Source organism: Symphalangus syndactylus, chromosome 24, assembly GCF_028878055.3.
Source record: "Symphalangus syndactylus isolate Jambi chromosome 24, NHGRI_mSymSyn1-v2.1_pri, whole genome shotgun sequence".
Lineage (NCBI taxonomy): Eukaryota > Metazoa > Chordata > Mammalia > Primates > Hylobatidae > Symphalangus > Symphalangus syndactylus.
The window spans coordinates 43534778-43606866 of record NC_072446.2 but is presented as its reverse complement, the minus strand read 5'-3'; the positions used below and the strand labels follow the sequence as shown (position 1 = coordinate 43606866).

At 45.8% G+C, this 72089-nt stretch overlaps 1 protein-coding gene across 1 annotated transcript; it reads right to left on the bottom strand.

Moving 5' to 3' along the window:
- Positions 1 to 15592: 15592 nt before the first annotated feature.
- On the bottom strand, positions 15593 to 67778 carry TGM3 (transglutaminase 3). Its single transcript, XM_055265559.2, has 13 exons — positions 67709 to 67778; positions 53126 to 53299; positions 52538 to 52777; positions 51826 to 51944; positions 49929 to 50057; positions 45630 to 45807; positions 45390 to 45525; positions 30717 to 30820; positions 28315 to 28560; positions 24318 to 24626; positions 21356 to 21513; positions 16686 to 16819; positions 15593 to 16241 (listed from the first exon to the last, which is right to left on the bottom strand). The coding sequence occupies exons 1-13, from the start codon at positions 67713 to 67715 to the stop codon at positions 16094 to 16096; spliced, it is 2082 nt and encodes a 693-aa protein (XP_055121534.1). The 5' UTR covers positions 67716 to 67778; the 3' UTR covers positions 15593 to 16093.
- Between the last annotated feature and the right edge of the window lie 4311 nt (positions 67779 to 72089).

Sequence of the window (72089 nt, the reverse complement as noted above, 5' to 3'; positions counted from 1 at the left end):
ACTGTGTGTGCCCCTACTTGACATATATGACTGTATATCCCCAATTCCCTGGCAGATACTGGAATTCCAGCATTAAAATCTCAAGCACTCATTCTATTCATATGAAATCTCTGTTAAGATGCATGTACCCCTGACAGGACCCTCTCTGAGCTGCCATTTACATTTAATGTAATTACTGATAAAATAGGATTTACATCTGCCATTTTGCTGTTTGTTTTCTGTCCCGAGTCTTTGTTCTTTTATTCCTCTGTCACTGACTTATTTTATGTTGAATATTTTCTATTGTACCATTTTAATTTCCTTGTTATTTATTTCACTACAATTCTTAACTCATTTTCTTAGTGGTTGCCCTGGGGTTAAAATTAGCATCTCAACTTTAAATATAATCTAGTTTAGATTAATACTAACTTAATGTCAATTGCATACACAAATTTTGCTTCAATAACGCTCAATTTCCTTGCCCTTCCATTGTGTAATTATTGTCATACAAATTACATTTTTATACATTATAAACACATAAACATAGTTTTATAATTATTGCTTCATGCTGTTGTCTTTTTAAAATAATAGATTTTTTAAAAAATTTGGGCAAAATATACATAACATAAAATTTAGCATTTTAACAATTTTAAGTGAACACAGTTCAGGCATTAAGCACATTCACATTGTTGTTCAACCATCAACACCATCCATCTCCAGAACTCTTTTCATCCTGCAAAACTGAAACTCTGTACTCATTAAACAATAACTCCTCATTTCCCCCTACCCCAAGCCCCTGACAACCACTATCCTAGTCTTTGTCTCGATGAATTTGACTACTTTAATCACTTCCATGAGTGAAATTATACAGGATCCTGTGAGGAATTGTCATACAGTTTTTCACAGTGGCTGTCCTGTCCAAAGTGCCATTTTTGCCAACACAAATTATTTTCTGTGTTTTTTTTTATAGCAGCCATCCACATGAGTGTTATTTTCTTAATTATTAGTCATGTTGTGCATCTTTTTATGTGCTTATTGGCCATTTGCATATCTTCTTTGGATAAATCTCTGTTCAAGTCTTTTGCTCATTTTAAAATTTTGGATTGCTTTTTGTTCTTGAGTTTTAAGGATTCTCCATATATTCTGCATATTAATCCCTTATCAGAAATGTGATTTGCAAATATTTTCCCCCATTCTTTGGGTTGCCTTTTTACTCTATGGATAGTGTTTACAAAGTTTTTAATTTTGATGAAGTCCAGTTTGTCTATTTTTTCCTTTATTGCTTGTGCTTTTGGTGGCGTTACCAAATCCAATGTCATGAAACATTTGCGCTCTGTTTTCGTCTAAGGATTTTATAGTTTTAGCTCTTAGATTTAGCTCTTTGGTCCATTTTGAATTTGTTTTGTATATGTTATTAGGTAAGAGTCCAACTTCATTCTTTTGCATTTGGATATACAGTTTTCTCAGCACCAGTTGTTGAAAAGACTGTCCTTTCCGCCTGCTGAATGGTTTGGGCACCCTTGCGAAAAATCATTTGGCTATATGTGTGAAGATTTATTTCTGGGCTCTCTATTCTATTCCTTTGAGTCCATATGTCTGTCTTTAATGCCAGTACCACACTATTATGATTACTGTTGTTTTGTAGTAAGTTTCAAAAAATCAAATAGGAAAAAAGAGAATTACAAAAAATAATACACTTGTACTATCTTTTATATCTATCTAAGCAGTTAACTTTACCAAGAATCTTTGTTTATTTATGTGGATTCATGTTACTTTCCAGTGTCCTTTCATTTCAGTCTGCAGATTCTTTTTAGTATTTCTTGTGGGGCAGGTTGGTTAGTGATAAAATCTGTTTTTATTTATTTGGGAATGTCTTAATTTCTCTTAATTCTTGGTTGACAGCCTTGCTCTTTCAACATTTTGAATACGTCATCCCACTAATCTCTGGCCTCTATGGTTTCTAATGAGAGGTCACCTTTTAACCTTATTAAAGATCCATTATATATAATGAGTTCATTTTTTAATTTTCAGATTCTTTCTGCCTTTGAGCTATTTGATAATAATATGTTTAAGTGTGAATTTCCTTGATTTTCTCCTATGTGGAGTTCATTAAGCTTCAGAAAAATTTTATCCATTATTTCTTCAAATATTATTTCCATTTCTCTCTCTCTCTCATCTCCTCTGAGACTCCCATTATATGTATGTTGGTGTGCTTGATGGTGACATACAGGTTCATTTTTCTTTATTCTTTTTTTTCTGTTTCTTAGCTTGGATAATCTCAATTAACTTGTCTTCAAGATAATGGACTCTTTCTTCTGCCATCTGAAATCTGTTGTTGAGCCTCTCTAGTCAAAATTTCATTTTACTTATTTTATGAAAAGTCACTGTGCTTTTCAATGCTGGAATTTCCCTTTGGTTCTTGTTTATAATTTCTATCTCTTTATTAATATTCTCTATTTGGTTAGACATCACCCCTATACTTTAATTGTTTAGACAGGCTTTCTCTTAGTTCTTTGAACATATTTATAAATCTGATTTTAAAGCCTTTGCCTAGTAGGCACAATATCTGTTTCCCTTTGGGGACAGTTTTTATTAATACTTAATTTCTCAGTATGGACATATTTTCCTGTTTCATGTGTGTCTCATAATTTGTGTTGAAAACTGGACATTCTACATAATAGAACCTGGCAATTCTGGAAATCATATTTCCACACTTTTTTGCTGTGCTGCTATTGTTGTCTCTGTTCAGTTGGCTTAGTGGTCAGCTAATGATTGGCCAGAGATTCTCTTAAATTCCTTGATCAATAAGTGTTTGTATCCTTTGCTAAGGGGCTCTATGTGTGTGTTGGGGCACATCTGCATCACTTGGCAGTTCTACAATTTCTGCTTTAGCCTTTACTTCCTGCTGGCATAAGACCTCAAGGCCAAATATATGTGAAATATTGAGGCTTTCTCGAGGCCTCACACAAGCCTGCTCACAAAACAGCCTTCTAGATCCTCAGGAATATGTCAGATCTTTTCAATGTGGATATTTCACTTCTCACATCTTTCTTTAAGTTTTTTGGCTAGGCTCTTGTTTGACTAAATTGGTATCACCGCTCCAGGCGGCTGTGATGTTAAACAGGTGCTGCTGATTGTTTTTGAAAAACACTCTGGGACTAGGACTTTTCCTCCAGGGCAAACTTTAAGTCAGATCATATAAAAACAACACCTTTCCAGGGAGCTGCAAGATGAATCAAATAGTGACAATGTTCTGGGGATGAGACTACATGAGGAGCTTCAAACTAGTCTGCCCCATCTGGTGGCTGCGTTACCGGTTTTTAAAGATATGGGTGATTGTGAGGCTTCTGGGTTATAAGGCTACAGAGAAGAGGAAGGGGGAGGGAAACAGGTCAAATTACAAAGTCAGAGATCTTGGTGTTTTTATTGAGATTTTGCAATTTTTCTTGAATGAATGCTCCTCAGATTATTGTAAATTTGGTTAATTTTGAGTTCTATAAAATTGATTTTGACAATTTTTGTCAGCATTTTCATTGTTTTTACAGAGGTCTTTATTCCTGAATTTCCATCTCCAGAATATGCATTGTATGTATGTACGTATTTTCTGTTATGGAAAATTTCAAATACATACACAAATAGAATAGGATAATAAAGTCCCATGTACCCATCAAGACAGGTTCAACAAATTTTAACATATGGCTGGTTTTGTTTCATTTTGTTGTAGTCTGCATCCCAAGAAAGCAGAGGCTCAAGTGAAGATGTAGATACTTTATTAAGGAGGGCTTTCCTAGAGAAACAGCCAATACTAGGGTGTTATTGAGCTAGCCACTGCTAAGTGCAACTGATTGCCTTTTTTTTTTTTTTTTGAGATGGAGTCTCGCTATGTTACCCGGGCTGGAGTGCAGTGGTGTGATCTCAGCTCACTGCAACCTCTGCCTCCCAGGTTCAAGTGATGCTCCTGCCTCAGCCTCCTGAGTATCTGGGATTACAGGCGCACATCACCACACCTGGCTATTTTTTTTTTTTTTTTTGTATTTCTAGTAGAGATGGGGTTTCACCACGTTGGCCAGGCTGGTCTCGAACTCCTGACCTCAAGTGATCCACCTGACTTGACCTCCCAAAGTGTGAGATTACAGGTGTGAGCCCCAACTGATTGCCTTTGATAAGTCATTATAAGCTGCTTTTCAGGGCTGTGCGCCTCTGTGAAAGGTGGAAGAATGTATCCATTGAGCCCTATCTCTTTGATGAAAGGATCATCATGCAGGGTATTAACTCCTCTGTACTTCCAGTTTCAAGTGTGTGGCTGCTTACGTGGCTCCTTGGCATCAGAAGGAAAGTCACAGACAGGGAACAAGAGTCCAAAGTACAGGTGCAAAGGGAGATGCAGTCAGGTGCCAACACCAGTTCCTGCAGCAGCGACTGGCACAAGTGACAGGTGAGGCCAAGAGATTGGAAGGCCTGATACACATCTGTATGTCACCCCAGCTCCCTGTCCCCGCCTCCCATGTTGGATTAGGATCTGCATTTATAACAAGCTTCCCAGCTGCTCTCAATGTACTCTGGAGGACGCTTATCTCACCTTTTTTTTTTTTTTTTTGAGACGGAGTCTCGCTCTGTCGCCCAGGCTGGAGTGCAGTGCCGCGATCTCGGCTCACTGCAAGCTCCCGGGTTGCACGTTAAAATCACTGGGTTCCTGAGTCTGGGGTTGACTAGTTAAATTCTGGAGGCTGGCTGTAGTAACTAGGGCTCCCTCTGCTGGTTGCAATTAAGATTTCAGCAGGCTGTCGCCAGCCCTCAGCATCCTTGAGTCTTAACATTCCAGCCACAGCTATCCATGCCTACCCCTGTGATTCTCCAGAAAAGGGGGCCTCTGCTGTGCTCTAGGCAGATCCTCAGATTCCTCAATCTAGGGATCTCCCTGATGTCACAGACTCAGCCCTGATTAGACCACTTCTGACTAAAGAGAAATCCAAATCTCACCTCTGTCAAAAGTCCTCTCAATTACCTCCAGTCAGAATGAATTGTACTCTCAAATCCTGGTGCTGTGGGGTGGCAGTAAGGACCACTTTGACAGAGATGATGCTTTAGCCAATGCCTGGCCCTGGCAGTAATAATTCAATCTGACCTTTACTGAGCACTTACTATCTGCCAGATGCTATTCTAAGTGTTCAACATATATTAACTCACTCATCATCATGAGTCTATGAGGTGAGCACCATTATTATCTGTGTTGTACAAATGAGGAAACTGAGGTGCAGAGAGTTTAAGTAATTTCCCCAAAGTCACACAGCCAGTTAAGGGGCAGAGCCAGGATCCCTAGGCCGTCTGGTGCAATAAATATTATTTGTATTATGACTGCTCCCACCGAGGCACTGTTAAGGCCTTGACATCCACGATCACATTTAGCTTTGCAGATGAGAAGCTGGGACATGGAGAGGAAGAGGAAGACATTGCAGCTGACCAGGATCTCCCTGTGCCTCTGCTCACCAAGTCTGCCCAGTGGGCCTCCTGCATCAGACATATCTGTATGCCATAAAAATGCTTATTCCTCATGAGTCTCAGCCAGTGAGCTTGGGGATGGATTGTGAGAATCTGCATTTTAATAAGCACCCCCAGTTGATCCTGATTCACACAGAAGTTTGAGAAACCTTACCACCCTGCCCATCCCCGTCCATTAGAGCACTTTATACCAGTCACCTTAGATAAAAACTACTCGAGCGTGGATCTCTTTTTCTTTGTAATGGTTAAAAATGCCTTCTCTGCAAGTAACAGAATCTTTGACAATGGTGGCTTAAAATCCTAAAGATCTTTATCTGTTTAGTTCATACAATGTCCAGAATTTGACAGTCTCAAGACTGGTGTAGCAGCTCAGCAGTGGCGTCAAAGGGCCTCGTTCCTTCATCGTCTGTGTTTCACTATCTTTGACTCTTGGCTGTTTTCTGTGCTTGTTGCTTCATTGCCACCAGGTGGTTGCTGCAGATCCAGGCATCTTATCTAAACAATTACTTTCCCAGTTTTTGTTGCAGCAAGGGCATGGTCACATGACAGGCTTAGCCTAGAAGATATTCTCACCTGGAATTTTTACCTGGGAGCTGGTGTCAAGAAGAGGGCACGGTAGGGACTCCATTCTGGGGGACAATGGTGATGGCCCTGGGGGCCAAAATGGATTCTCCTGCCACCTTATTCTTAGGTCAAGCAATGATGTCCTCACCTGATGGGTTTTGTGGTGCAATTTTGGCTGTAGTGCTTGGCTTCATGGTCACTCTTTGCTCCTGTGTGTTTTCTAAGCCTGATTCCCTAATATTTCCAGTTAGTCTGTGAGTTTCGTGATATCCTTTCAATATTTTCTCCTCTCCTTGATTCAGCCAGTGAATGTCCATTGCTACAGACAGACTTACCAGGCTTGGATCCTTCAGGTCTCAGCTGAAACACAATTTCACAGAAACGTCCCCGGGGCTCAGAGAAAAGTTGCCTATTATTCCTGGAACAAAACCTGTGTCTTTCCTTCATCACACTTATCACAGCCTGTCAGCAATTTGTTTGATTACTTGCTTTCTGACTCCCCACTAGGATAGAACTCCATGGAGCAATGGACCACTGTCTCCTTGTGTGGATAGCATAGATCCTGACACACAATAGGTGTTCAAAATGGTTGTGGTTGAGTAGATGAATGGATACATGAATGATTGAAGAGGGCTTGTTTTGAGATGGGGCTGACCTGGGAGTCACCAGATGGGCAGATAAGCCCCTTGCTTCAGGTCACATTCCTTCCTGCAGAGTCACATGGAGACTCCAGTTTTGTTCTTTTGCCATCATTGACCACAAGAAGGCATCATGAAGAGAAAACTCTATTCTTAAGCAGAGTCACAAGGGTTGTCCCTGCCCTGGGTGGGGAGGGTGCCCGCCACCCCAACAAACACCCACTAGCCAAGCATAACAGGGAATAATAATAAAATAGTAATTAGATATAGGCTGTAATTTGGCTCTAATGCTTGTGCATAATGCCTAGACACTGATAACCCTGGAAATAATAGGGGGGACATTAATGATACCAGGGACTTTTTCACCAGGCTGACCTGTGTTGGGGCTTATTCCAGTTGCTGTTGTTGCATAACAAACTATCCCTAAATGTAGTGGTGAAGAATATTCATTTATTATTCTTATGGGTAAGGATTTCCGACAGGGCACAGTGGGGATGGCTTGCCTCTTCTCCACGCTGGGTTGCAGCTTGAAGACTTGAGGGCTGAGGACAACTCAGTGTCTGGCGCTGACGTTACCTAAAGGCTTATTTACTCACATGATTGGTGGTTGATTAGCTGATTTGTTGGCTGAATGCCCACATAAGGCATTTCCATGTGATCTGGACTTCCTCACTACATGGTGGCTAGGTTCCCAGGGTGAGCGCCAGTGGAGGTTGGGGCAGGTGGGGAGAGAGAGAGAGAGAGAGAGAGGCAGAAGCCATATTGCCTTATAATTGATCAGAAGTCACATAGGACCACTGCCACTGAACTCTACTAGTCAAGGCAGTCTCAGAGGACAACCCATATTCCAAGGGAGAAATTAGACTCCACCTTTTGATTGAGACAGGAGAGCATACAGAATTAGAAATACTATTGTGGCCATTTTGGGAAAATATGATCTGTTACAGCCCCCCTCCCCACCCATCCCGCACTGCTCTAACCCACTAAATTGGGATTAATTCCAGCCAGTCGAGGTCAGGCTCTTCCCGGTCCCTTCCATCTGCCTCTCAGCCTCATGTCACTCTGGTTCATTAATACATCTTCCCTTCTCATGTTTCTCCCCCTGCCTGAATTTGAGGAAATCATAACGTTCTTCAAGGCCAGCTCTTACGAGAAGTCCTCCCTGATTGCTCCAGCCTCCCAGCTGGGCCTTAGGGCTTCTTTTCCCTCTGAAACCTGCTTTTCCTTCCAGGACTGGTGTGGAGCTCTGAGCACCAGGGAATTTTATCAAAGAGGATGCAGCTTTGGCATTCTGGGCTGAGGCCAGGATCGCAGCACAGTGATTAGGGAGTCAGACACAAAGAAGTGGCCGAAGAGGGGCCAGAGTGAGCCTGGAGAGGAGGGAAGTAGCTTCCCACATCACAGTTCCCTACGGCCCGCCTCATGGAGGAAGAGCAACAGAGCTGTGCCCCATGACACCTGGAGTCCCTGAATTGCTCAGGTGGAAAAGCACTGGTGTCAGTTGCATGCTTCCTTCCTTCACAGCCCACAGCCAGTCCCTCATCACATCTTGTGGGCTCTGCCTTCTCCACTTCCCATGCACCCATCGCTACCAACCCGGATCACACCACCCTCATCTCTTACCTGGGTGGTTACAACAACCTCCTTCATGGACTCCCTGCAGCAGCCAGAGGGTTTCCTTTAGAACACAAGTCATATCCTGTCACTTCTTTGCTCAAAACCTTCCTGGGCTTCCCATCTCAATCACAATAGGAGCCCAAGTCCTTATAACAGCTTACAGGGCTCCACAGGATCTGTGTTCCCCTCCAGTTACCACTACCCTCACTTTTTCACTGCAGGACCATTGCCTCCTTTATCATCCGCACACACACTGGGGCACTCCCAACTGGCTTTGCTCCCCTGCTCCAGAACCTGCTCCTTCAGATGTTCACATGGCTCTCCCTCATCATTCGTGCCAAATTTCTACCCAAATACCACCTGTCAGAGAGCTTGCCCTGCCCATCCCGCCCCCGACATACCCCCATCCTGACTTTTATTCATCAGTGTACCAATCATTACTTGAATTTATATTCTTTATTTGATTATCCATCTTATCATCTCCCCCTACCTTCTCCCACTTCCATCCCACTGCCCACCTTCCCACCCCCTTGATGATAAACTTTCAGAAAGCACTAATCATCTGTGCTGAATCCCCAGAACCTGGTCACAGGAGGGGCTCATTAATCACCTGTGATTCAATGAAATCTTGGCCATATAATTTAATGGCCTGGTGTCCTTGGGAGGTCACATATTGCAGAATCAGATGAGGGGGATTGCCAGTGTCAAACATAAGATACCAAAACGTTTTTATAGAGTTATCCTCCCTACCCCTACATGCATTTCATGATTAAACAGAAGGCTGGTCAATTAGCAGGGCACAGTGGCGGGCACCTGTAGTCCCAGCTACTCGAGAGGCTGAGGCAGAAGAATGGCGTGAGCCTCGGAGGCGGAGCTTGCCGTGAGCGGAGATCGCGCCACTGCACTCCAGCCTGGGCGACAGAGCGAGACTCCATCTCAAAAACAAAGAAACACGAGAAAAAACAAACAAACAAACAGAAGGTTGGTCCTTCAGTCTGAAGCACTGGCAGTCAGATGAATTTACAAATACCTGTAATTCCCCCATCTACCAGTAGAAGGTGCCCTACTGTCATTCCTAAGGGTTAAGAAATATTGGAAGGGGCATACTTCATACTGACAACAGGCATGTCCTCTGGGGGAAGGAGTGGAAGAGGAGTGGGGAAGGGGGAACTGTCTATTTCTTCACTCTCTTACCGGCTTACATATTTAAGGAATTTTTATAATGTGAATATATTTGTATAAAAATAGTTTAATGCATCTATATACTTTTAATTTTTTTAATAGAGAAAGCAAATTTACGACAGAATGGCCAGAAAGTCTGACGACATAAGTAATATTACTTAATTTCGTTCCAGATTGAACCCCCTTGATTACATCTTCTGAGGCATACTAAAACTGCAGGTTTATTCCATGAAAGTCAGAGGCACAGATCATCCAAGGCAGTGTGTGAGAATGATGGAGTTGCTGCATAACACTCCACTTTCATTGCAGTTTTGCACAGCACGACCAATTATGCCCTGAGGAGGGACAACACGTGGAACTTATCATGTTAAGGTCACTGAACATATAATGTATTGTAATGTGACATCAATACATCATTTTGTATATATTTACCTGTGTTTCCACCTGTAGATTGGCAACCATTGACACATAAACAAATGATTGCAATAAAGTATGGTAAGTGATTATAAAGGTATGTGAAGACTAGTATGAGAGCAAGGAATGGAGAGACTTTGCTCTAAGCCTCAGCTTCTCCACCGGTACCAGTGTGTAATAATTCCACCTTCGAAGGTTGCTAGGAGGAGAAATGACATAATGTCAGGGGGAGTCCCTGGTACTAACATTCATTGTAATGGGACATGTTGAATTCAGCTCTTTGAGGCTGGCTTCCCCAGGCAAGTGTGATCAAGGTTGGGAGGAGGAGTGGTTTAGAGCCAGAAGTAGGACGGGCAAAGAGGCTGCTTCTGGGAATAGGGATGCTCATCAGCATAGGAATGAGAGAGCCAATAAACTAAGCAGTTGAAGGAAAGGAGGTTGGGAGGAGGTGTCCAAGAATGCCTCCCTAGGGCTGGGTACCACAGCACAGACACACTTCCTTGTTTCTGCTTCATTTTTCCTCTGTATCTCTTTGTAAGCCTGTGATGGGATTTATCACTGGATACCTCTTTAGAATTTGTGTAGGTAGTACTGCATAACATGCAGATTAGGCACTAGGGCCAGTCTACCTGGGTATGAATCCCAGCTCTGTCATTTACTATTTTGTGATCTAAGTAACTCTCGAAATCTCTGCTTCCTCATTTGTAAAATGGGTATAATATTAGTACTTTCCTCAAAGGATTGTTGGAAGGATTAAATACTTATGATAACCTTAGAACAGTGACTAATGTATTGTACACTCTCAATGAATATTAGATATTAAAATTCAATCAGTCACTTCATTCGTTCATTCGTTCCCAATTTCATTTACTTTTTGGCTCTTTTATGAATTCTTATGGGTGCTTGTCTACACCAGGCACTATGCTAAGTGTGGAGAATGTAGGGCTAAAGAAGACATGGTTTTTGCCCACGACAAGCACATAGTCTAGGACAGGGGAGGAGAGAAGTCGGCTGGATGACTTTAAGCCAAAGTGGTCCAAAAAGACAATGAAGGGAAAGCAGAGAGAGAGAAAAAGAGACCTCGTGTGCTTGGATGCAGCGATTTGGGAGGAAGATGGGGAAGGTTTTGCGGAAGAGGAAACATTGGAACTGAGTGCTAGAGAGTGAATAAATATTTTCATGGCGATAATATAATACAATAATAAATAATATCCTATGCTGCATAAAAAACCACATGAAAATGTGGTGACAAAACAACAGTAGTTCTGTGGCCAGCAATTTGTGTTACACTCAGCTGGAGAGTTTTCTGCTGAACTTCACTCCAAATTCAAATTTTAAAATAGATATGGGGATACTTTGGATATCTATTTCTTCTTCAATGGGTTTTGATAGTTTGTGTCTTTCAAGGAATGTGTTGATTTTATCTAAGTTGTCAACCTTTTTTTTTTTTTTTTTTTTGAGACAGGGTTTGGCTCTGTTACCCAGGTTAGAGTGCAATGGCCCGATCTCGGCTCACTGCAACTTCTGCCTCCTGGGCTCAAACCATCCTCTCACCTCAGCCTTCTGAATAGCTGGGACTACAGGTGTGTGCCACCGTGCCTGGCTATTTTTTTTGGTACAGCCAAGGTCTTGCCATGTTGCCCAGGCTGGTCTTGAACTCCTTAGCTCAAGTAATCCTCCAGCCTTGGCCTCCCAACATTACAGGCATGAGCCACCATGCCCAGCTAAGTTGTCAAGCTTTTTTGCATAAGTTTGTCCATAATATTTCTAAATTATTCTTCAAATAGCTATAGGGTCTCTTATTCCTGATATTAGTAATTTGTGTCTCTCTTATTTTTTGCTGATCAGTCTGGCTAGAGACTTGTCAATGTTATTCATGTTCCGAAAGAACCCACTTTTAGTTACATTGAATTACTATTTTGTTTTTCTATTTTCTGTTTTATTGATTTATGCTGTTTGGTATTTCCTTTTCCATTTATTTTAGATTTTAGGTTTAATTTCTTTCTTTCTTTCTTTCTTTTTTTTTTTTTTTGAGACAGAGTTTTGCTCTTGTTGCTCAGGCTGGAGTGCGATGGCACAATCTTTGCTCACTGCAACCTCCGCCTCTCAGGTTCAGGTGATTCTCCTGCTTCAGCCTCCCAAGTAGCTGGGATTACAGGTGCCTGCCACCACACCCAGCTAATTTTGTATTTTTAATAGAGACGGGGGTTTCTCCATGTTGGTCATGCTGATCTCGAACTCCCGACCTCAGGTTCTGCTGGCCTTGGTAATCCACTGGCCTTGGCCTCCCAAAGTGCTGGGATTATAGGCGTGAGCCACCATGCCCAACCTGGTTTAATTTCTTCTCTTTTTAGCTGCCTAAGGTGGAAGGTGAGTTCACTGATTTTTTTTCGTTTCTAATATAGACATTTTAGTGCTATAAATTTTCCTCTGCTGCATCCTATGCATTTTCATATGCTGTATTTTTAGCTTAAAATACTTTATAATTCTCTTTAAAAATTTCTCCTCTGACCCATAGGTTATTCAGAAGTCTTTTTGTTAGTTTCCAAATGTTTGGAGACTTCCAGATATATTTATGTTATTGCCATCTAATTTAATTAATTTGCATTCAAAGAACATTGAGACTATTCATAATTTTTATTCTTGATGGATTGATTCTTTTGTCATTCAAAAATATTCTGTTTTTAAGTGACAATCTTTGGCTCTTCTGTTTAGTATTTGTATAGCCACTCCAGCTGTGTTATGGTTACTATCTGTATGGTATATAATTTGTATTCTTTTACATTTAACCAATTTCAACTCTATATTCAAATTTGATTTTTTGTAGCAGTATATAGTTGGGTCTTGCTTTTTTATCCAATCTGACAATAGCTGCCTTTTAATTGGGTGTTTGGGCCATTTACATTTAATGTGATTATTAGTATGGTTGGGTTTAATCTACCATATTGCTACTTATTTTTAAAATCTGTCTCAACTATTCTTTGTCCCCTTTTCTCCTTTTCTGCTTTCTTTTTCTATTAATTGAGTATCCTTTACTATTACATTGTGTTTACTTTGTTAGTTTATTATTGATAACTGGGTTTTCTTGTTGTTTTCTTTTTTTTTTTTAGATGGAGTCTCACTCTGTTGTCCAGGCTGGAGTGCAGTGGTGTGATCTCAGCTCACTGCAGCCTCCAACTCCCAGGTTCAAGAGATTTTCCTGCCTCACCCTCCCAAGTAGTTGGGATTACAGGTATGCACCACCACACCCAGGTAATTTTTGTATTTTTAATAGAGACAGGGTTTTGCCATGTTGGCCAGGCTGGCCTCAAACTCCTGACCTCAGGTGATCCGCCTGCTTCAGACCCCTGAAGTTCTGGGATTACCGGCATGAGCCACCATGCCCAGCCGGTTTTCTTTTCTTTTTCTTCTCTTTCTTTTTTGAAACAGGGTCTCACTCTGTCAACCAGGCTGAAGAGCAGTGGCACCATCTCGGCTCACTGCAACTTCTGCCTATCAGGTTCAAGTGATTCCCCTGCCTCAGTCTCCTGAGGAGCTGGGACTACAGGCACGTGCCACCACGCCTGGATAATTTTTTTTTTTTTTAAGTAGAAATGGGGTTTCACCATATTGGCCAGGCTGGTCTTGAACTCTTGGCCTCAAATGATCTACCCATCTTGGCCTCCCAAAGTGCTGAGATTACAGGTGTGAGCCGCCACGCCAGCCTTCTTTTCTTTTACTGGTTTCTTTAGGTTTATAATACAGATCTTTCACTTGTCACAGTCTATCTTCAATTAATATTTTATTACTTCATGTATTATATAATAAATTTACATCAGTGTATTTGTTTTCCTTCCTGGCCATTGTGTTATTATTTTCATACATTTTATTTCTACAATGTTGCTATTATTTTTGCTTTAAATGTAGGGGATGCCACCACTGAATTTCTTAGTGATGTTGATGCCTCTATCACTGCTCGTGTCTGATGGCATTGGTGAATGGTGGGTGGGTCCTCTGGGCCCTCTGAGGGAACACAATCCTTTGGAAGATGTCTCCTGGCCCCTCATAATATGTCAACACCAGCACACCCATTTCCCTGAGCCTTTTAATTCTTTCTTCTATCATGCAGCATAGCAACTCAGCCATTTCAACTGTACTTAGCATAAGTCATCACTTCTTCCGGATGTTTGGAGCCACTAAGCCAGTTTGCACCAGCTCTCAGGATCCTCACCTGGGTGTTAAATCTCTTGTCACAAAAGAATGGCCCCAAGTCAATAAATTCTTCATTGTTTAGGCTCATGTTATGGCTTCCTTGTTTAAGCACCCTCAAATCCACTCCCAGAGTTCTTCGGATCCTTTGAACTATAGTCCCTTTATTTCTTTATCAGATATGGCACATCCCCAACTGAGTTACGCTGCAACTTAACATGACTTATCATCCTGGAGGCCAAGAGAAGAGGCAGAAGTAAATCCTGAGTAGGGCTCCTGCTGCAGGGGAGAGATTTCTTCAGTGTCTTCCCATATGGGGCATGGGGTGGGGAGAGAAGTGAATGGATCTTAATAGGAAGGAGGCCAGGCCTGTCTATGGGCTCTGAGGGTCCAGAGGAGTTTGGAAGTCAAAATGTTTGAGGGCATCCACCCAGATGTACCCAATCCATATTGCCTGGGATAATATGGGATGAGGATGGGTTCATGGCAGCTAGATGGTGAGTGATTCAACCCCAAATCTCTAATTTACTGACTGCTTTTTTTTTTTTAAGAGATGGGGTCTCCCTGTGTCATTCAAGCTGAAGTACATTGACACAATCATAGCTCACTGCAGCCTTGAATAAGCAGTACAGAAAGCCTGCATTTAAACACTGGCGACACAGAGACCATCATTGGCTGTATTACATCAGCACCAGTGAAACAGACGACTGTCACTTTTCTTCTTCTCTCTCTGCTCCAACTCTGAGGGATCAAGCAACTCCCCAGTTCAGGGAAGGAAGGGAAGGAAGGTGAGAGATGGACAGCGCCTCCTCTGCGGGCGTAAGTTAAGGCCTGCACTGCACCCAGGGGAGAAGCTTTGAGCTGGATGTGAGGTTGAGGTTTCTATTTAGATTCTACTGGTCTCCTGAGTTCAGAAAATGAGGCAGAGTTGTCAAAATGGGATTAGTCAGCACAAGCGACAGGAAAGCTAATGGGATTTGCTTGAGGTTATTTTAAGGGACAAAGGCTGAGGAACCATCAGAGTGTGTATAAAGGCAGAGAAGGTTCAGGTTGAATTAACAGCGCTGTGGCTGGCGGAAGCATGCATTTGCTTCTGGCCATAAGAGGAGTGTGGAGCCCTGTGTGAGCAGAGGCTGGGCCACCCCCGGAACCAGCTCTGCTAGAGGGTTCCAGCAAAAACTGTGAAGTCCCCTCTCACTCTGATGCATGTAGAGACGCCTGAAAAGTTTGCCCAGCCACACAGAGAATGTTTGAAGCCTTCTGTGACCAGGAGCTACCTCCCAAGGCAGCCTCATCTATTTTTGGACATCATGTTAGAAAGTTTTCCTAAACTGGCTTGAAATGTTTCCCTATTTTTGCACCTACAGCCTTGCAGATCAAGCCCACTCCCTTTGGACATTGAAACACAGAGAATGTGGCCTCCTCAAATTTATTCCCTGCTCCAGAAAGTCACGGCCACAGCCTCCTCTCTCCTTCACCACCTTAGGTGCAACAGCAGTCAGGTAGAGTGCTGTGTGATCACACTTACTTAACATTTATTTTGAGTTAGGGTGTGAGTGCTGGGGCAGGTGGCTAACCATCCCCTGTCCTCTGTGGTGGCCTGAGAGAGAAGCAGGAATGCCCCGTGCAGGTTGGGGATCAGCAAACAGTCTAGACCAGCTTCTCTCCTGTATCCTGTTTGGAGAGTCCCTGGGTCAGGGGCCAGTCCATCCTGCAGCATTGAAGGGCGTGAGGGATGAGCAGGGCTGTGGGGCTCACAGAGCAGGCAGCCCTGAGGAGAAGCAGCCAGGGAATGTGCAAAAGTGATCGAGTCATAGGACAGGGTGGACCCAGCCCCAACCTGGGGGAGAGGGGAGGGAGATGTGCTGGAGGAGCCTGGAGGTCCATGTCTGGCAGCCTTGGGAGATGGAGAGGGTTTCCCAGGCTGCACAGCATGGGCAGGGGGTTCATTGCTCGGTGAGCTCTCCCTGCTCCGTGTTATCCAAGTTTGTACGGGAGGCCACCAGGGCCCTTCATTCGGCTACGTCGATGGACAGCATGGCCTTGATTGCATGGAACTTGTTGCAGGAGAAGTCGGCGAGCAGTTGCTTGGTGCCACTCCGGGTGGGCAGGATCTCAAAACGGACCCGGGACCGCTCCTTGGGCCGTAGGGTCGGCACGCTGATGGGGAGGGCACAGATCAGTATTGATATGAGACACATGGACCTTGGGCTGGACAGGCCTTCTGCGACCTCTTGTCCTGTTCTGATGGAGACTGGGCAAGGCCACTGCTACTTTAGCTCCCTCTAGCTGTCTGTCTGGGTTACGGGGCCCCTCCAGCCCTGGGACACTTCAGCAGGGGAAGCGGGAGGGGGGTCCCATGATCTCCCAAATATTCTAAGCCCTGAAGGCCAGCTCTTAGCTCTGGTGACCTGGACTTCTCAGGAGTTCAAGTTTCGTGAACCCCCAAACCAAATGTAAAAGCAGATTCTGAAGTTCCAAGACCCCCAAAAGAGTAAAGAACCCAAGGTCAGAGGGAGCTCTGTCTGTCCCACCCAGGGGATCTGGAGGGCCCCCCTGCCCCCTCCTGCCCTCCCGCACCGGCCACTGAGGCCCAGGACTCACTCGATCTTCAGGTTACCCAACAGCAGGCCGCTTCCCTCCACCATCAGCACGCAGTCCCTCACCGGCTCATCCAGTGGATTGGAGAAGAGCATCTGCACGTTCACAGGCTTCTGCACACGAGCCTCGTCCAGCACCTATGGAGGAGAGGGGATGCCGAGTCAGGACTCCAGCTGCTCAGCCCCTACCTGCACCTTGGTGAGGGCTGGGAAGGGTGACTGAGTGCAGGGGGTGATGTCACTGAGGACGAAGAAGGGGAGATCATTTAGCCCTCCTAGGTGCCAGACACATTGTGTCTGACGCCCCCTGCCCCCCAATACACAGGATGGTCCTAGGACTTTATCCTGTGCTGTGGATGAGAACCTCAGCTTCGAGGGGGAAGGGGCCCCCTGCAGCAGCCAACAACACTGTGACTTCCCTGACCCGACTCCAGTTCAGCCCCTGCTTCCCAGGACAGCCCAACCCCACTGTGGGCTCTGTGAGGGTCAGGACATTTTTCATGCTGAATTTGTTTTTTGCAGGGACAGGGTCTTGCTATGTTGTCCAGGCTTGCCTCGAACTCCTGGCCTCAAGTGATCCTCCCGCCTTGGCCTCCTAAAGCACGGGGATTACAGATGTGAGTCACTGTGCCCAGCCACATGCTGGATTTAATATTACTTTCCTTGGCTTTCCTGCTTATGGGTCCTGTTTCTTCCCTTAAAGCTTGAACCTCCGTCTCTGGGAGGCCCCACAGGTGTTGAAAAGGGCAGCCCCAGGCCCTGCAGCTGCTCACACCCTGGCTCACACTGTAGCTCCTTTAACTCTTTTTGCAGGGGTTGGGTCCCCCCAGCTCAACCCAGGCTACTGTTCTCTGCTGACACCCCAGTCTACCAATGTCCTTCTAAACTTCTAGAGCCCAGAGCTTCCCTGTGCACCATTTATAGTCTGAGAGGAGCTCTAATACCACGCTGTCCTTGCTCAGGGATCAGAACAGGTGAAGGCTGGGTCTGGGGTCAGAAAAGCAATTTGGACTATTTATTCAGACCAAAAGATGAAAGCTGTTGTGTTTCTGCCAAGAAACAGCCGTAATTCATTCTGGGCAGACAAGTCATCTCTTTGCGCCTCAACTTCCTCATCTGATAAAGAAGGACAATCATCTCTCCCCGCCCAGAAGGGGCCAAATGAGATCAAGGATGGGGAAGAAAGCATTTTGGACATAGAAATTGAAATTTTATGGCTATTGGATTTCTTCTTCTTTTGAGGATGACTGGAGGTTGCTGGGTTTTTTGTTGTTTTCGTTGTTGTTGTTGTGTTTTGTTTTTCTTGTCACTAATCCTCAGAGCAACCATTTTACAGTGACAGAGCTGAGGTTCAGGCTGATTCAATAACCTGGAACATTCACGCACAGGGAAACAGCAGAGCCCGGCTGGGTCTAAAGCCTTTGCTGTTTCTGATAGGTCTGCAATACCTCCCAGTAATTTGTGAATAACTGAAGCATTTTAGACATCATGGTCTATATTTTCATTTCTTCCATGAAACTCATTTAAGTGTATGACATAATTTGAAGAGTGCAGCATAATTTTATGCTACTGGGTTATAACAAAGCTATACAGATGTGGCCACATTTTTCATGGTGGTATTTAATTTGAGATTTCCATGCTTTTTTTTCTTTTTTTAATGCCGCTTACCACTCTCTCCTATTGACCCAAATCTGTAAATGTACCCAGAGGAAAGGATAAAAGCCACCAAAAACCTGAGTTTGCTTGTCACAGATGATGGATCAATTGGGAGGACATCATCCTTTGGAAACAATGTTCAGATTGTTTTTGGCCTGGTTTTGTGGTCTAAGGCCCTCAGTGCTAATTGCCAGTCAGTACCAGGTTAGATAATGGGGTTTTACCCAAATTATTATCTTTGCATACAGATCACCTTCTCCAGTTTAAAAATCCGCTCTGAGTGAGCTATGCATTGATCCGTTCAATAGAGGCAAGAATGTCTTGATTTTCTGAAGGCTTAGGTGGAGGAAAGAATGTGCCTCGAAGAAGGAAGATCAGGAGTCATTTAAAAAGATTAAATTTTTAAAAAGAGTCAGTGATGGCACATTTCTAGCCCGTATATATTCTGATTTCCTTTCTAAAGATATTGTAGTATCTTAAAGATAAGTAGACTTGCCATGGAAGTCTGGAAGATGTATAGCTAAAGTGTTGAATAAAAGATAACGCTGGAGGAAGGTTTGAGGACATTGGATAAGGGAATATAGTGGGGAATATATTGGGGAAAAACACTAATTTTTTTTTTTTTTTGACAGAGTCTCACTCTGTTAGCCAGGCTGGAGTGCAGTCTCGGCTCACTGCAACCTCTGCCTCTTGGGTTCAAGCAATTCTCCTGTCTCAGCCTCCCAAGTAGCTGGGATTACAGGTGCCTGCTACCATGCCTGGCTAATTTTTTACATTTTTAGTAGAGACGGGGTTTCACCATGTTGGTCAGGCTGGTCTCGAACTCCTGACCTCAAGTGCTCCACCCATCTCGGCTTCCCAAAGTGCTGGGATTACAAGAGTGAGCCACCGTGCCTGGCCAAAAACTAACTTCTTTTAAACACTGATCACTTTAGTACAGAATGTTTTCATAACTGAACTGGCAGCCACCCAGTATCATTTTCTAGCCTCAGGAGCTGGAATGGGCACTCTGCTGTCCATCATGTCTAGAGAGATGGGGAGTGTTTCTCAGAAATGTCTTATGAAGCAGGAGAGGCTGTCACACGCAGGGCACAAGCCCGGACTGACTTTCCTGTGCAGGGAAGAATGCAAGTCCAGAGCCAAGGGGCTCTGTTCCAGTCCTGCCCCGAGGAAGGGGCTATTTCTCTTTTACAAATAGTGGCTATCCACTAAGACATTGTGCTAAGGGAGACAGTGATGAACTCAGAACAGAGGTAATGCCTGCCCTCGTGGAGTTTACGGTTGGGTAGGGATTCACAACCAAATAATTGCACAAAGAAAGATAGTATTCCAGCTGGGACAAATGCCTTGAAGGAAAAGGATAGAATGTTCTGAGGGTGTATAACTGAGACCAGTTTGGGAGCTCAGGAAAGGCTTCCCTGAGGAAATGACACTCTCCAAAGGAAGTAATTTATTGTCCCAGTGACAGAGTTGGAGCAACTAAGACTCAGATTAAGGGACCTGCTCAGTGTCACCACTGATCAATGGAGGGATTTAGATACAATGCCAGATCTATTTGGTTACATGGCCCAAGGCCTGAACGACTGCCCGTCTCAGCCCCCAGACTGGCTGCCCAGTCACTGGCCCTCTAGCCCCTGAGGTAGGGGACCAACTCCCCCATCCTGAAGCACAGTCCAAACTAACCAGGACAGTAAAAGGGTGCAATTGCAGGCCAGCTGTGTGGGAGAACCAGGCCCCGCATCAGAGCCAGCACCCTAGATCCCCCTGCCCTCTCTGAGGTCAGGAACCCCTGCAGCCAGCTTACAGCTTAAGGAGGGGTGGGCCAGGGCAGCCATGATTATCTGGCTCCTCCTGGTTTCTGGGGCTTGGGAAACCTGTGGCATTGTGATTGTACAGGGAAAGGCAATTTCTATCTAGAAAACTGGGGCAGATGGTGGGTACAGCAGATGAGAGAGGGCAGGGCCTGGCCCACGAGGCTCTTGATTGGGCCCCAAGGGAAAACCTCATGTTCTCTGTCCATTTGTCTGCCTGTCCTTGTCCAGCCTTTTACCCTTCAGACCTATACTCCCTGGTTCCAGCATCCTCCACCTTGGGCTGTGGGGATCAGGCACAGGGGCTACAGGGTGAGGGACAGGCTTGGAGTCCGCACAGGTGCTCCTACCAGTGCTGAGGAAGAGACAGAGTGGCACGAGGGGCCTCCCACAGATCTGCAAGCCCCACCTTCCTGGGCTCCCGAGAGGGAGCCCGGGGGTGAATGCTGCAAGGTAAAAGAAGCCCTATGAGCAGAGAAAGAGGGGTCTTTTTTCTCAGCCACTTTGAAGATGCTGTTGCTGGCTGGTGATGTACCAGGACGCCTTGGAGGGGCATGGGCTGGGAGTCCCAGGGTCTGAGGCCTAGCCTTGACTCTGGCGGTAGCCAGCTGTTCACTTCTCTCTGGGCCTTGGTTTACTTGTGTGAAATGAGAGTATAGGAGTATGTGACTAGGCTCCTAAGAGTCCACTATTCTGTAACTCCAGGGTCTAGACAGTGGAGAGATGCTGTGGCTCAGGCCTGTTTCTGATCTGTCCATGACAGGGGACTGGGCTGTGGCCCTGACACGCCAGCTGGCTGTGTGTGAGACCCATACCTGTGCCTGTCTGTGATTCTCAAGCCTGGCATGGCCCAGAACACAGCAGATGCTCAGTAGCTGAGTGAGAGGGGAATGAGCTGAAAAGAGTCCCTCCAGACCCCTCCTCAGCTGATGCCCCCACTGGTTCCGAACTAGAGTCCGAGAAGCAGCCAGGCAAATGCACGCGTTTATCTCACCAGACAGGGAGCAGGAACACGGGCCTGAGTGGGAGCTCTTGGCTATTTGGCCGAGGCTGGACCCAAGCCGGGCCCAGTTCTCTGCCCCTCCCAGCAAGAAAAAACTCTCCTTTGCCATCTGAGAGAGCTGTGGCTCACAGGGACGGTGGGGCTCCTGGAAGCTGGGCTGGCTGGGGGCAGAACCCCTTCCCACAGGATGGGGAACCGCATTACCTCCAGGGTCAAGGTGGGGTTGTCCAGGATGACGTCCCGCTCCACCACTACCTCAGACTCATCTGGGACCTTGCACACGGCTGTGATCCGGATCATGTTGTCTGACTTCAGGTACTTCTCATACTGAGCGTACGAGATCTTTACGGGATGCTCTGCCTCTGGAAGGAGAAGCCAGGGGATCCGAGTGAGGGGGAGTGGGGATGGCTTCTGAACCTTCCTCAGAACAGACGCCAAGCCAATGCAGGGTGAGCTGGTGGGAGGATCTGCAGCCCCGGGCTTGACTGAGCCCTCCTTGGGCCAGGTCCTGTGGGAAGCAGCCCCCGGTCAGGGTGGGCTCCAGAGCAGGGGACAAGGAGGCCCCAGGACTCTCTCTGGCTGGGCAGATTCCCAGGAGGATGGGCTCACAGGGGCTAAAGATACCGCTGCTTCCTCCCCACCCCGAAAAATGTTGGAGGGCATGTGTCCTTTTTTTTTTTTTATTTTTTAAATTATTTGTAGAGATGGGGTCTCTCTATGTTGTCTGGGCCGGTCTCAAACTCCTGGGCTCAAGTGATCCTCCCGCCTTGGCCTCCCAAAGTGTTGGGATTACAGGCATGAGCACTGCGCCCAGCCACAAGTGTCCTTCTGAGGAGCAGTGGAAGAATACAGATGCCACCTGATTGCCAACAACAGTAGCAATCATGACAGCAACACAATAATAGGTAGGAAGGGAAGCCAGGGTATCGGCTAAACAAATGCTTAGGATCCTCCCCGTCATCTAATAGCCTGGGGTTCTACTGCCACAGCATCCCCTTCATTCCTCTGGTCTCTCCTGCTTCTAAATCATCCACACACCAGCCAGACAAAGCTTTAGAAGGCTGATTTTGTTTTGTTTTGTTTTGTTTTCTAAATCGCTATTCTTCCGTGTCACATGTCACTTCAAAAATCTTCCATGGCTCCTCATTGCCTTAGATAAAGTTCAGACCCCTCAGCCTGGCCCTGCATCACCTGTTCCTTAAAAGAACCTTCCACACTTCTTGTTCTGCAGACAAAACAGGCACCTTTTTGCCCCCATATTTTGACTCACATGGTTCCCCCAGATGGAAATGTCTCCCCTGGCTTCTCTCCATGCATCTGGCTCCTTCCCCATGCTTTAAGTCCTTTCTTCTGACCCTGGGGGCCGCAGGGCCCTCTTCCTACCCTGATGGGCTTAGGTGTTCCCTTCCCTCAGGCTGTCATGCTGGGTGGCCTGGGGGTGCCCCAGCACCCACAGTATTACATACTCTTGCAGGTAAGACTGTGAGGAGGAAGCTGCCTCTGCTTTTAGCACTGGAGGAATTTGCCATCCCTTCCCCAAATGTGGAGAGGACAGGCCCTTGCATCAGCTGGTCCAACCCTCGCCATTAGTGACCACCGGGGTTCAGAAAGGGAGGGAGACTTAACCAGGGTCATCTAGCAACTACTTGGCAGATGACCAGACTCTAAGACCTTTACACCTGCCTTATCTCTCTTTTCCATTCCATTCTGCAAAAGGGTTTTTTTTTTTTTTTAACCATTCCCATCCCGTGAATTTTTTTTCACTTCCAAAATTAGCTTTTTTGGCCAGGCATGGTGGCTTATGCCTATAATCCCAGCACTTTGGGAAGCCAAGGCGGGAAAATTGCTTGAGGCCAGGAGTTTGAGACTAGCCTGGGCAACATAATGAGGCCCTATCTCTACAAAAAACTTTAAAAGTTAGCTGGGCATAATGGCATGCCTATTGTCCTAGTTACTTGGGACTACAGCTACTTGGGAGGCTGAGGCAGGAGGATTGCTTGAGCCCAGAGTTTGAGGCTGCAGTGAGCTATGATCACTTCAGCCTGGCAGACAGAGCAAGACCCTGTCTAAAAACAAAACAAACAAACAAACAAACAAACAAACAAAAAAAGCCCTTTCTTTGAGTTTCTAACGTCAGTAACAGCCAGGCAGTTGCTTCTGATATTGAAAAGATTTCTGCTAAAATTCTGCCAGAAGACAGATTGCTAGGGGATGCTGCTTTCTGACAGGTGTGACACCTCTCAGTTTCTCTGGAGACAGAATTCTTTCAAGACGGGCAGTATAATTAATCAGTTTCTATTAGTTCCTTATGTGAAGCAAATAACCACCCCGCCCTGTTAATCTGGCTTGTAAGTCCAAACTTTTCATAACAGCTTGAAGGATTTTACCAATGTGGGCACACCTGCATTCTAATCCTTCCACAACACAATCTTTATCTGCTCCACCTTGTTCCCTTCCCATCCCTGCTACCCAAGGGCAAGAAGTCACTGTTCCTCCCAAATGCTCAGACTTCTAAGAAAACCTGTCACTGTTGTCAGGATTCCAGAAGGTCCACCCACCCCGTGGCAGCTGTGGGAGAGCCATGGGCCAAGGTTTAGGGCCCCGTGGTCATTGCCACCCTCCTGAGGTCAAATTTGAAAAGCGATTTGTTGTGGGCGTGGGGGTGAGGTGGGTAAGAACAATACAACATAGAAAACAGGGGGTGGCTCTGGACTCAGTATCAGGAAACCTAGGACCAAGACCCAGCACTGCCACCACTATCTATGACACTTTATCTCTGAAGCAAGTCACAAATCTCTCCCAGCCTCACTTTCTGCCTCTGTAAGATGGATACTGAAAATCTGCCTTTTTTTAGAAGGTCAAACTCTGTGAGGTGGTATATACTTGTAAGGGATATTGTGCCATAGCTATGACCTGCCAAAGCCTCCCTCCTTCCTCCCTAGGGGCACAAAAGGATTTTGGTTGGCACCACCCTGACATTTGGTTGGCATCACTCTGTTCATAGAGACAGCAACTTCCAAAGCATCAAGACATGGCTTAACCACAGGGGCCGCTGGCTGCTCCATTGTTAGCTGACTAACCCGGAGCCCGGCAGACACCCTGCAGCCGCAGAAGGCCGTTGGCTACCTCGGATTCATGGATCCCCTCCAACTGCGGGATGCGTTACCTTCCTCGGGGTCCAGGGACATTGTGGCAGAGTCCTTCCACACTTCATGTACAAGCGTGCCATTGTAGACGATGGTCCAGGCTGTCATGTTCACTGTCACTGTCTTCGTATCCCTGCTCAGGTTTTTGAGCAGTAGGACCAGGTTGACTTCTTTGCCTACTGCCAGCATGCTAGCGACCTTCAACTTCCCGATGATGCTGGGCTCCTGTTCCTCTCTTTCCAAACCCATTGAAGACGTTGCGCCAAATGACGCATTGGGTCTAAGTTTCCCCAAAGCCTTTTGGAACACTTTTCTTTCCTGGTCAGAGCCTGTGTGGTGGGAAAAGACAGAAACATGCCAGGGATGTGGTGGCAACCTGGGCAAAGGACAGTACCCTGCCTGGACAGGTGGTCTAGGACTGGTGCTGGCTCCATTGCTGCCCTAGCAGGCATTCGACTTTCGCAGGTCTCCAGCTTGCCTGTCTTAACCAGAGACTTACAGACCAGTTGGTCTCTGGCGCTTTTCCAATCAGCTCTAAATTTCCCAAAATCTGTAGAAAAGCTTTATCAGCACCTGCACACATTTACTATGTGGCTTGATCATTTGCTTGTGTTAATTAGGTTAGATTTCATTTTTTTTCTGATAAAATGTCTTTTGTGAGACTTAAAAAACAGATAATTTCAAAATAAATCATAAGAACTGAGCTGAAAAAGATTAGAATACATTCATAAGCCAAAAAACAAGGTGATGATTTAGAACTGACTTAATTAAAAAATTTTTTTTTGGTAAACCATGTTTTTCTGCCTTGTTTCTAAAGGTGCTTTGAGAGTCAAGGAGTGACATTTTGATCTGTGCCGGTTGACAAGGACTTCCCATGGTTGGTATGGTTCCAAGTTATGACTAGTTGAAATTGTCAGTTTTCAAAACTGCAAGGGCTGGATAAAAAGATGGGTTTTCTGACTCTGACTCAGGCTATGGGTGCTGCTGAGTGTGATGGCATAAGTAGCCCACAGAGAATGACAGGGATATACCTGAGAATGGCTCTCAGGGCACACAGGGCTGAGTAACCGACTGCAAGCCTCTGAGCCAGGGCTGACTGAGCAGTTCCAAAAGGCTTGACCTGAAGATAGATCTAGGAGAAGGTGTTGACCTTCCAGGGACACAGGCAGAGGTACACAAGGAAGAGCGACCATGTTGACATCTGCAGACCACACTTAGTTCTCCCACCTTCCCCAACAACCTGTGAAATGCTTAAGGCACTGGATTACTTTGTTTTCTTTTCTTCTTTTTTCTCTCTCTCTCTTTTTTTTTTTTTTTTTTTTTTGTGGCAGGGTCTCACTCTGTCACCCAAGCTGGAGTGCAGTGGCATGATCTCAACTCACTGCAACATCCACCTCCTGGGTTCAAGAGGTTCTCCTGCTTCAGCCACCCGAGTAGCTGGGATTACAGGCGCCCGTCACCAAGCCCAGCTAATTTTTGCCTTTTTGGTAGAGACAGGGTTTCACCATGTTGGCCAAGCTGGTCTCAAACTCCTGACCTCAGCTGATCCGCTCACCTTGGCCTCTCAAAGTGCTGGGATTACAGGCATGAGCCACTGCACCTGGCCCAGATGACTTATTGTAAGCATTTTATGATACAGCAAGCCCCTTCCCATAAATTACATGTGATTTGCAGAGACTTCAGAGGCCGACTCGTCCATGCCTATCAAGTTAAGGCCCTAAGAAGAGACACAACTTGTCCAGACCACTCTGAGATGGACTGGGCCAGTCATCCACAGAGGCAGAGAGGGGGCCAGTTCCCTGGTGTCTGGACCCCTGGTCTAAGTTTCCTCCCACACACCCTGCTAAAAAGGAGGCAGGCAGCCAGATTACCTAAGCTGGTAGTTCCTGGTGGGCTGGGTTCCTTTTGATGCCTTCCCATCCTCTATTCCAGTTGTGAGTCCAACCCAGAGCTGAAGGCAGTGCATGGATCTGAGCCTTCTGTGCCTGCCACCTTGAAGCAGGTGTGTTTGCACAATGAGGCTCGGAGCCTCAATGCCTATATAGGTCACCTGCTGGGTTTACTCAAGACTAAGCTTCCTCCTGCTGTTTTCTCCCTTTGCTGTTGCTACACTACACTTGATCTTAGCCAAAAGGCCGAGAAGCGATTGCTGTTGGCTATTGCATCAATACTTAGCAACCTATTTTATGAGCTTTTCCTCCCTGGGGCCCTCAGACAGAAGCTAGAATCATTAGGTAAGAAGATCTGGGTAGCATCAGGCAGGGTGATCTGTCCTGTCACGTAAGGGCTGGGGCATTGCTAGGAGTCCTGCAGGGACCCCCTCCCCCGCCCCCACAACGGACCTGCCCATTCTCCATTGTTTAGGAGGTTTGACTGAGACAGCCAGAGATTAAGGTGTGGGGTAAGGTGAGGAACCCCACAGGATCGTACAGCCATGTAAGCAGCGCCTGCAAAATAGTCACCTTGGGAAGTCATTGTTCCAGTGAGGCTATAGAGGTTCAAATTGATAAAGATCACCACTGCTATTTATCAAGTCTTGACTATATGCCAGGCATTGCACTTGGCACTTTGTATACCTTAGCTCATTTAAATGCCGCTGAAGACAGGCATTGTTCTTCTCATTCTTCGGGTGAGGAAGCGAGGGCTCGGAGATCAGAGGAAACTTGCTCGAGGTCACACAGTTATGGCTGGTAGGGCTAGAGTTCACCTTCTGCCCCTGAGTTTTTGCTCCCTGGCCCCCTGTGTTTGTTTCTACATCATAACATTGTTGAAAATACTTGCCCTACATCTCCACACCCCCAGCCCATCTACAGTGTCCTCTGTTGCATCCCCAAGGCCCAGCATGAAGCAGGCACTCAGTAGGGGCTCAGAATATGTTTATTGACTGAGCAAAGGTCTATCTGAGCTCAGTCCTGGGAATGACCTGCAGAGGAAGACTGGGGCCAAATTGAGGCCACCAATCTCATAACCCTAAAATTGTGCCTCCAAATGTTCACAAATACCAGCACCTGGGGGGGCACCCACCTGGACTTGAAGTCAGACCCCATCACCTGCGCTCAGCTTTCCTTTTTTGTAAACTTGGCCAACACCAATAGCCAACAGTCACTTAGAGATTCAGGGCTTACTTTAGGGGGATACTGTGTGCACCTTTACGAGGATGCTTTTCTTGACCCCTCAGAACCAACTGTGAGGATCAATGGAATGAACAATTTCAAAGCATTTTAGAAAGAGTGAAATGTTGACCCCATTAAGGAGTGACTGTGGCCTGCAAGAGCAAGCACTAAATTACTTTTGGCTGTTTCTAAAAATGAACTTTGTCTTCAAATGCAGAACTTTTACCATCATTGAGAATTCTCCAAGAGATGCGCTGCTGGTTTCAAAAGAAACTCTGGGCAGTGAATGTAATTGAGTCGAGGCAGCCTCGCAGCAACTGGCCTTCCAAGGTGACTTTAGGGGGACGAGCAATGTATGCATGCCTGAGATTTCAGGAGCTCAGGCATTCATACCATGTAATCACACCTCATCTGGCTTCTTGGGAGACCTCCAAATGAGCACAGTGCGAGCCCAAGTCTCTGTGTTTCTTTGTCCCTTTCTTTGTTCAGATGGTTTTCTCCCTGAGTTTCTCAGAGGCTAGGGGAGCAGACTGAAGGAGAAATCTCTCCCAAAGCTCTTGGGGGCCTTTCATGGGGGCTGTGTCTCTCCCTGTGATGTTCAGTCATGGTGCCGTCACCCTAGCTGTGTAGTTGAGACAGAGACACAGCTGGAGATGGGCTGGGTTGACAGCCACCTGTGCCCTGCAGCAAACTTGCACTGGCACAGCAGCTGCCCATAATGGTTTTATTCCCTCTGGAAACAGTCCTGGGAGGTGGGTGTTAGGTGCTAGGGAGCAATCCCATCATTCAGGCAGAACCGGCTGCCAGTGCGGGGGAGGGTGAGGCCTTTTCTCCTCTCCAGCCTCAGAGCCATCCTCCCACAATAGAACCTCTCGCGGCACTGCCCTGCCAGCGTCCCTCCTACCTTCTGGGTACTTGTACTTGTCTGTGACGTCCATGCGAGCGTTGCTGCCCACCGCCTTGGTGCTGATGTACCTGCCAATGGTGTGACTGTTCACGGAATTCTTCCTCTGTATGCCGGTGGTGTCATCGTACAGCCAGGTGATGCGGTCGGCATTAACCTCCGCAAAGACAAAGGGCATGTCGAAGTTCAGCTGCACATCACCCTCTCGAACACCAATGACTGAAGCGGGGCCGCACTGGAACACCCCTGGAGGCCAAGATGCAGAGACTGGATATATGCCAAGGCCACAGCCTGCCCAACGCCCAATTCCCCAGGGCCTTCCAGGACCACTGCAAACCCCTGCCTCTGCCCCGCCCAAATTCCTTCACCCCTGACTGTGTGTCCCACTCATTTGGCATTCTGCAGACACCCTCCTGGGCTATGATTCTCTTGCTGGTCGAACTGAACCTCTACATAAGACTACACAATTCCACATTCCGGGTGCCTAATCCATGCTGACCCACTGTCCTTGGTCTGTTTCCTAAAGAGGAAAGTCTTGTTGTCTTGTGCTCAGGGTGGCTACTTCTTTTCTACCTCTGCAAATCATTCTGGCCTAGAAGCTCATCACCTTCCTATTCCAGGAAGACTTCCCTGAACAGGCAGCCTGCAGGGACCTCTTGTTCCTCTGAGCTCCCAAGCCTGACCATTTCTTCCCTCTTCTTAGCGCTCAGCATAGGAAGCTTAGATAGGTAGACAAATAGATGTTAATGACTTCCAACTTTTTTCACCACAACCCCTAGAAAGAAATACATTTGACATCTTGGCACACATATGATAGAGAAACAAAAGTTTCACAGGACAATGGTCTTTAGTCTAACTATATCTTTTTTTTTTTTTTTTTTTTTTGAGATGCAGTCTCGCTCTGTCACCCAGTCTGGCGTGCAGTGGCACAATCTCGGCTCACTGCAAGCTCCGCCTCCCGGGTTCACGCCATTCTGCTGCCTCAGCCTCTTGAGTATCTGGGACTACAGGTGCCCGCCACCACGCCCAGCTAATTTTTTTTTTGTAATTTTAGTAGAGACGGGGTTTCACCATGTTAGCCAGGATGGTCTCAATCTCCTGACCTCGTGATCCACACACCTCGGCCTCCCAAAGTGCCGGGATTACAGGCGTGAGCCACCGTGCCTCAGCCTAGTCTAACTATATCTAATGAGCCTTCATAGTTTATGTTCTTTTCCCTGCTTTCCATTCCATTCCATTTCATTTTCTTTTCCTAAAATGATGGGTACAGCCCACTAACTAGATTTATAACCACTAATGCGTTGCAATGAAACTTTCGGAAAATAGTGGCCTAGCAAACGTCTCAGTTACCTCCAAGCCCCCAAATCCAGTAACATGCACTGATTCTGGTAGAGGAGCTAGGGGTTGGGGGTGGGTAAGACTTAATTTTTATTGTTAGTCCTTTTAGAACAGTTTGAATTTTTTTCAAATACATGCATGTATTACTTCATAAATCACTTTTTTTTTTTAGACGGAATCTTGCTCTGTCTCCCAGGCCGGAGTGCCATGGCATGATCTCAACTCACGGCAACCTCCGTTTCCTGAGTTCCAGCAATTCTCCCACCTCAGCCTCCCAAGTAGCTGGGATTACAGGCATGTACTATCATGCCTGGCTAATTTCGTATTTTTAGTAGAGACGGGGTGTCACCATGTTGGTCAGGCTGGTCTCGAACTCCTGATCTCAAATGATCCACCCTCCTTGGCCTCCCAAAGTGCTAAGATTACAGGTGTGAGCCACCATGCCCAGCCCCATAAATCACTTTTTAAGGTTTCAAAGAACAACTGAAAATGAGGGTAACAGACAAGACATGCTCTAGAGGTCAGAGAAGGGAAGAGGAAAGGCTCCAGGAGAGCCTGGGACCCAACCCCTGATGGGGCAGGAGACAGAGGGAGGCCAGAGGAGGAAGCAGAGGCCCCGGATGGGGATGGCAGAGGCAGCCTGCCTAAGGGGGAGCTTGGTGTGGCAGAGAGAGCTGCCGTGGGTGGTGACCAGTGGAGAATGTGAACTAAACCCCAAGGGCAACAGGGAACCACAAATTTTCTGTGCTGGGAAGGAGAGGCTGCTGCAGTTGGTGCAGGAAAATCATTACTGGCAGAGGAAGGCTGCTCTCTCTGCTCACCTGGCCTGTGCCAAGGCTCTGTGCAGCAACAGTGGCCATTGTGGGTGCAGGGCAGACACTCATTTAAACAGCAGCCAGAGCCAAACAAAATTAGCAGGGGAGATCTATTTTTAAACTATTTTTGTTTTAATCCCATCATGCATTCCAGAGGGAGAGGGCTTTGGAGTTACTTCCCTATGCTGCTGTCCACGACTGTAAATAACCGTGAGGCTCATGACTTAGAACAACACCCAGAGAAGTTACCTTGGCTTCTTTCCTGCGGGGTAGCATCCAACACCTGCCATCCACCGTACGAGGGGCCCAGGTCAGATCTCACAAACCAGCCTTCATTCCAGACATGGAAATTCCTGCAGATAGAACCAGAGACTGCAGCACTTGCCCAAGACCACACAGCAGATGAGTGGCAAGACAGCACATCTTTGCCCTGACAGTGCAGCATGACAACGTGCATCGAGTGAGTTTGCCCTGTGACAGCTGTTATGCTAAGCTCTGGTGAGCATCATCTCGTGGAAATCCTCACAGCACTGTGAAATGGGTACTATTTTTATGCCCATTTTATAAAAAGGGAAACTTGGGCTCAGAGAAGTTAAGCATGTAACAATGGCAGGGTCAAAATGTGCCCCCACCCAGGGGCAAACCCACACAGCTTTCTCCCTATGCCTGGGGGGGTATGTTTCTGTGCTCGGTGTGGGCCGAAAATGAATGGGGTTGCTGCAGAAGTGACTGACTTACCTAAGAGCCACACCGTCTCTTGGCTGAGATCTGAACTGAAGAATGACACCTGCCAGTCCTCAAATGTTCTTCATCTTGTGTCTCAATTTGTAAGCCTCAGTCACCACTCACTCCTCACCAGGCACAGCCAGGTAGCCAAGGTCTTACTCATTCTGTCCCCCAATTCTGCCCTCTTCTCTCCTCTCCACTCCCATGGAAACTACAGTCACACTGGTCTTGGCACTTTTCAGTTCAACATGAAGAAAATATAAGTTCGACATAAATCCAAGTTCTAGTCAACACGGAAAAAATATTTCTATACTCATGAGATGGAAAAGATAGTTCTAAGCAGACCACCCATCTCAGAAGGCATAAAGAAAGAGACTCATATATTTGAGTATGTAAAAATATTGAAGTTACATGCAAACAAACAAACAAAAAAACCTGTAGCTCTGTTTCTGGTATGGAGGATAAGCTCAAAACAGATGAATCCTTTTGCATATAATGATAAACTGTGGTGAAAAAATGAAAAACTAGAAAAGACACCTGAGCATGAACAAAGCACAATGATTTTGGAGAGGAATCAGAACATAGAGGAAGCTGCACTTTTTATGAGTTTGCTCTAAGGAAAGGCCACAGTTGAGGTTAAGTACATGGAACAAGAACTCAACAGGCAGCCCAAAGCTTTCTAATCTGAGGAACCAGGAATAGCCTGAACCAACCTGGGTTGCTGGAGAGTGAGGCGGGAATTCTGAAAAGAGTCAAGGAAGCTGCCCAAACCTCTAGGTGACCCTCAATCATGCATGGATGAGGCAGACCATGAGCCGTTCAGCTGGAGATAAAAGCCCTGAACTGAGAGCAGAGCCACTGCCTGCGCAAGGGAGACAGTTTGCATGTTGAGTCACCCAAGATAAGCAGCTAAAACAAGATAACAGAATTCAGACACATCCAACGTCTGGGGTATGAGCCAAAATTACTCAACAAACAAAGAACCAGGAAAATGTGGTTTATTCTCAAGGGAAAAGATAATCCACAGAAATCAACCATAAAATAATCCAGATGCTGGAATTGTCAAAGACTAAAGCAGCTACTAGAGCTAGGCTCAATGAAATAAAGGAAAATATGCTCATAATTAATGGAAAGAGATAAACTTTGGGCAGAGAAATAGAAAATATGAAAAAAGAACCCACTGGAAAATTTTAACTGGAAAAAGGACGAATATCTGAAATTAAATGATAAATAAACTTAATAGCAGGATAGAGATGATAGAGGAAAGAGTCAATAAATTTGAAGACAGATGGCTAGAAATTATCCAGTTTGAAGGCAAAGTGAGACAAATGATTGAAAAAAAATCAATAAAGCAGAGAAAACATATCCAACACACATGCTAGAGATTTACTGTATCAATATTGTAATGTACTTACAAATTGGTAAGAGAAAGCATACTTTCCTTGAACTAAGTGATGAAAAAATAAGAAATAGAAAAAGAAAAACATGCCCATAAATAGCAACGAGCAGGCAATTTTTATAAGAAATACAAATAACGACCAAACATATGAAAATAGTTTTAACCTCAGTACTATTAAAAGAAAATTAAAATGACAAAGAGATAACATGACAGAGATACATAGATGACACCTATTAGACTGACAGAGATTAAAGCATAGGGTGATACTCATTGTGGTGCTCATTTCCAGGTGGGAAAACAAGCACGGTCATACCCCACTGGTGGGAGTTTAAATTGCTATGACCTTTGTGGAAAGCAGTTTGGCAATGAGTATAAAAACCTTTAAAAATCTACATACTCACTGAGCCAGTAAGTCCACATCAAGGAATTTCTCCCATGGAAAAACTCATGTAAGTGCACATAGATGTATATCTAAAGGTGTCCACCGAGGCATTGTTTATAATAGCAAAAATGTTGGAGCAAAAGTTCATCAATAAGGGAATTGGCAGATAAATGGTGGCAGAGCCATGGAATGGGATATCAAACAGCTGTCAAAAAGGACAAGCAAAATCAATCTAGTACTTACATGGAGAGATGTCTAAGAGATATCATGAAATAAGAAAATCAGTGTGACCAAACATCGTGTGTTCACACTCATAAGTCAAGGCTAAGCTATGAGGATGCAAAGGCGTAAGAATGACGCAATGGACTTTGGGGACTCGGAGAAAAGGTGGGAAGGGGGTGAGGGATAAAAGACTACAAAGTGGGTTCAGTGTATACTGCTCAGGAGATGGGTACAACAAAATCTCACAAATTGCCACTAAAGAACTTATGTAACCAAATACCACCTGTTCCCCCAAAACCTATGGAAATAAAAAGGAAAAAGAAAAAAAACCTATGTGTATATACGTAGATGTATGATAAAGCCATTCGTTAAAAAATTGTACATAAAACATTGAAGAAAGTCTCCAATAATTCTATTTTCTTAGGTATCCACCATTAACAGTTTGGTGTATGTGTTATGTATACAGTGCATACAAACTAAGTTTTATGTTACTTATTTCTGTAATGTTTTTATTTTCTATCATGTGAATTACTCATTACTTCTATAATTAGAAAATATATGTAAGTTGGATGATCATAGCTAACACAGTGTTAACACAGAAAGTTGTGTTCTGTGTTAATTGCATGTATTAACTTATTTAATCCTTACAACACCCTAAAAGACAGAAATAATTATTATTCTCCATTCAACAACTCTGGAAACTGAGGTTCAGGGAAGTTAAATGACTTGAGAAGGTCTTACAGGGAGAAATTAAGCAGAGTGGGATTTGAATCCAGGCAGCTGGGGTTAAAAAAGGGAAACAGGTTAACAGTAGGTTCCATTTTATGTAACCTGATTTTACATAGGTTCCATTCCATATAATAGAATATGATGGATTTATGATGTATTTGAAATGATCTTATTTTTGACGATTTTTTAATGACATAGGGAGAATGCTCATGATATAATGTTTAGTAAAAAACACATGACTAAAACTAATGGTGAAGTGGTTGGTTTCGAGGTGTGGGAAAAAGTGGGATGCATCTATTACATGCTCTGTCTTCTACTCATGCCTTGTAAAATGTATCATCCGAATTCTATAAATAACAATAACTCATAGAGAAAAGATGAACGGAAAACTACCAAGTGTTGAAGATATGTGAATAAGATCATAAATGATTTTTATTTCTTTATGTATTTTGAATTTTTCTATAATTATTTTTAAAAGGGCATCATAAAAATGATCTCCAGGACCCAGGAAGTCTTTTTGAACAGGCCTTCATGATCAGTTAGAACTCACCAAGGAGAAGGCAAGGGGAGTGTGGGAAGATGGTCCTAGGTGGGTGAAAGGGGCAAGGGAGGGATGAGAAAGTGAATGAGAACACCAAGTTTCACATTCAATTTGCTCCTGGCAGAGCACCCAAGGGGAAGGGCAGGCTGGTTAAAAAAAATTGATATGTAGCTGTATTTTAATATTTGCTTGCAAGGCAGGAATTTAAGGCAGATCAGATAACAACTACATCCTGGTTCCTCCCTCATGCAAAAGCCAGCCACTTCAGTTACACAGAAATATTTGGGATGTGCGTCTTTCCAATGCCCAATGGCGCCATGTGGAAATTCCGGTGTGAGTTTCTGGTTGTGTGCCACACTGTCTCCCACCCCCCAACCTCGGGCTCCACTCCTTTCCTGAGGGTTTCAGGACATAAGCTCAGGAGAGGACAGGCTGTGGGCATCAGAACTATCCGAGACATTTATTAAAAAGTGCAGATTTCCGCTGCTCTCATCTTTCCCCACCCAAATTAATTCTCAAGCAGTCTTTGACGTTTATAAACCACTGCTCTACAGACACCAACTGAGCTATGCTTACCTTTGAATTCACAGAGTTAGGACACCTTGCCTAGAAAGCGGCCCCAAACCCCACCATTCTGTAGGTAAACTCCCATTTGTCCTCCCAAAGTTTCTTCAGATACTACCTCTGCCAAAAAAGCCTTTCCTGACACGCCAAGAGAGTGCCAACCATACCTCTGGGCTGTCTCTGAATCTTGCAAATAATTCATTGATTCCATTGCTACTCCATAATTGCCAAGCTTTTAATGCAGCTGTAGACTCCTCTATTCAGTCTCTAAGGCCTAGTTGTAAAACAAAACAAACAAACAAAAACCCTCCTCCAGCACAGTTCCTGCATCTTGTTCCTCTTGGTGCCCGGAATCCAGTGCAGGTGTGCATGGAATCATGTTTGCTGAATTGAGTTGTTTCTGGGCTGAAACCACTCTCTGTCGCCTCCTCACTAAGGGCCTAGGAGCCAGTTCAGGATTAGTGGAAGCAGGTATTCAGAGGCAGAGGCCGTGGAGAGATTGCATGAGGAGCCAGGGGCTTGGCTGAGGTGTGGGTGCTGACAGCTGGGGGCACTGCCTGACTCCACCTCCCTGGCACGGCTGGGCAGTCTCTAGGCCCCTTCTACCTCAGAGTTCTGCAAAGTCTACAGATAGAGTCAGATCTATGACTCTAGAAATTGGGAGATCAAGTCAAATAAATGAAGAAAACAAGCCAGAAAAGTCAAGATAACTTTGGCTAAACTGTTCCAAATCATTCGGCTGCTGCTCGGTGGCTGAATAGGTTCCAGAGACTTCCTTTGCAGTGGCCCCGAAGGAGGACATCTCAAAGAAGCATCCCAAACTAAGCTCCTCCGAAAAGTGTCCTCACTCTGAAGAGAGTGAATACTCTGGAGCTGTGTACCTCTTAAGCCAAACCATTGGCATGAGCAGAGTGGCTTAGAAAAAAATTTACCCCACTGGCTGCTGTGAATCTGATTAAAAGAAAGGCCTAGAAAATGTCACTGAGGTCCCCTGATCTGGCCTTTTGTTTTACAAGTGGGAAATTGAGGTGTAGCAAAGGCAAGGAACTTACATAATGTTATGCGCTTAGAATGTCTACATGTCTCCAAGTATTTACCCTTAGACAAGTTACTTCTCTCGGGGCCTTTGTTTTCTCATCCATAAAAAATAAATTGGGGATGAACATAACAATGCCTACGTCATTTGTGAAGACGAAATGTAAGCACTTAAAACAGTACCTGGCAGTAGGGTGGAGCCAAGATGGCCGAATAGGAACAGCTCCGGTCTCCAGCTCCCAGCCCCAGCGACACAGAAGACGGGTGATTTCTGCATTTCTGCTTGAGGTACCGGTTTCATCTCACTAGGGAGTGCCTAACAGTGGGTTCAGGACAGTCGGTGAAGCGCACTGTGCGCGAGCCGAAGCAGGGCGAGGCATTGCCTCACTCGGGAAGCGCAAGGGGTCAAGGAGTTCCCTTTCCTAGTCAAAGAAAGGGGAAACAGATGGCACCTGGAATATCGGGTCAGTCCCGTCCTAATACTGCGCTTTTCCAACGGGCCTGGAAAACGGCACACTAGGAGATTGTGTCCTGCACCTGGCTCGGAGGGTCCTATGCCCACAGAGTCTTGCTGATTGCTAGCACAGCAGTCTGAGATCACGCCGCAAGGCGGCAACGAGACTGGGGGAGGGGCGCCCGCCATTGCCCAGGCTTGCTTAGGTAAACAAAGCAGCCAGGAAGCTCGAACTGGGTGGAGCCCACCACAGCTCAAGGAGGCCTGCCTGCCTCTGTAGGCTCCACCTCTGGGGGCAGGGCACAGACAACCAAAAACTCAGCGAGAACCTCCACAGCCTTAAATGTCCCTGTCTGACTGACAGCTTTGAAGAGAGTAGTGGTTCTCCCAGCACGCAGCTGGAGATCTGAGAACGGACAGACTGCCTCCTAAAGTGGGGCCCTCACCCCTGAGCAGCCTAACTGGGAGGCACCCCCCCAGTAGGGACAGACTGACACCTCATTCAACCGGGTACTCCTCTGAGACAAAACTTTCAGAGGAACTATCAGACAGCTGAATTTGTGGTCTCACGAAAATCCGCTGTTCTGCAGCCACCGGTGCTGACACCCAGCCAAACAGGGTCTGGAGTGGACCTCTAGTAAACTCCAACAGACCTGCAGCTGAGGGTCTTGTCTGGTAGAAGGAAAATTAACAAACAGAAAGGACATCCACACCAAAAACCCATCTGTACATCACCATCATCGAAGACAAAAAGTAGACAAAACCACAAAGATGGGGAAAAAACAGACCAAAAAAACTGGAAACTCTAAAAAACAGAGCACCTCTCCTCCTCCAAAGGAACGCAGTTCCTCACCAGCAACGGAACAAAGCTGGATGGAGGATGACTTTGATGAGTTGAGAGAAGAAGGCTTCAGACGATCAAACTACTCTGAGCTACGAGAGGAAATTCAAAACAATAGCAAAGAAGTTAAAAACTTTGAAAAAAAATTAGAAGAATGGATAACTAGAATAACCAATGGAGAGAAGGGCTTAAAGGAGATGATGGAGCTGAAAGCCAAGTTTCGAGAACTACGCGAAGAATGCAGAAGCCTCAGTAGCAGATGCGATCAACTGGAAGAAAGGGTATCGCTGATAGAAGATGAAATGAATGAAATGAAGAGAGAAGGGAAGTTTAGAGAAAAAAGAATAAAAAGAAATGAACAAAGCCTCCAAGAAATTTGGGACTATGTGAAAAGACCAAACCTACGTCTGATTGGTGTACCTGAAAATGATGGGGAGAATGGAACCAAGTTGGAAAACACTCTGCAAGATATTATCCAGGAGAACTTCCCCAATCTAGCAAGGCAGGCCAGCATTCAGATTCAGGAAATACAGAGAACGCCACAAAGATACTCCTCGAGAAGGGCAACTCCAAGACACATAATTGTCAGATTCACCAAAGTTGAAATGAAGGAAAAAATGTTAAGGGCAGCCAGAGAGAAAGGTCGGGTTACCCACAAAGGGAAGCCCATCAGACTAACAGCTGATCTCTCAGCAGAAACTCTACAAGCCAGAAGAGAGTGGGGGCCGATATTCAACATTCTTAAAGAAAAGAATTTTCAACCCAGAATTTCCTATCCCGCCAAACTAAGCTTCATAAGTGAAGGAGAAATAAAATACTTTACAGACAAGCAAACGCTGAGTGATTTTGTCACCACCAGGCCTGCCCTAAAAGAGCTCCTGAAGGAAGCACTAAACATGGAAAGGAACAACCGGTACCAGCCCCTGCAAAAACATGCCAAATTGTAAAGACCATCGAGGCTAGGAAGAAACTATAGCAACTAACGAGCAAAATAATCAACTAACATCATAATGACAGGATCAGATTCACACATAACAATATTCACGTTAAATGTAAATGGGCTAAATGCTCCAATCAAAAGACACAGACTGGCAAACTGGATAAGGAGTCAGGACCCATCAGTGTGCTGTATTCAGGAAACCCATCTCACGTGCAGAGACACACATAGACTCAAAATAAAGGGATTGAGGAAGATCTATCAAGCAACTGGAAAACAAAAAAAGGCAGGGGTTGCAATCCTAGTCTCTGATAAAATAGACTTTAAACCAACAAAGATCAAAAGAGACAAAGAAGGCCATTACATAATGGTAAAGGGATCAATTCAACAAGAAGAGCTAACTATCCTAAATATATATGCACCCAACACAGGAGCACCCAGATTCATAAAGCAAGTCCTCAGTGACCTACAAAGGGACTTAAACTCCCACACAATAATAATGGGAGATTTTAACACCCCACTGTCAGCATTAGACAGATCAATGAGACAGAAAGTTAACAAGGATATCCAGGAATTGAACTCAGCTCTACATAAAGTGGACCTAATAGACATCTACAGAACTCTCCACCCCAAATCAACAGAATATACATTTTTTTCAGCACCACACCACACCTATTCCAAAATTGACCACATAGTTGGAAGTAAAGCTCTTCTCAGCAAATGTAAAAGAACAGAGATTATAACAAACTGTCTCTCAGACCACAGTGTAATCAAACTAGAACTCGGGATTAAGAAACTCAGTCAAAACCGCTCAACTACATGGAAACTGAACAACCTGCTCCTGAATGACTATTGGGTACATAATGAAATGAAGGCAGAAATAAAGATGTTCTTTGAAACCAACGAGAACAAAGACACAACATACCAGAATCTCTGGGACACGTTCAAAGCAGTGTGTAGAGGGAAATTTATAGCACTAAATGCCCACAAGAGAAAGCAGGAAAGATCCAAAATTGACACCCTAACATCACAATTAAAAGAACTAGAAAAGCAAGAGCAAATACATTCAAAAGCTAGCAGAAGGCTAGAAATAACTAAAATCAGAGCAGAACTGAAGGAAATAGAGACACAAAAAACCCTTCAAAAAATTAATGAATCCAGTAGCTGGTTTTTTGAAAAGATCAACAAAATTGATGGACCGCTAGCAAGACTAATAAAGAAGAAAAGAGAGAAGAATCAAATAGATGCAATAAAAAACGAAAAAGGGGATATCACCACCGATCCCACAGAAATACAATCTACCATCAGAGAATACTACAAACACCTCTATGCAAATAAACTAGAAAATCTAGAAGAAATGGATAAATTCCTCGACAAATACACCCTCCCAAGACTAAACCAGGAAGAAGTTGAATCTCTGAATAGACCAATAACAGGTTCTGAAATTGTGGCAATAATCAATAGCTTACCAACCAAAAAGAGTCCAGGACCTGATGGATTCACAGCTGAATTCTACCAGAGGTACAAGGAGGAACTGGTACCATTCCTTCTGAAACTATTCCAATTGATAGAAAAAGAGGGAATCCTCCCTAACACATTTTACGAAGCCAGCATCGTCCTGATACCAAAACCTGGCAGAGACATAACCAAAAAAGAGAATTTCCGACCAATATCCTTGATGAACATTGATGCAAAAATCCTCAATAAAATACTGGCAAACCGAATCCAGCAGCACATCAAAAAGCTTATTCACCATGATCAAGTGGGCTTCATCCCTGGGATGCAAGGCTGGTTCAACATACGCAAATCAATAAATGTAATCCAGCATATAAACAAAACCAAAGACAAAAACCACATGATTATCTCAATAGATGCAGAAAAGGCCTTTGACAAAATTCAACAACCCTTCATGCTAAAAACTCTCAATAAATTAGGTATTGATGGGACGTATCTCAAAATAATAAGAGCTATCTACAACAAACCCACAGCCAATATCATACTGAATGGGCAAAAACTGGAAGCATTCCCTCTGAAAACTGGCACAAGACAGGGATGCCCTCTCTCACCGCTCCTATTCAACATAGTGCTGGAAGTTCTGGCCAGAGCAATCAGGCAGGAGAAGGAAATAAAGGGTATTCAATTAGGAAAAGAGGAAGTCAAATTGTCCCTGTTTGCAGATGACATGATTGTATATCTAGAAAACCCCATTGTCTCAGCCCAAAATCTCCTTAAGCTGATTAGCAACTTCAGCAAAGTCTCAGGATACAAAATTAATGTACAAAAATCACAGGCATTCTTGTACACCAATAACAGACAAACAGAGAGCCAAATCATGAGTGAACTCCCATTCACAATTGCTTCAAAGAGAATAAAATACCTAGGAATCCAACTTACAAGGGATGTGAAGGACCTCTTCAAGGAGAACTACAAACCACTGCTCAATGAAATCAAAGAGGATACAAACAAATGGAAGAACATTCCATGCTCATGGGTTGGAAGAACCAATATCGTGAAAATGGCCATACTGCCCAAGGTAATTTATAGATTCAATGCCATCCCCATCAAGCTACCAATGACTTTCTTCACAGAATTGGAAAAAACTACTTTAAAGTTCATATGGAACCAAAAAAGAGCCCGCATCGCCAAGTCAATCCTAAGCCAAAAGAACAAAGCTGGAGGCATCACACTACCTGACTTTAAACTATACTACAAGGCTACAGTAACCAAAACAGCATGGTACTGGTACCACAACAGAGTCATAGATCAATGGAACAGAACAGAGCCCTCAGAAATGATGCCGCATAGCTACAACTATCTGATCTTTGACAAACCTGACAAAAACAAGAAATGGGGAAAGGATTCCCTATTTAATAAATGGTGCTGGGAAAACTGGCTAGCCATATGTAGAAAGCTGCAACTGGATCCCTTCCTTACACCTTATACAAAAATTAATTCAAGATGGATTAAAGACTTATATGTTAGACCTAAAACCATTAAAATCCTACAAGAAAACCTAGGCAATACCATTCAGGACATAGGCGTGGGCAAGGACTTCATGTCTAAAACACCAAAAACAATAGCAACAAAAGCCAAAATCGACAAATGGGATCTCATTAAACTAAAGAGCTTCTGCACAGCAAAAGAAACTATCATCAGAGTGAACAGGCAACCTACACAATGGGAGAAAATTTTTGCAACCTACTCATCTGACAAAGGGCTAATATCCAGAATCTACAATGAACTCAAACAAATTTACAAGAAAAAAACAAACAACCCCATCAAAAAGTGGGCAGAGGACATGAACAGACACTTCTCAAAAGAAGACATTTATGCAGCCAAAAAACACATGAAGAAATGCTCCTCATCACTGGCCATCAGAGAAATGCAAATCAAAACCACAGTGAGATACCATCTCACACCAGTTAGAATGGCCATCATTAAAAAATCAGGAAACAACAGGTGCTGGAGAGGATGTGGAGAAATAGGAACACTTTTACACTGTTGGTGGGACTGTAAACTAGTTCAACCATTGTGGAAGTCAGTGTGGCGATTCCTCAGGGATCTCGAACTAGAAATACCATTTGACCCAGCCATCCCATTACTGGGTATATACCCAAAGGACTATAAATCATGCTGCTATAAAGACACATGCACACGTATGTTTATTGCGGCACTATTCACAATAGCAAAGAGTTGGAACCAACCCAAATGTCCAACAACGATAGACTGGATTAAGAAAATGTGGCACATATACACCATGGAATACTATGCAGCCATAAAAAATGATGAGTTCGTGTCCTTTGTAGGGACATGGATGAAACTGGAAAACATCATTCTCAGTAAACTATCGCAAGGACAAAAAACCAAACACCGCATGTTCTCACTCATAGGTGGGAATTGAACAATGAGAACTCATGGACACAGGAAGGGGAACATCACGCTCCGGGGACTGTTGTGGGGTGGGGGGAGGGGGGAGGGACAGCATTAGGAGATACACCTAATGCTAAATGACGAGTTAATGGGTGCAGGAAATCAACATGGCACATGGATACATATGTAACAAACCTGCACATTGTGCACATGTACCCTAAAACCCTAAAGTATAAAAAAAAAAAAAAAAAAAAAAAGTACCTGGCACACAACAATTGCTCAACAAATTATTAGTTGTTGCTGTTACTATTACTAAGCACTTCTAATGCTTAATCTCCCTTGATTCTCACATTCTATTAGTTTAGGCAAATCTGGGCACAGTTCTAAAGCTTTCAACACTTTTTGGAAACATACAAAGATTCATATCAGAGGTTTTCTGTCCGAACTCCAGTTGCCCTTATAATAATAGCTTAGTAATTTCACTCCAGGCAGAAACTGGCTCTTGGTTTAGCTCTCCCCTGCATGGGATTCAAGGAGGAACAGCAGGGCTCCCTTGGGAGGGCTAGCTCTCTTATAGAAAGTGGAGTGGGCTGAAGCTCCCGAGAATTTAAACATTTAAGCTGGCAAAGGACTTAAGAAATCATCTAGTCATAGACCAACCCTTATATTTCACATATGAAGAAACTTGGGACCAGGAGGATAAATTGCCTTGTGCAAGCCTCACAGCAATTTGGCAGTAGGGCTGGAGCTAGTGCTTGGGACTCCCTGTCCTCATGCCCTCCAGGGCTGGCTCCCCCAACCATCAGCTGTAGGGAATGGTGTAGGGAATAACTATCAGCTCCCTTGGCTTTCTGAGAAGGTTCAGAAAAGGGGAGAGGAAGGGAGGGGTGACAAGATCCTCAGGAACAGTCAGAGCTTCTGCGCCTGGTCCCCTCCCATGAGGCCACAGAAATGACCATGGAGCCACCCTGGAATGTCTTCATCAGCTCCTACTTCTCCCAAAGGTGATGTTAAGCTTATGTGGGAGGCAGTGTGAACCACTAACCAGGAGACCTGGGTTATAATTCTAAATTTAGCTTAAAAGTCTCACTTTCCTGTTTCCAGGACGCCTTCCTTGAGAATTTCCTCCGAGTTCCTGGTATCCCTGTCTGAATCACTTGCCTGGGCATCACACACCATGGTGTGTTGCTAATCAGCCTCTACTAGTGGCTTCCCCACCCCGTCTCCTAACAGCACCATAAAAATACTTTCAGTGGAGGAACTGAGACTTAAGCTTTCCATGTCCCTGCAGTTCCTAGTGTACAGGATAATCACAGAAAGGATATGCCGAGGGGACCCCCAACTTGTCTTACCAACCATCTCCTTTTGTAGAAGAAACTAAAGTTAGGAATGGCACAGCCCCAGTGATCAGAGCTGGTTGCGATGGGATTTTGGACACAAGAACAAAGAAGCCCAGGGAAAATAAAAGACAGTCATTCATGAGAAGTTGGAAAACAAAGTCTGGCCACAAGTAAGCAATATCATTAGAGAGAAAGTTGTGTATGTGCGGATCAAGAAAGAAACTCCTTAAATAAGCTTTCTCTCCCCCAGTAAAACCCCAGAATCCATTGACCCTGGGGTGAGTTACATAAACCTCACTCTCCTTCAGAAGGGAAGGGATGCTTTTATTACTCAATTCGGTTGTTGGCATGGAGTTGTTATTTATTTGTTTTAACGGTGTTTTCCATTATTATCAATTTTCCTTTCATTTTATACCCTTAGTTACATTAAGCACATTTCGGATAAGTTAGATATACTTATTCTGGGAATGATAAGTAATACAAATATTTTATGTAGACTGTCTCAAAATTGAACATCTGAAAATAAGATGACATCTGTCATATGATTATCTAGCCATATACATGCATTTGAGCAATTATGTGTGTGTGTAGCCTTTGAAATGGATCAAAACAATAGATAGATGGGTATTTTATATAGACACATAGATACCTCTGTGTATATACAGATATAGACATCATTGCCAATTGCCATCCAGTAATAACTTGGTATATGATATAACCTTAAACAGTTGTAACAATATCTATTTTTATCTATATAATATCTATCTATCTAGTGCTCTATGCAGTTACAGGTATATGTCTACACATTTCATATAACCTACTTCCGGTGGCATCTATCATTAAATTGCATGTGTGTGTGTATTGATAGTGTGCACATGGCATACTTATGGTTAGGAATATAAATGCCCAAATATATATAAAACATTTTGGCTGGGTGCAGTGGCTTATGCCTGTAATCCCAGCACTTTGGGAAGCTGAGGCGGGTGGGTGGCCTGAGGTCAGGAGTTCAAGACCAGCCTGACCAACATGGTGAAACCCTGTCTCTTGCCGGACATGGTGGTGCATGCCTGTAATCTCAGCTACTTGGGAGGCTGAGGCAGGAGAATCACTTGAACCTGGGAGCCTGAGGTTGCAGTGAGCCGAGATTGTGCCATTGCACTCCAGCCTGGGCAACAAGAATGAAACTCCATCTCAAAAAAAGTAATTGTTTTCATCCAGAATCCAGAATAAACTCTGAACTTTTGATGTCAAACAAGGTATATAACAGGTATATATATATATATATATATATATATATACACATATATGTATATATATATATGTATATATGTATATATATGTATATATGTATATATGTGTATATATGTGTGTATATATGTATATATGTGTATATATATGCTTTTATATATATGCTTATATATATATGCTTTTATATATATATATATGCTAAGGGAAGATATGTTGCTTTTCTTATTCTCTTTAAGAAAGTTTGTAAGTCATATGGATTACCTGAAATGAAACAAACGTATATTTCTTGCTGGAAAAGTGATAGTTTCAACTTGTATGTTCTATAGTAGTACAAGGTCCAATGGATCCCATAAATTCAGAGTGAATTTAGGGGCCCTGTCTTTCACTGGGATCAGATCCTTCGTCTGACGGCGGCAAGATAGACCAGACTAGCAGACCGCAGAGCACAGAGAAGAGGTGTCTTGGGTGCTGCTAAGTGTGTAATCAGCGTTGCCAGCATTTCCATTCTACACCCTGTGATGACATGTTACTTGCCTTGCAACTCCTGTTTGGACCTGGGTCCCAGGAGGATGGTGAGAGCGAGAAGCCACTCAAATGTGGTGCTCGAGGTTCAGGGAAAAGGTGAGATACTTACCATACACTATCACTACCCTTGTCCAGGGGGTTTCCCATGCGGTCGTAGTACACATCCACGCTGAGATTTCGGTCTGTGTCATGAGCTGAGTTGAAGTTGGTGATCACCCGGGAAGGAATCCCCAAAGACCGCAGCGCTGCAAGTCAAGGTGGGTGTGAGGACTCAGGTGATGGAGATGGTACCTTGGCATAGCCCACTGCCACCCACTGACCCAGCCAAGGCACACCACACCCAAGGTACCTGTGTTGAGGGTCCCAGCAAAGACCCAGCACTGGCCATATCGGACTGGGCTGAAGCCAGATTTTTTCCAATTTTTGAGGATCTCCACGCTGCCGTTCCAGTTCCTTGGGTCCCGGCCACCCGTGTAAGTGCCGCTCCAATTCCCAGCAAGCACACCATTGTCATCATTGCTATTGATCTGGGCAGAAACCACCCCCCGCAAAATGAGTCAGCACTAATGCCTTTCCTAGGGAGACTGACATCCAGAATTCAGAGGACAAGGTGGAGAGATGAGGAAGGAAGCCAAGGACCGTGATTGAACTTTTCTTTACCTTTCTAGGTGACTTGGGGATGGTCATTGTAAACCAACCCTTAGGGGTATGGAGTGGTTTATGAGTTTAGAGGTGCTTTCCCAAACAGGCCATGTTTGAGTGTCCTTGATCCATACGTCATTCCTATGCGGCAGCCTGACATGGGAAACAGACAGCACAGCTTGTCTGTGGCAAGGCAGGGCACAAATCCAGCTTGCAGAGGACTTCTGGCAGGTAAGAATTCACAGGCTATCACTGCTATCACAGTCTGCCTGGGAGTCCATGGTTTGAAACTCTTTTTTGGTGTATGGTCTTACAAAAAGATCACTTTATTTTTATTTTATTTTATTTTATTTATTATTATTTTTAAATTATTTTATTATTATTATTATTATTATTATTATTATTATTATTATTATTATTTTCTGATGCAGAGTCTCTCTCTGTTGCCCAGGCTGGAGTGCAGTGGTGTGATCTTGGCTCACTGCAAGCTTCGCCTCCAGGGTTCAAGCAATTCTCCTGGCTCAGCCTCCTGAGTAACTGGTATTATGCGTGCCACCATGCCCGGCTAGTTTTTATATTTTTAATAGAGACGAGGTTTCACCATGTTGCTCAGGCTGACCTCAAGTGATCCACCCACATCAGCTCCCAAAGTGCTGGGATTACAGGTGTGAGCCACCGCACCCAGCCAAAAAGATCACTTTAGAACTTTAGCAACTAACTTCTTCTTGGAGAGAATAAAGACAGGGTATTTCTTTTCTTTCATTCATTTAGCTATTTGTTCATTTGTTAGTTTACTCATTCATTTATTCAGTTTAAGGCGAGGTTCTAATCTAAGTGACACAACCAAGAGGCAGCCTGGAAAGATCACTGGACTAGAAATCGAGACCTGAGTTCCATTGTCTTTCAGGGACACACTTGGAAATATTTACAAGTGAAATGATGGCAAATGTGTAATGTCTAAGATTTATCAAATCATCTGTGAAAGAGAGGGTCGGAGATGAAATGACACCAGCCTTGAAGAGGCAATTGCTGAAGCTTGTGATGCATACACAGGAGTTCATTATGCTTTTCTCTCTACTTTTATATAGGTCTGAACTTTTCCATAATAAAAGTTAAAAGAGAGAAGGAGACACCGAGGTTACAAGCCCCACCTTGCCACTTGCCAACCTGATGACACAAAGGTCTGTTCACCTCTCTAGGCCTTAGTTCTTCACCTTCCAATAGGGAAGGGAATTTTCAAGGGAAAGTTAGGACAAAGGCGCTCTGAGGTGTCTTCTGTAGCCAAGGGTCAGGGTTTATGAAACTTTGGCTGTCGTTTATCTGAACTGTGCAATGAGAGGCTGGACCAGGATCTCCGAAGGCTCCTCCAGCCTGTGTGTCCTACCCTTTCTCCTTGGAGTGCCTGTAAGTGGCAAGGCCTATGAGAATGGACAGTCTGGACACAGAAGGATCCTTGCCCAGGACAGGCCATGCCCAGCCTTGCCAGCCCCTCAGTGCAGTGGTGAGTTCTGCACCCCTTCCAGGAGGGCCTGGGCTGTCATGGCAGAGTCAGGCAAGAAAGGGCCTCCTTAGAGATGGAAGGTTGCGCAGCCCTTCCCCATCTCCTGAGTCACTGGTGCTCCAGCCTCCAAAGTGGCTATCAGCACAGTCATCTCTGGCTGAAAGCTGAGCATTTCAAAGCTCCGCACAGGCCATAATTAGTTCATGGCCCAGCCCAGCTGGGAGGTCTGAACGGAGCATCTGGGAGGTGCAGCTGAGGAAATTGGCTCCACGATAGAGTCGTTTGGCCCTGGGGTGCAAGTGAGTCAGCAGCTGCAGGAGCCACTGGCCTCACCCACTCTCTCCTAGGCCAAAGAGGCTCAGCTTTCTAAGTCGCCAGGGCTTTAATCCCACCTCTTCTAGGCCATTTTGTTTCAAGATTCTGCCCCAGGCTCACTTTCTCTCCATACCCTCCCTCGGCTACTCTGGTCCCCATTCATCTCTTTAGAGCTTCTAAGTTCCCGAGGCCCACCTTACTCCTTTCCTGCCAGGCTCAGTCTAAGACTCAGCTCTTTCCAAAAGCCCTCTCAGATGCACCCCGGATATTTATCATGCAGCTGAGAAGTTGTTCACCTTTATAACCAAGTAACTAGCTCATTAGCATGGACATATCCAACTCAAAAGTCAAGAGATCAAGAAATGCCTAAACCATGAACCACAGAAATAAATAAATAAAGGTTACAGGATTTCTGGGTAATTACTTAGTTTAAGAAGGTTAAAGTAAAGAATTCACTTTGACTTTTCGCCTTTTGTTTTTGGAGACAGGCTCTTGCTGTGTCACCCAGGCTGGAGTGCAGTGGTGCAATCACAGCTCACTACAGCCTGCAACTAATGGACTCATGCAATTCTCCCAGCTCAGCCTCCCAAGTAGCTGGGACTACAGGCATGTGTCACGATGCCTGGCTCCTTTCTGTGTGTGTGTGTGTGTGTGTGTGTGTGTGTGTGTGTGTGTGTGTGTAAATGAGGTCTCACTATGTTGCCCAGGCTGGTCTCAAACTCCTGGGCTCAAGTGATTCTCTGCCTCAGCCTCCCAAAGTCCTGGGATTACAGGTGTGAACCACTGTGCCTGATCATGACTTTTTGCTTTTTAACTTACAACTTTTGAGCAGATTGATCTAGGTTTAGATATTTTGGATGAATATTTTTGGAAACAGGGTCTTGCTCTATAACCCAGGCCTGAGTGCAGTGGTGCCATCATAGCTGAATGTAACCTCAAGCTCCTGGGTTCAAGTAATCCTCCTGTCTCAGCCTCCTGAGTAGCTGGGACTACAGGTATGTGCCACCATGCTTGGCTAATTTTTGTTTGTTTGTTTGAGATAGGGTCTTACTCTGTCACCCAGGCTGGAGCACAGTGGCATGATCTTGGCTCACCACAATCTCCACCTCCTGGGCTCAAGTGATCCTTCCACCTCAGCCTCCCAAGTAGCTGGGACTACAGGCACATGCTACCATGCCCTGAGAATTTTTTTTTTTGTAGAGACAGGGTTTTGCCATGTTGTCCAGGCTAGTCTTGAACTCCTGGGCTCAAGTCATCCACCCACCAAAGTGCTGGGATTACAAGTGTGATCCACCGTGTCTGCCTCTGCTTGGCTAGTTTTCTTTTTTAAATTTCTGTAGAGATGAGGTCTCACTATTTTTACCCATGATGGTGGCAAACTCCTGGGCTCAAGCCATCTTCCCACCTCCATCTCCCAAAGCACTGGGATTAGAGGCGTGAGCCACCACGCCCAGACTGGATGGAGACATTCTCTACACAATGAGTGCAGAGCCATAGATGCCTCCTAGGGGATCTAGCTTGTGTGTGTGTGTGTGTGTGTGTGTGAGAGAGAGAGAGAGAGAGTGTGTGTGTGTGTGAGAGAGAGAGTGTGTGTGTGTGCGTGTTGTAGGGGCACAGGCCTTTTCCATGGAGGCCTTGTTCTGGTCTGACTTGCACGCCGTGTGCTTTGAGCAAGCCACTTCAGTTCTCCAAGCTTGTTTCCCCATCTAGATCATGAATGAGGCAGCCTACCATCTGACACTCTGGGCTGTGCTCTGGGCCGTGGAAGAGATGAGGTAGGCAAAGGAGGTCACCACCTCCAGCTCAATAGGGGGTCTCGCTTCCTTTCCCAGGAGGCCAAATGATGGAGCAGAGCCCTAGCTTTGCATTCTCCCATCCTTGGCAGGCACTCAAAGAGCAAGTTCCCTTTTCCTCTGAGAAAGGCTTCATGATGTGGTGGAAAGGGCTTTGAAGCTGGCTGGACCTGGGTCTGGCTCTGCCTCTGCCGCATACTCACTGTGTGCCTCAGGCAAGCCCTGTAACTTAGAGGGACCTTGTGCTCCAAGTTGGTAAAATGCAGATGTTCTAACCACCAGCTGTAATTGGTGAGGCTTTAATGAGATGACATATATAAAGAGTGTGCGTGCCTAGCCCATAGGTGGTGTTCAATCTATGATGACAACTAGTTGTGATCGTTTTCCTGTTACTCACCATGGCACTCAGCACCCGGCCAACGTATTTGGGGTCATTTCTGCGGGCCACATCAGTAGCAGCGTCACGGCGGAAATTCAGACTCCTATCCAAGATCGAGAGGCAGATGCTCAGAATGTCTTCTTCAAACTGTTCAGAATGAGAACATACATTACAATGAAAGAAATGACAAGGAGAGTTGGCTCAAGAAGGGAACTACACTGGAAAGAACCACAGGAACTATCAGATCCTTTGACTCTGTGGCCTCTGGAACTGAGAGCTACTGAGGACAGCCACCACACCCAGCCCTCAACCCCGCAAACTCATCCAGAGCACTCGCTACACACAAGACCCTGTGTATTTCCTCAAAGGCAGCTTTTGAAACAAAAAAAAAAGAGAAAAGGATAATAAATAAAAATTATTAAAAAGAAAAAAGCATAAGACCTTGTGCAAACTCTCTTAAAGTGAATGCATGGGAGGTGGCCTGGTCTAGCCGATGCCCTGGCTGCCACAAACCTCAGGAGCAAGCTGTTTAGCCTGTCTGGCCTCGATTTCTCCATCTGTATAATCAGGTCAAACTCATCTCAGAGTTTCCTTCTAGCTCTGCCTCCTGTCCTTTTTTTTTTTGAGATGGAGTCTTGCTCTGTCACGCAGGCTGGAGTGCAGAGGTATGATCTCGGCTCATTGTGACCTCCACCTCCTGGGTTCGAGTGATTCTCCTGCCTCAGCCTCCCGAGTAGCTGGGATTACAGGCCCGTGCCACCACACCCAGTTAATTTTTGTATTTTTAGTAGAGATAGAGTTTTGCCATATAGGCCAGGCTGGTCTCGAATTCCTGACTTCAGGAGATCCACCCACCTCAGCCTCCCAAAGTGCTGGGATTACAGGCGTGAGCCACTGCACCTGGCCTGCCTGCAATCTTGAGCATGTTACTGAGACACCTGGAGAACTAGTTATAAAAATAAAATCTCTTGCTAAAGTATATGTATTTGAAGCCTTTTTCACAAAATAAGACTTAATTGAAGTCATTGCTTCTCAAACTGAGAAGGCCGAGCTCCTCTTGCCTTAGGTCTTTGCATTTGCTTTTCCTTCTGCCTCATGCTCTTTCCCAAGGTCTCTGTCTGGTGCCCTCATCTCCTTCCGGTTCCTGATCAAAGGCTCCTTTCTAAGTGAGGCCCTCCCTAACTATGCCATCAAAAAAAAAAAAAAAAAATAGCCTCTCTTCCACTCCTAGGTGCACTCTGTGTCCTATCCTTCTCTTTTTTTTCTTCCTCCCAGTAAAGGAGATAGCCAACTTGCTCCAGTTGACTACAGACAGGGTCTGTAGATGGTCCAAGCACACATCTTTCTGATATCCAAGGCACTCTGCCCGAGGTGCTTTATTCTAATGCTTTTGGCTGGTGGATAAAATAAAAGGTGGAGGGCATCCCTGAAAGTTTTCTAAACTGACCAAATCTGAGAACTCTGTAGACTCAAATGGGGATTGCTATAATAAAGGACCAAGAGGGTGTGGCTTGGAAAGGCTGAGTGGGCACACTAAGGAAGTTTCATCACATTGTTACATGGAATGAAAAACAGAAGCTACATTACTGTCCCAGTGTCTCTAGGGGGCCTTATATTTATTTGTGCATCCTGGCACCAATACAACTTCATCGCATCAATTGAGTTATGTGTGTCTTCTGTCTTGCCCACTAGATTGCGACCCCCTCAGATCTGTCTTATTCATCTCCTGTATCCTCAGCGTGGATCCCAGGGCCTGACACATAATAGGTGGCCAATGAAAGTCTTCTGAATGCATGAACAAATAGAAGGGCAGGCAGATGGATAGATGGGGGACTTCCTATTGATCTGTGGGGCAAGCTGCTGAGATTCTTGGGTAACAGGGACATTACCCTTAGCTTCCTTATGATCCTTTTACCTGTCCAAAGTTCCAGCCAATCATGCCAATTCTGTTTGTGCTTCCCACATAGATGATGCCAGCATCTTCCTGAACATACTCTTCTCTCTCAGCGTGGTTACCCATAAAGACGCTATCCACTATTTGATACAAAAAGCAGACACCAGGGGCTAGAATCCTCGGAGGACTGTAGGGATCGTTCCTCCTCTCCTCCCACTCCTGAACCGGCCTGGGGGTTGGAGCAAGCCCCACCCTTAGCCCTCCCCTGACCCTTGGGCTGTAATTCTTCCAACTCCAATTGTGGGAACTATGAACTGGAAAGAGAAGCTAGGATGACCTGAGGGTCTGAAAATGAGACCCCAGGGATAAGACACCTGCTCTTTCTGGCAGAAAGCTATCTCCATGCTGTGGAATTATACTGTGGTATTGTCCCTTAAAATGAACCATGCTATGTAGTTTGTAAAAGCTCAATGTGATCTCAACAATATTCCCAGAAGAAACAGCAGGATATCCATTTAATGGTGAGGACATTGGGGCTTAGAGAGATAGAGGGACTGCCCAGACTCAGACAGTTGCTTAAGTGTTAGAGCTCCTCATTTCTAGCTTCTGCGCCCTTTCCACATCCCATGGACTTTCCCTAATCAAACTTGAGCCTGTGAAGATCATTTCCCCCATCCCCTTTTTCTTTTCTAGCTTAGGCCAGGGCTGAGAGTGTGGGTGGTTAGACACCTACCGTTCAGCCAGGGGTTAAAAAGCAGTATGAACGTCCCAAGTTTCACAGAGGAGACGCCGCCCTGGGAGAAGATCTGCAGGGCCATTGTGTACCTTCCTATGGGTGCGCTGGCAGGACTGGAGATGGTGATAGTCAGAGTATTGCCATTGCTGGCCTGAAGCACCGCACTCCAGCCACCGCTACTGCCATTGGAGAGTGGAAACACAGCTTTCGTCATGGCCGACTCTGAGGGGTAAGGCCCTGTCAAAGAAGACAGAGGTTGAGAAAAACCAGCAAGCACTGGTCAGACTGTGGAGAGACCAGGTTCCAATACAACCCCCCTCTGGGGGACATGAGCCAATGAAGCGCCATATTCTACCACTGGAAGTAACTGGAACGAACATACAGGCCAGATCCCTCTTGATTTGAGGAGGGTGATTCTCAGGCTCAGAGATGGACAGCAACTTGCCCAAGGCCACACTGAATCAATGACAGAGCAAGGCTAGAGCCCAATGCCAGTGGCCCCAGTGTGGTCCCCATCAGTCCTTGAATGCACAAGGGCTACTCAGGTATGTGTGTGTTTGGGCAAGGAGGGGAATGAGCAGGTACCTGTGGAGACAATGAACTCCAGTCTTTCGTCAGAGCCAAGGCCTTTGTTCATGATCATTAAGACCTGGAAGTTTTGGCCTCTCCGCAAGATGAGCTCCTGGGTGGAGAACTTGTCTGTGTGATGCGCTTGTCGGTTGAAGGCCGTCTGCCAGTTGATACTTTGGACTCCTAGAGCTGTGAGGCAGAAAGGAGAACCTGAAGTCCTAGGAGGCAAGGGATGGTGGTGTGGGGGAAGGGTGTAAGTTACCAAAGAGCAGCTTTGGGCTGAGGCTCGTCAAGGGCAGAGCCAAATTCCTAGAAAGAATCACATTAAAATCCAAAGACCTTTATCTTGCATAGCAAGAACATCACAACCTATTCCCATTCAATCTTTCCAGACTCAATATGCCAGCTCACAGGATGCAACATCATAGAAAATGCTCTGCCCTTTCAGACAGCTGAATCTCTGTGCATCCTGTTCCCACAGCTGAGAGTGTCTTTCCCCCCTCCATCTGCTGAGCTGTCACTCGGCCCTTAAGGAACAGGCCAAATGTTCAGTGGAGCTCCATCCAATAAACAAGGAGAACTATGTCACCAGAGCATCTACGTTCTGTCTGCTTTCAGCATTTCTCATTGCTTTGTGGATGGGGGCTCCAGCAGAACTGAAGGGAGGCACTGGGCATGGTGGCTCACGCCTGTAATCCCAGCACTTTGTGTAGCTGAGGCAGGCAGATCACCTGAGGTCAGGAGTTTGAGACCAGACTGGCCAACATGGTGAAACCCCGTCTCTACTAAAAATACAAATAATTAGCTGGGCATGGTGATTCACCCCTGTAATCTCAGCTACTCAAGAGTCTGAGGCAGGAGAATCACTTGAATCTGGGAGGCGGAGGTTGCAGTGAGCCAAAGTCACGCCATTGCACTACAGGCTGGGCATCAACAGCAAAACTCTGTCTCAAAAAAAAAAAAAAAGAACTGAAGAGAGGATACCTCTCTCACACCCATCACCGTGGTTTGGCTTCTTTGTTGTCCCCTTGTGTGTCCCCAGACACCAAGCATGTTTCGCCTCTCCAGTATCCAGCAAATGTTTACTTTTGCATCCTTTACCTTCCCTGTATTTGCAACACCTTGGTGTTGGCCTGGGCCTCTGATGCTAGGGAGGCTGGCAGAGACTCTGAGCAGTGTTTCTAGGCCTAGTGAATGGGGAATCCTCTGCCCAGAGGGGGCTTGCAAATGCTCACTGGCAAGAGCTGTTTATAGGAGCAGGTCAAAGGCCATGAACGACCTGGGTAAGACCCGAGGACAAACATCTCAAAATCCACCCTCCTGATTCATTCTCACATGGTTGTGAAGATGACTGAGCTAAACTGAGAAGGGTTTATGAGAGATGCCATGATGTACCAGGTGTTCACTGATATAAACTTTTTGGGAAATCTTCCTACCAGTTATGTTTAAGAGGTTACATCACCCATTCTTCTGCAAACCAAACTGGTCTCTGTCTCTACAAAGAGGCCACGGCTCCAATGAGAGTGTGAGGGTGTGTTCCAGTGCCAGACACAGCTCTTTTTTATATGTGTCCATCTCTCTGCATCAGAACATCCCTTCTTAATCTTTTATTCTATTTTATTTTTGAGGCAGGGTCTGGCTCTGTTGCCCCAGGCTGGAGTGCAGTGGTGTGATCTTGGCTGCAACCTCTGGCTCCTGGGCTCAAGGGATTCTCCCACCTCAGCCTCCCTAGTGGCTGGGACTACAGGCCTGAGCCACCACTCCCAGCTAACTTCTGTATTTTTTGTAGAGACAGGGTTTTGTCATGTTGCCTAAGCTTGTCTCAAACTCCTGGGCTCAAGTGATCTGCACGCCTTGGCATCCCAAAGTGCTGGGATTACATGCATGAGCCACTGCACCCGGCCCCCTCTTGATCTTTATATTCTGATGCCTAGCACACTGCTTGACTGTATTAGGATAATTAGATAAATAAATGGATGAAAGAATAAATGAATAAAGAAAGAAAAGACTAATGTCATGAGATGACCATCATGACAACAGCTCAAAATTTAGTCTACAAGGAAAAGTGAATATGAAGTATTCATTCAATAAAAATATTAGAGCAACTATTATTCATAGGACATTGTATGAGACACAATGTTGGGAGTGTGCACGTGTATGAAGTGTAGTTATAACTCTCCAAGAGCTTCAGCAGTGGATAAGACAAACATAAGTGATCATGAATGATGGAATGGGGTAAATCCAGGAAAGGTGTATGCGAGATGCAGGCAGGAAAAAAAAAAATCACTTTCAGTTGTAGGTATCAGGAAAAGCTACACTGAAAATGCTGGTCCTTGAAAGGAGAGAGAATGTTGTCGGGTGCCCATAGAGCTGCCTGCATTCTAGACAGTGGGAAGGAGAGGCCCAAAAGCACAAGAGAAGGAGTGATGTTATTTGTCTGGAGCATGGGCCCTGCGTGGAGAAGAGAGAAAGGTGAGACGGGAGCGAGTGGGGGCCAGGGCAGGACTGGGGAGGGGCTTCCACTCAAGAGCACTGGAGATGGGGCAGAGGGTCACCATAGGTACCCTCTCCAGTAAAATGCAGGCTCCCTGGGATGGTGAGCCAACCTGCCATTGGAAAGAGGGGACTTAAGAGGTGAGCTTACTCCCAGCTCAGGGGCTACAATTCATTCATTCAAACATCCACTCACTCATTCATTTAACAAATATTCATTGAAAGAATAAATTAATAGGTTTTTTCACAAATTCAGGGAAACTGAGACATTTGTGCAATCAATAAGGATCTGTTGAATGAAGGGAAGAAATAAGGTAGGACAGAAAGGACAGAGGGAGCAGGGGGAAAATGAGCATTCCTGTACCCGAATAACCAACAGAGACAGCCCAGAACTCAGACACTGGCAAACAGTGAGCCCTAGATGGCTGTGTACAGCTGATAGATGCCAGATCTCTCTAGGGAAACGGCCCCCAACTTTCTCCCCTCTCCTCCTGCCAACCTTGCTCACTACTTTCTGTGCATCCCAGCCAGTTGAGATTTGGTAGAGCTTTACTCACTTTAGAAAAAAGAAGGGCTGGCTGGGTGCAGTGGCTTACACCTGTAATCCCAGCATTTTGGGAGGCCAAGGTGGGTGGATTATTTGAGATCAGGAGTTCGAGACCAGCTTGGACGATATGGCAAAACCCCGTCTCTACTAAAAATTAAAAAATTAGCCCAGCGTAGTGGCGCACGCCTGTAATCCCAGCTACTCAGGAGGCTGAGGCAAGAGAATCACTTGAACCTGAGAAGCAGAGCTTGTAGTAAGTTGAGATCATTTCATGCCACTGCACTCCAGCCCGGGTAACAGAGCGAGATTCCATCTCAAAATTAAAAAAAAAAATAAGAAAGAAAAGAAAAAGAAAAAAGAAGAGCTCTAAAATAAGAACCTCTGGAAATATTTATATTTAAGAAACAGGAACTCTATGGAACATGTGGTTTCAGACCTCTTGAGCCTTCCAAATCCCAAAGGATGCATGTCGTTTTCCAGATAAAGCTCACTCTAGACCATGAGTTCTTTGAAAGTAGAAAGTCTGTCTCCAGATGGCTCTTTGTCCGGCACAGTGTTAAGGAAAGAGGGGCGGGGTACTCAGCATCTCTTGCTGGCACCTGCCTCTCCCAACAGGCCCACACCCTTCTTTGTTCCACCAAAGCTCATGCATTGTTTGCTGTGGCTGTGTCAATAGTAGAGGCCCCTCCCATTCATCCCAGAGACCAATGTCTTGTCCCTAGAGAGGATGAAAAAGAAAAAAACTGAGCTCCAGGGTGCCTCCCAACAGGGAAACCTGCAGAAAGAACATAAGGGGCACTTTGCACGCCCCACTAGGTCAGACCTGGGGTGACTGTGGTGGTGGTGATCATACTATTAGCTGAAGTTTACTGGGCATTTGTGTGCCAGCCATCTTCCAAAGTGTCTATGTGCATTAGCTCATTAACTCTGTGAGGCAGGCACTTGTAGACGTCCTGTTTTACAGACAAGGAAGCCAAGGTGTAGAGAAACCAGGTACCTTGGTCGTTGTCACCACACTCCACAGTGGAGGACTGCAGGCTCCAGAGCTCGCGTTCGCACTCATCATCTCTGCCTTTTCTGACACTAAGTGTGAGCCCCAGCAGCACCAGCGAGCCTTGCTCCCTGTTAGGGTGGCTGTGGGATGTGCGAGACTGCTCCGAGCTGGGGGAGGAGGAAAAGTGGGGCTCACTTTTGTCATCAGCCTTCTTTATGCCAACTGCTACGTGCAGTCCACAGAACACATTATGTATGTGGTCAATGAAATCTTACACTGAGGAACCAAGGCTCAGAGAGACCAGGTAGTTTAACTGAGGTTCTTATTTGAGAGCTCTTCTTTTTTCTTTTTCTTTTCTTTTCTTTCTTTCTTTCTTTTTTTTAATTTTGAGATGGAATCTCACTCTGTCACCCAAGCTGGAGTGCAGTGGCATGATCTCAACTCACTGCATGCCTGGAAATTGGCAGAGCCAGGATTCTGAACCCAGGTGTGGCATAATGAGAAATATGTATTTGATCTCTGCTTTTTCTTGGCACAAAGTTCCTGAAACCCTTGGAACCTCCAAATTGATGGGTGACTTTTTGTATGCTAATGAGATGACTGGTACTGGCAGCTCCTGGATAGCCTCATGATGGGAGCTGGTTGCCAGGGGAACCAACCAGTGATTAGAGACTTGGGACTTTCAGCCTCATGCCCACTACCCACTTCCATAGAGGGGAGAGGGACTGGAGGTTGATTTTGTCACCAATGACTGATGACTTAATGAATCATGCCTATAAATGAAGTCTTCATAAAAACCCAAACCCCAAAGGATGGGGCCTGAGGAGCTTCCAGGCTGAACTCATGGAAGTGCTGGGAGGGGGGTATGGGGGCTCTGTGCCGCTCCCCACACCTTGTCCCAGGCATCTTTTCCATCTGTCTGCTTCTGAATTGTATCCTTTTATCATAAGCTGGTCGTCCGTTTTCCTGAGTTCTGTGAGCTGTTCTAGCAAATCTTCGAACCTGAGAAGGGGCTGGTGGGAACTCCCGATTTAAATCTGGTCCGTCAGAAGCACAGGTGACAACTTCTGAAGCACTGGCATCTGAAGTGGGGGCAGTCTTGTGGGACTGAGGGGTGCGTGCACTCCCTGTGGGCTGTGTGCTAACTCCAAACAGTGTGAGAATTGAGTTGAAGTGTAGGACACCCGGTGGGTGTCCACTGCAAATCGCTTGGTATGAGAACAAACCCCACACACTTGGCGGTTAGGAAGTATTAAGAGTAGTCTGGAAGAAAAAATGGTGTTTCCTTTTCACCAGGCCTTACTGACTCTACCCTGTCACTGTGGTCCCGGATCCTCCTTCTGGAAGAGGGTCTCATGCAGGATTTTGAGTCCAGAAGTTGCCCTAAGTGGTGAGGGGCCCTCATGCTGCATCGTCCACCTGCTAGCATTTGGATTCTGACAGAGGGGAGAGAGCAAACTCCTGGAAGAAAAACATCTCTTCCAAAAGAGCCGTCTTCAGGGGAGCTGGACAAAGGGGACAGCCTGCCCTGCATCCCCGAGTAGGGGCTGCCAGCTGAGAGCGTGCTCATCAACCTTCCGGTGTGGTTCTGAACCCTTCACAGGCTGCCTCCGTCAGTCATCGTCCTGTCCCTTAACCCTAGGATTGCTCTGCCAGCCCCCAAATCAAGGATCCAATGATCTTGTCTCCCCAACCCCAAAGCCCTTGATATGTCACTCATCACAGCCCACCCTGTCCGAATGTGGAGGGAAAGAGAGGAGGGGAAGGTACTCAGCTGTCTAAGGTTCTCAAGTTTACAGCTTTATGTATATTTCCAAGCCTCAGGGCTGTCTTCTGCACCAGTCTGGGTGAAGGGAGGAGAAGAAGAGACAGGAGTCACATGAGTCTTAGAACTGACTCATCAACGTACACACTTAAAAGACATGAGCGGGAAAAGAAACCTTAGAGACCAATCACATACTCCTAACCCTTATTCCAGATGCAAGCACATGGAGGCCGGAGAGGTGGTTTGCCCACAGTGTGACATCTCCAAACTCTGATTCCGTGCCACCTCCCTGAGTTAATGCTTAACTCCAGTGTCAGGCCTGGGGCAATTTCTCAGATTTTTTTTCCTGAGAACATCAGTGCCAGCAGCAATTCTAATGTGGTGGACTGCCAGATAAATATCTATCCCGATGTTCACTCGCTCCTTCTTTCCTGGTAATGAAATCCCCCATGTGTACAGGCACTACTTTCCCAGGCTCCACTCTGGCTCGGTGGCTGTGGGGTAAATTTAGGCCAAAAGCTTATAGGCAAAAGTTATAGGTATTAACTTCCAGGAACTCTGTCTTTTAAAAAATTGAGGTAAAATTCACAACATAAAAATTGCCATTTAAACCGTTTTAAAATGTACAATTCAGGGGCATTTAGTACATTCACAGTATGCAATTATCTCCACTGTCTAGTGGCAGAGCTTTTTCATCACTCTCCAAAGAATCCCCCACTCCATTAGCAGGAACTCCCCATCTCCTCCTATCCCCAGCCCCTGCCAACCCCAACTCTTTCTGTCTCTATGGATTTGCCTATTCTGGGCATTTCTTTTTCTTTCTTTTCTTTTCTTTTTTTGAGACGGAGTCTCCCTCTGTCGCCCAGGCTGGAGTGCAGTGCTACGATCTCGGCTCACTGCAACCTCTGCTTCCCGGGTTCAAGTGATTCTCCTGCCTCAGCCTCCTGAGTAGCTGGGATTATGGGCATGCGCCACCATGCCCGGCTAATTTTTTTGTATTTTTCTTTTTTTTTTTTCTAATTTTATTATTATTATACTTTAAGTTTTAGGGTACATGTGCACAACGTGCAGGTTTGTTACATATGTATACATGTGCCATGTTGGTGTGCTGCACCCAGTAACTCATCATTTAACATTAGGTATGTCTCCAAATGCTATCCCTCTCCCCTCCCCGCCCCCCCACAACAGCCCCCGGTGTGTGATGTTCCCCTTCCTGTATCCATGTGTTCTCATTGTTCAATTCCCACCTGTGAGTGAGAACATGCGGTGTTTGGTTTTTTGTTTTTTGTATTTTTAATAGAGACAGGGTTTCACCATGTTGGCCATCCTGTTGTCGAACTCCCGACCTCAAATGACCTGCCCACCCCGGCCTCCCAAAGTGCTGGGATTACAGTCGTGAGCCACCTCGCTTGGCCCTATTCTGGGCATTTCATAAATTAACAAATGGAATCACGCAATATGTGATTTGGGTCTGACTTATTTTACTTAGCGTAATGTTTTCAAGGCTCGGTCATGTTGGAGGACGCATCAGTAGCTCATTCTTTTCTTATGGCTGAATGAGAGTCTATTACATGAATATTCCATGTTTTGTCGATGCATTCATCAGCTGATGGACATCTGGGTTGTCCCTACGTTTTAGCTACTGTGAGTAGTGCTGCTATGAATGTGCACATGGTAATATTTGTTTGAATACCTGTTTTCAATTTTTTTTTTTTTTTTAGGAAACCTCTTTATATAAACAGTTGGCAAATGCCTTTTGCCTGTTTTCTTCCTCTTCTTCCATTCTGCTGTCTGGAGTGACGTGAACAAGCCTCTAGCAGCCATCTTAGACCATTCAGGGTCATACATACCCTAGCGATGGTGGAGAGGTGACTGGACAGAGCTGGGGCCTGAGGATGGTGCCACCACCTGGCCTGCCCAGAACTGCCTGCATCCAGGCCTCTCGTGTAAGGAAGAAATAAGCTTCTGTCTTATTTTTCTAAGCTATTGTTTTTTGGGGGGGTTCACTGTCAATCATAGCCAAACATAATCACAAATATGTTAGTGTAACCCCTGCCCATTTATTCTGTGGTCCCTCTTTGGCAGGGGTCACTTGAAAAGCACAGAGAAAGACTCCAGACTGTGAAAGGGAAGTTGCTAGTCAGCCGTCTCAATCCTTATCAGCCTGGCTCTGTAATTGAATCACCTGTAGCAGACGGGTGAGAATGACTTGGTCGCCGGGTGTGTGATGGGGCTCCCATCTCCTGTTCTAGGGAGGACCACACCACAGAGGGGCTGACAGGGGGCCCAACATGGAGTGATGCTACTCTAGTGGCTGGGACTATCCCTAGCCCCCACCCAGACTACTTCCCACATCTTTTCTCTAGACATAGATGCATTTTTATTTTACAGAAGTCTGGAGTTAATGAGGGCTGATAGAAATACTAAAAAGTGGCTGGGCACAGTGGCTCACACCTGTAATCCCAGCACTTTGGGAGGCTGAGGCAGGAAGATCACCTGAGGTCAGGAGTTCGAGACCAGCCTGGCCAACATGGCAAAACCCTGTCTCTACTAAAAATGCAAAAATTAGCTGGACGTGGTGATACATGCCTGTAGTTCCAGCTACTTGGTAGGCTGAGGCAGGAGAATGGCTTGAACAGGGGAGGTGGAGGTTGCAGTGAGCTGAGATCTCACCGCTGCACTCCTGCCTGGGCGACAGAGGGAGACTCCGTCTCAAAAAACAAAAACGCTGGCCGGGCGCGGTGGCTCACGCTTCTAATCCCAGCACTTTGGGAGGCCGAGGCGGGCGGATCACGAGGTCAGGAGATCGAGACCACGGTGAAACCCCGTCTCTACCAAAAATACAAAAAATTAGCCGGGCGTGGTGGCGGGCGCCTGTAGTCCCAGCTACTTGGAGAGGCTGAGGCAGGAGAATGGCGTGAACCCGGGAGGCGGAGCTTGCAGTGAGCCGAGATCGCGCCACTGCACTCCAGCCTGGGTGACAGAGCAAGACTCCGTCTCAAAAAAAAAAAAAAAAAAAAAAAAAAAAACGCTGAAAAGTATCTAGCTGGCTGGTTAAGCTCTATTGAGAGAGGCCAAATCAAGAAATCTATTTAATAGTCTTTACATACATGGATCTGGAACGGACACAAGGTTTCACATGGCTAATGCTTACTATGTATCAGTGTACTCTGATATTTTTTCTTCCGCCTTTTTTTTTTTTTTCTTGATGGCTGGTCACAGTCCACTAAACTGATTTCACAACCTGCTAATGGATGGCAACTGGCAGCTTGAAAAACAGTGATGTAATCTAGTATGCCCACATGACAGGTCAGAAAGCTGAGGCCCTGAAAGGGGAAGCCATCTACAGAGGTCACATAGTTGAAGCAGATCTTAGCCCAGAAGCCGGGTCTCAGATCCTGGTCACCGACAGGCTGTAAGTCATCCCCCTTCCTACTCCTAGACGCTGGAAACATCTTTAGCTCCTGGCTGGCCCCTCCTCTGGTTCCAAAGACACAGGTGCTTTCCTGTTCAGCACCCATCTCTCTCTCCTTTCTCTCTTTCTAGCCTGTGCCATTTCCTTTTAACTTCCCCCACATATCCTGACATTTTCAAGCCCTGTGCAGCACAGGTGGCACAATTTCTTGGCATTCAGGCAGAGTAAGGGGCTGGTGAGGATGAAGAGAAATGAGCCCTGGATTGGTACCTGGACCAGTGAGAGGCCCTGAGCAAGGGTCTCAATGTCTCTGAATTGTACTTTTCTCACCTGTAGAAGAGGGACAGTGAGACCTGGAACATCTTCCCTCTTAGGGTTATTGTTGGGATTCAACATATACCCATCACTAGCACCGGGGCCCCCAGAGATTGGGGGAAACTAATATTGTTGGGATCCCATATGTAATGGCAAAAACAACCCAAGAGTAGAAGAGGCTTTGAGCTTTTAATGGGCTGCTATTGAGGACCTCTTATGTGTCAGACACTGAGCTAAGCATTTCACCTGCGTTATGTCTTTTAATAGTCACGAAATACTGACTATTAAAATGATGTTGCTATCCCCATTTCACAGATGAGGGCCTTGGAAGTCCAGTCAGGTGAAGTCACTTACTCAATATCACACGCTCAGGCAGAGGCTGGACTCAAGCCCAGACTGAAAGTCAATTTTGCCTGACCAGATATGACCCCAAGCTGCCGCCCTGTAGCCAACCAAGGCAGCAATGACTTAGACACAGGTCTTGGAGGGGCCATCCACAGCCTACTCCCTGCCTAGACACCCTATGGTCAGGGCAAATGGAGAAGACAGAAGGACTTCTCTTCCTAAGAGAGAGTTTAGAATCTCTGAGACCAGAGGCTCTCAACTCTAGCTGCCCAGAAGAATCACCTGGAGAATGTTCTATTGGTCTGAGACCCATCCCAGGCAAACTCAATTAGAATCTTTGGTTAGGGATGACACTGGCATTTTCTTTCTTCTCTTCTCTTCTCTTCTTTCTCTTCTCTTCTCTTCTCTGCCTTCCCTTTTCTTTCTTTCTTTCTTTCTTTCTTTCTTTCTTTCTTTCTTTCTTTCTTTCTTTCTTTCTTTCTTTCTTCTTTCTTTCTTTCTTTCTTTTCTTTTTCTTTCCTTTTCTCTTTCTCTTTCTCTTTCTTTCTTTCTCTTTCTTTTCCTTCCTTCCTTCCTTCCTTCCTTCCTTCCTTCCTTCCTTCCCTCCCTCCCTCCTTCTCTCCCTCCCTCTCTTCTTTCCTTTATTTCTTCCTTTCTTCTCCTTTTTTTTTTTTTTTAAACGGAGTCTCTCTCTGTTGCCCAAGCTGGAGTGTAGTGGTGTGATCTCAGCTCACTGCAACCTCTGCCTCCTGGGTTCAAGCAGTTGTCTTGCCTCACTGTTACCTCAGCCTCCCAAGTAGCTGGTACTACAAGTGCGTGCCAGCATGCCCCACTAATTTTTGTATTTTTAGTAGATGAGATTTTGCCATATTGGCCAGGCTGGTCTCGAACTCCTGACCTCAGATGATCTACCCGCCTTGAACTCCCAATGTGCTGGGATTACAGGCGTGAGCCATTGCACCCGGCCAGCATTTTCTTTAAAGCTCTCCTGGTGATTCTAATGTGCAGCATGGACTGAGACCTCACTACCTTAGGCCTATTTATCATCTACACTTATAAAAGCTCCTTCACATGAATTACCTGACCAGAGCCACCTGGCAGCTATAGGAAGGAGGCAGGGGAGGAGTCGCTGTCCTCTTTTTACAAATAAGGAAAATCAGCCTGAGGGAGGGGAAGGCTGACTCCTTCTGACTCCATCTCTCAGCTCCTACCAAGATCCTAGGGCCTTGTGCCCTCCACTGCTAATCGAGATTTCCTAACTTCAGCACACACCCCAGCCTGGCACGTGGGCCCTGGGGAGGATAATGATTGCTCCATCTGCAGAGACAGCCCTGCGGGGCGGAGCCAGCATGAAGTTACTTGAGGTGAACAAGGGAGGTGCTCAGGTATGAAGACTTTGGACTTGGGAATGGATGAAGGGAGAGCGGGGAGGACTTGTGCTAAGAGACGCTTAATGGAGAGGGTACCCTGGGAATCACCCCTGATTAGAAAATGTAATTCATCTCATAGGGTTTTTCTTAAATCCCCCCAAGACAAGGAGAAAACAGACTCATGAAAAAAGTTTCCAGGTAATCATAAGCACCCATGAGGTGGATACTGCAATAACCCCATTTTGGAGATGAGGAAACTGAGACACACCAGTTAAGTGACCTGCCCAAGACTACTCATCTCGTAAGGGGCAGAGTGGAGACTCGATTCAGAGAGCACCTCTGAACCTGCACTCTTAACCCGTCAGCTATCCTGTAAGGAATCCTACAGGAACAAACGCTAAAATACGGGCAGCTGTCATTCCCGGTGGAATGAAGCTGCTCATGGGCTGTCTCTAAGGAACAGGGAGTAGCCACTGTTCCAAGTGGAAGAAGGCCACGGAACCGGGCAGAGAGGAGGCAGCTGGTCCTCATTTCAAACACTGAGCAGCTGGAGTCACAAGACTCTGAGCCCAGAGGGGCGATCTCCTTTTCAGAGAGAGAGTAGATATTGCCTTGGTCCCAGTGCCAGATACAAAAATGTGAGGATGCCCCAGGAAGCGCCTAGAAGATTTACAGAAGAGAAGGAGGCCAGAACCCAAGAGCAATTCCTGACCGCTTCCATGGGAGGAAGGGCGACTGATGTCCCAGCTCTAAGGAGAACGGTTTCGTGGCAGACCCAGACGCTGGGAATGTTACAGGTCCTTTGAGGGTGGAAGAAATGAGGCCTTGAGATGGGAAGTCCCTGAAGCCAAGGCCGGTGCTCTGCCCGGAAAAGCAGTTGGCAAGAAAGCTCGCTGCCCCAGTGGGACAGAGCCATTAGTCCCCAAAACAGAGGTTCTGGTCATTTGCAGGCAGAAGCCTGTGGTTCAGGTGTGTACCCCGAGGACTCTGCCACTAACCCAGGGCTTCCAAGTGGCTTTGGGGATGGGGAACCTTGCCTCCCCTCCACACTGGGGCCCTCGTCTGTGCTCACAAACTGCTCTCCCATCCACTCTGGGGATGCCAGGCCACTTGGTGCAGATGACTGCCAGGCCTTCCTCCACTACTTTCATTTCCAGCCACAGCCCAGGCTGCCTTCTCTACCAAGGGGTGGAATAATGGAACCCCTTCTGATTGCAACAAGAACCTTAAATTAGGAGCTGGACACAGAGTCCTCTCAAAGCAGCACACATGTGATCCTGATAGTCCCCTGCCTCACACCTGCTCACACTGACATTTATTTTCCTGTTCCCTCTGCCCTGCAAAACCTCTCCAGACCAAGTCCAACTCATTGTCCATGACCAAGTGCCATTCATCTCTCAGAGTCTTCCCTATCCCAAATTCCAGACAAGACTAATCTCCTTCTCTTGTTGGTCCCCATAGCACTTGTTTTGTATTTGTCATGCAGCTTAATAACAGTCTGCCTTGCATGCTACTTACCTAAAAAACTGGTGTTACAAAAAAATACCAGACTAAAAGCTACAGAGGACAGAAACCGCATCTCATTCACCTCCATATTTCCCACTGCACCTGGCACAGCTCTTCTCCCTTAGGTGTTCAGTGAATAAATTCATTCATCCAAGAAACACTGATTGGGAACTTCCTGGCTGAGTGACTCGGAGCTGAGCTAGGAACTGCAAGTGGGACGAATTTAAGGGACTGAATGTATTCACCTGTCTCTCCACCACCTTTTCAAAATTGATTTTCTCTCAACCAGCCTCATTCTGTTGTGACCTTAGAACATCTCTGGTTGTTAACAGAGACATTTCATCATGGCTAACAGCGGGTAGGCCATTCCTGGGAGTTCACGGGAGGTCCTGCACAGGCATGGGAGTGCACATTCCTGGGGGCTGGGCACGTGCCTGTCCACTCCCTGGCCCTGGTTTCTTTTTGTGGAGAAAGAAAAGTCGGTACTGGAAGGAACCTCAAAACGCATTCATTTCAAACCTTTCATCTTGAAAACTTGAGGCTCGGGGGTGGCAGAGAACACACAAGCAGTTGGTCACAAAGCTCAAATCAGAAGCCAGGTTCAGAATTGCTTTTTCATGTTCCAGATGTTGTGTGCACTTATGTAGGAGCTCAGCTCTGGCAGCAGGACATGGTGGAAAGGGCACTGCTGACACCTAGCTGGCTCTGTGATGGATTCACTGTGTGTAAGGTTCCACTCCTTCCTGGGCCTCAGCCACCTCCTGGAGGGAGGGAGATGGACTAGATGACATCTGACCTCCCCTCTTGCTACAGTGTGTAGGGTCCAGAGATCCTCTTCTTAGCATCCCAGCCATGCTGTACATTACGGCAAGGAATGGGAGACAGGGGAGGGGGCCTAATGTGCAATCACCTGTCCCAGTTTTTGTGGCTTCCGAAGTAGCCAGCATTTGCCTCTTGCATCTGGCTCAGTGATTTCTTTGGCCAATCTTCCAGCAGCCCTAATCGCCATTCACAATATTTTACAGGTTTGACTCATACCTTGTTTGTATTTAGTGTCCCTGTCAACCTACTAGGCTGAGCACACAAGACAGATAATAATTAGCATGCTGCTTAGCAGGGCTGCTGATTAACAAAGGCCCAAATCCTGGACAGTAAGCACAGAGCGGGGGAAAACCTGCACTTCCTGTTGTTCTTTGTAACCCCTGTTCCCTGGTGCTCTCCTGCGGACCAGGACATCTTGTGGCACACCTGCTCCTGCTATGGGGAGGCTTCAGCTCATCAAGTCACTTACACAGAGCCTGTCTGATGCTTCCGATGTGTAGTTTACTTAGGAGCATTCCTAATGCTCCTAAGTAAGTTGATTTGAAATAAACAATGGTTTCTTTCAAATCAACTTACCTGTTGCCACTCTCACTCCCTGGCAGTTCTGAGATGTGCTTCTTTGCTGACACTGCTGACAGCTAGATACAGCTACACTGAGAAACACGAGACCTGAGTCCTGTCTGCTTTGGCTTTATGGGTGGCGACGGATGTGTAAAAGAAACACAAACACAAACAAGGCAAAGCTTGTCCTCTGCCTAAGGAGATGCGATCTCCAGCTGCACTGAACACCCTGCCCATTACTCAGAGCTACATTCCAATGATGTTCTACCCCAAGAATATGCTAGAGGGACCCAACCACCACTGAGAAGGAGCCGTCTCTGGCAAGCACCCTAAAATACGAAGTCTGGCCTTCAGAGCCCCCAAGGCAGGCAGCTGTCCTGGCCGGACACTCTGGCTTCGCAGGCTGGCCCAGGGGAAGCACAGGCTTCTGGCAAGGACCTGATGGAGAAGATGCCGTGCACTCACCAGCCATGTTTCGCCTTCCTCTGCCTCTTCTCAGGCTCCTCTGGGAATGGCACGGACAGTGCTGACAGACAGGCTGCCAAGGATTGCCTTACCATTTATAGGAGCCTCTCCTACACACCCCAATTAGAATTCTAATGAGGTGGGCGAGGCACCAGGTCATTCCTGTAGTGCCTGTAAACGTTTCACTTACGACAGACTTGTCACCCAATGGACGTGCATCATGTTTGTACAAGACCAGCTTGGGGAGAAGGGGGCAGATAATAAAGAAACTCAAATAGTTCGCTTTTATAATTTTATAAAATGATGGACTATTTCCTGGATTGTAGGGCTTAGGAAATGATGACATGCTTTTCTTGCTGATCCTGGGAAGTTCTCTCTGAATCAAAGAAACGTCTCAGCAGAACCCAGACGCAGAAAATTGTGAGGTCCTTTCTCATGATACACATATATTAGCATCTTCCACTTGCACAGGGAAGTGAGACACATCACAGTCCATTTGTTTAGGGTTGTAGTGTGGCATAAACCATTTGATCTGGAATTAGAAGCCATTGGTCCTGATGCTGGCCGAGCCCTGGGTGGTCTCCAACCCTTGAAGCCTGGAAGCCTTGCTTGTGGTTGGGGATAATCACTCCCACCGCTGTCAACTCACAAAGCTGTGGACACGATCACATGAGATGGCGCACATGGGAAGTGTATGCGTGTGTACCAGGGCGGGTTATACTGAGATCACACCTAGCATCGAATGTCAGTTTCAGTCCAGATTTGGGGGAAAATTGTTGTTTTTAATGAGGCAGCAGGAACAGCCTCTAACCTTATGCTTCTGCCATGTCTTTCTCAGACTGCAAGGTCTGTCGCTGACCCTCACTGGGCCCACGTTGGCCTCAGTTTAAAGGAAGGGTGTGGAGCGGGGAGAAGCTCTGACATTCTACATGTTTGGTTTGCTTCATTGTTTCTAAGGGCGTATGTTTTTTCAAAGTTCCTATTATTGATATTTACAAATATCAAGGTTTACAATGGACAAAGGAGCGAGTACATATTTTTTAAAGTGATGCTTCAAGGATTCACGAGAGAACAGAAATGTCCCAAGGCTTCCCCCAGCATCGCAGTGGGGAAGGAAGATTGAGCACCGTGATGACAAGGTCTTTAGGGAGAAGTGAGAATGTTTGATCTCGAGAAAGGGAAGACCGAATAGACAGGTGGCTTGGAAAATTGAAAAAGAGAAAGCAGTGTCCTTTCTCCGTCCTTTAGGCCCCTGAAGCCTTTTGTACATCTTAGGACCTCTATTACTGTTTGTATCCACTGCACTGGAATTATCTGTTTATATATGTCCCCATCTCCAGACTGAGCTCCTTGAAGGTACAGGTTGCATATCATTCAAATCTTCTTCTCAGAATCTAGCACAGGGCTTGACACATGGCCGGAACATGCACATTCTTGAATAAGTGAATCAATATCACTATAAAGATGGGAATCATAACCAGCGATTTAGTGCTTACTAATAATAACTAATTGATTTAGTGTTTACTGTGGGCAGGCACTGGCTAAACACTTTACATATATTATCTTTTCTCATCTTCATAGCAACCCTATGCAAAGGGGCTATTATTATTTCCATCTTATGGGGGACAGAGGGATTAACCTGAGTCTCCAACTACGAGATTCATACCCATATGTAAATGGCTCCAGAGCCTGTGTTTGCTTAACCTTGGAGGTCAGTGCCTAAATGAGGCAGCCTTTCCCAGGCCTCTGGGGCTCTAAGACAGCTGGCTGTGCACCCACGCCAGGCAGAATGGGATGCACTGTTGGCTCTGGCAGATGACTAAGAAAAGAGCAGAGGGTAGAGAGGGACATAGAAAGAGCCTGGACCCAAGAGGAGACTCGTGTGTGGTCTTGGCTCCTACCACGGGCACTAGCTGTGACTCTGGGTGAGGCCTCATGACGCCAAGTTCATCCTGCCAGAAAGCTGGAGGATAGCTCCATGAACGGCATGGGATGAATGGGTGTGAAAGTGCTCTGTGTGCTTCTGAGTGGGCTAAAGGAAAGGAGGGGTTTTGCTTATTATTGTGGTTGTTGCTGTTGGCCTGGGAGCCAAGGAAAATCAGACCCTGGGCACTCCTTTCAATGACCTGACAAGGAAAGCTGCAGAGGTGACAGGGAGGTGGTGCTCCCCTGAAAAGGGAACCTGAAGACACACAGTCTTGGCTCTGCCAAGTCTCCTCACCTCTCGAAGCCTTTGTTTCCTCAACTGTAAAACTGAGTGGAATTGCTCTGAGAATCAAAGGAGAAGGCAAGTGTAAAAGGCTCAGCACAGTGTTGGGCACAGCCCAGTGTAAGAAGTTAGTATTAATAATATTATATTATTAGCCTGGCCAGGTGCCATGGCTCGCTTCTGTAATCCCAGCACTTTGGGAGGCTGAGGTAGGACCTTGAGGTCAGGAGTTTGAGACTAGCCTGGGGAACATGGTAAAACCCCGTCTGTACTAAAAATACAAAAATTAGCCAGGCATGATGGTGCGTGCTTATGATCCTAGCTACTTGGGAATCTGAGGCACGATAATCACTTGAATCTGGGAGGTGGAGGTTGCAGTGAGCCAAAATCGCACCACTGCACTCCAGCCTGGATGGCAGAGTGAGACCTTGTCTCAAAAAAAAAAAAAAAAAAAAAAAAAAAAGTATATTATTAGCCTGAAAGGCCCTGAGTGCCACAGGTTTTGCAAGGGGTCCCATAGGTTTGGACAGTGGTGTCTGACCACTGACCACCTGGTCTTCTCTAGAAGGGTCTGTAGCTGGTCTTGATCCCAGAGTAATGTAGTAAAAAGACCCCTGAGTTGGAGTCAAAAGACCTGGATTCAAAGCCAGGCTTTGGAACTTGTCCACTGTGTGACGTTGGCTGAATTCTTTTACTTCTTTGGCCCTCGGTATCCTCATCAGCATGATCCACACACCTTCCAGGGCTGTCTTGGGGCTCAAAGCCATGGTGACATTGCGGGTATGATGCTCCTCTGTAGACAGGCTAGTGTTATACAGCCAGCTTCCCTTCTCCCCTCCACAGCTCCTCCAGCCAAGCTGCCTGTAGTCTTTGCAACTGACCAGCAGTAGGGCCCCAATAAGAGTCTGCCCTGAGTTACTTAATGTTGGGTACTGGAGGATTGCACCATGGCCACAGCCCCAGCCCCAGCCTGCAGGCAGACTGTAATTTGCAGCTGTGTCACAATTTCAGCTAAATGATTTTCAATTCATAGGTGGAGCCACCCAGCTACACAAAGGATGAAATTCCTGCTTGGCCACACTCTGCACCTCAGACCGCAGTGAAGACGAAGCATGCAGATATGGGCTTTTAAAAGAAGCCAACTGATCACTTGCCAATGTGGTGAAACCCCGTCTCTACTTAAAGTACAAAAATTAGCCGGGCATGGTGGCGCATGACTGTAATCCCAGCTACTCAGGAGGCTGAGGCATGAGAATCGCTTGAACCCAGGAGATGGAGGTTGCAGTGAGCCAAGATCGCACCACTGCACTCCAGCCCGGGCAACAGAGCGAGACTCTGTGTCAAAAAAAAAAAAAAAAAAAAAAAGAGAACAACAATGACCATGGGCAGGTCGTTGGGATTGTGTAAATTCTCAGAAAGGAGATGGACCAGAGAAGTCATCCAACCCAACCTCTTCATTTGACTAATGAGGAAACCCAGGTCTGCAAATACATAATTTGCCCAAGTTCACAGAATAACTGACCCGGATCCCAGAGCCGGAAGAGAGTGTAGGAGTCATTTTGTCCAACTTCCTCCTTTTACCCACGAAAACACTAATGTCCAAATCATCTGGAATGAGAATGCAGGCTTTCCAGCTCTCTGAGTGTGGTTCTTTCTGCTATGTCATTTTAGTCACTTCCTTTCTTTCATTTGAGAAACACATCTTAGAAAGTCCTATGGGGCCAGGTATGCAGGATAAGGGAAATATTTTTCAGCATGATCAATAACGGCAAATGTTGTTGTTAACATAGTTAAGCATTTGTACAATAAGTACAAAACTTACTTTATAGTCACCGTCTTATCTGATCCTTACAAGGCTCCCGGGAAGCAGATATGAATATACCTGCCGTTTTACAGGGGAGAAAGTATATGCCCAGATAGGTTGTCAGCTCTTTAAAGACAATGTCTTATTTTATTAATACTTGTTTGGAAAAAGAAAAAGAAAGCTTACTTTTCCTTCTTGTTATGTCACTTATGCATATTCATTATAGATACTAGAAAATAGAGCAAAACAAAATCATAGCATACAAACCATTTGTATTTTGTTGTACAGCATGCTAGGGGTTTCAAGTTCTTAGACTCAAATTTAAACTTTTGGATTCCAAATTTCATGTTCCTTCTCCTTCACCTCAT

Coding starts and splice junctions, on each gene's coding strand:
- TGM3 (XM_055265559.2), bottom strand. Junction 45,808..49,928: donor GCCGGGTGCTGAGTGCCATG/GTGAGTAACAGG, acceptor GTTTCTGCCCAG/ATCAATAGCAATGATGACAA. Junction 16,820..21,355: donor ACCCCACCTTGACCCTGGAG/GTAATGCGGTTC, acceptor TCTCCTCCATAG/GTGCTGGACGAGGCTCGTGT.